The sequence below is a fragment of the Urocitellus parryii genome, chromosome 1, assembly GCF_045843805.1.
Source record: "Urocitellus parryii isolate mUroPar1 chromosome 1, mUroPar1.hap1, whole genome shotgun sequence".
Taxonomy (NCBI): domain Eukaryota; kingdom Metazoa; phylum Chordata; class Mammalia; order Rodentia; family Sciuridae; genus Urocitellus; species Urocitellus parryii.
In genome coordinates, this window is record NC_135531.1 from 159,920,850 (window position 1) to 159,992,639 (window position 71,790).

Sequence of the window (71,790 nt, forward strand, 5' to 3'; positions counted from 1 at the left end):
TAAAGAAAAGATACAAGTAGCCCATGATCTGGTCAAACAACAATTAGCGGAGGGACATATACAACCTTCCGTATCTCCCCATAATACTCCCATTTTTGTCATTAAAAAGAAATCTGGTAAATGGAGGTTATTGCAAGCTTTAAGAGCCATTAATAATGAGATGGTTATTATGGGACCTGCTCAATCAGGGATTCCTCAATTTTACCAAAAACCTGGCATGTTTTAGCTATAGATATTAAAGATTGTTTCTTTTCAATTCCAATTCATCCCAAGGATAGTCCACGTTTTGCATTTACTATCCCTGCATTAAATCATGAAGGTCCTGATCAGAGATATGAATGGAAAGTACTCCCTCAAGGGATGGCTAACAGCCCAACTATGTGTCAAATCTATGTTAACAAAGTAATCCAGCCACTTAGAAATCAAAATCCTGAACTACAAATATTTCACTATATGGATGACATGTTATTAGCACACAAAGCTAAAAACACATTGCTAGAATGTTATGCCACACTTACAAACTTATTAAAAAATTATAATATAGAGATAGGAATAGATAAAGTACAATTAAATTTTCCAGTTAATTATTTAGGAGTTCTATTATCCTCAACCACGGTCCATCCACCAAAAATTCAAATACGAGTAGATCAACTCAAATCACTTAACGACTTTCAAAAGTTATTAGGAGACATAAATTGGATAAGGCCTCATCTAGGTATACCAACAGGAGAGTTGGGACCTTTATTTGATATCCTAAAAGGTCCATCAGATCCAAATTCACTCCGAATGTTAACACCTGAAGCAAGAAAGGCATTAAAAATCATTGAAACACATATGGAAAATATGCATTTGGATAGAATTGATATGTTTGCCTTTATTATTTATTGTACTACCAACAAAAATATTCCTACAGGAGTATTTTGGCAAGAAGGTCCATTATTGTGGATACATTTATCTTATTCTCCTAACACTATTCTTACTAGGTATCCTGAGGCTGTAGGACAATTAATACTCAAAGGAATAAAAACAGCGAAGGGAGTGTTTGGAATTTCTCCCAATAAAATTATTACTCCATATACTATGGATCAAATTGATGAGTTAGCTAATGAGTTAAATACTTGGGCAATAATCATGTGTAAATCTAATGTTTCATCTGATAATCATTTACCATCTAATCCTTTGTTGTCTTTTTGGTCTAAGCATTCTGTAGTTTTTCCAAAAATGATAAGAAAAACACCTATCATGAATGCTCCAAATATATTCACTGATGGGTCAAATAATGGTACAGCATCAGTAGTTACCCGTGATCAAACTTTTACATTTTTAGTACCCAAACAATCAGCTCAAAAGGTAGAGCTTAGTGCAGTATTACAAGCTTTTGTGATGTTTAAAGATTCTGTATTTAATTCATTTTCTGATAGTCAATATATAGTTAATGCTATTGTATCCCTTGAAGATGCTGGTAGGATTTCCCCTTCCTCTACTGTTTTCTCTTTGTTTTCCACTATACAAAGTCTAATCTGGGACAGAAAAGATCAATTCTTTATAGGACATATTAGGGCACATACAGGATTGCCTGGAGCCCTTAGTTTGGGCAATGATTTAGCAGATAAAACTACACATGACATACATATTTTCTCTACACTAGAAGAAGCTACAAATTTTCATAAAAGGTTCCATGTTAATGCTAATACTTTACAAAAGCGTTTTAAAATAACTAAGGAAGAAGCCAGGCATATAATAAAACAATGTCAAAATTGTGTGACCTTTTTACCACAAGTTAATCTTGGAGTCAATCCTAGAGGACTGATACCTAACCATATTTGGCAGATGGACGTCACACACTTGCCAGAATTTGGAAAATTAAAATATTTGCATGTTACAGTTGATACTTCTTCCAGATTTTTGATGGGCTCCCTTCATGTTGGAGAAAAAAACTAAAGATGTTATAGCTCAATGCTTACAAAATTTTGCCACTGTGGGCGTTCCAAAACAGTTAAAACAGATAATGGTCCTGGCTATACCTCTACTTCTTTTAAACAATTTTGCTCACAATTTGGTATTACTCATATAACAGGAATCCCATACAATCCACAGGGACAAGGCATAGTTGAAAGAGCTCATCAAACTATTAAAAAGTACTTATTAAAGCAAAAAGAGGGAATTGGAAAAGGGTATATATCCCCCAAAGATAAACTTAAAGTAACGCTTTTTACTCTAAACTTTTAAAATTTGGATTCATCAGGACTTAGTGCTGTGGAAAGAAATATGTATCCAAAAATGTACATAAGCCTAAGGTACTTTGGAAAGATATTCTAACAGGACAATGGAAAGGTTCTGACCCAGTGATTGTCTGGAGTTGGGGTTCTGTTTGTGTTTTTCCACAGGGAGAACAGCAACCAATTTGGATTCCAGAGAGATTAACTAAAGCAATTTCTACAGACCAAAAAGAAGATTATTTGACTCAAATCCATAAGAGCTGATATCCAGGGCTCCAGCTTGACTATTCTTACATCTGCGACAGTGATTAACCAGGGTGCTTTTTTAAATATCTATTTTATTATTGCATTTTCCCACATCATAAAGTTCTATTTTATTTTTTGAGCTCATACAAACCTAGGTTAATGTTTTTCTGATCAGGTTTATTTTTTGACTGTGGAGTTTTTAAACATTGCAATGGAGATTTCACCTAGGTAAAGCTATAAGGCCTTTACTATTGTCTTATATGTTGTACGTTTGTGTGCACTCTTGTGTTTTGTGTTGTATGTCTGTGTGTGCGTATGTCCATATATCATATATGAGGAGCACTCATGAATAAATGGATCTGAATTATTTTTTTTATTCATGTGATTTAAATGGTTTAATTTAAATTAGGTAAATAGCTGTTAAGGATTATTTTTAAAGGTGGTTAACAGATCTGTTTGTTTACTTTCACCTTTACTTTTCATTATATTTAATAATTCTGTTCAGGATAATGTCTCTTTAGCATCATTGCCGGAATTCCTATCTTCATCCCAGTGCTGGTGAAGACAAAGATAAAACCAAACTACAGCTTCTATGATAGCTATCACAGTAAACTGTATAAACTGATGCATCAATGAATATAACTCAACAAGTAATGCTCAATCAAGGACTCGATTTACTTTGGGAGGAAATGGACATATTGATAGACTCCTCCGCTTTGAACTGCTTGCAGAACTTGCCTGGACTATGTATCACTTGTATACATTGTGAACTATCGTTTGGTGCAGCGAATTGTGGTAGTGCTGGTATACTTTGCTGATGGTGTCACCAGTGATGCAATTTTTCCAAAAGAGCCGTCAATTGGCTTGGTGTCGTGGCATTTCTGTATCCTCCTCCCTTCTACTAGTGATGGTCTAAAATTTGGGGGCCAACAGAGGTGAGGCAAAGAACCTCACCCCCCCACTGGCACCAAGGCTAAATTTGGGGGCCAACAGAGGTGAGGCAAGAACCTCACCCCCCCACTGGTGCATAGGCCTATCCACAAGTATGGCTGAATGCTGGACCGGTAGTCAGTGACGGGTTGATCTGATTGCAGTGGTATCAACCTAAGACAGGAGGCTGACGCATAGAGGTCAGTTTTTCCCATGATGGGTAAGAACCATATGTTGAATTGGACAACCTACCAGGCATGGTCCTTAAGCCACATTGCTTGTTGTTTAATTAATCAGAAGGGGGGAGATACTGAGAGCCATTGCCAAGTAGGAATGATGCATGGCATGACCCAGGTCATTTGCAGTGACATTGCATGTAAAGTGACCTTGCTCAAGGACCAGGGCGGACCCGGGTTTAGGGTGGATCAGGGTTTAGGGCGCTCCTTGGGTTTAGGGCAGTTCCAGGTTTAAGGTGTATCCTGCTGGGAATAGGGTATATCCTGCTGCCTCCAGGTACCCGCTCCTTGAGTTCCCATTGAGTTCTTGTGGGATTCAGAGAGTATTTGGGATGCAGAGCCCAGTGGAAGCGTGGATTTTGCCCAGAACGTGCGTAGAGTGCTGGTGTGAGTTCGGGAATAAAGAATTGCTGTTTGAATCTACAAGGCTGTGAGTGGCTCGTGATTTTGTGCCCAGCCAGACTGCGGCAGGTATCCCCAAGTCACTGCTTGCTCTCCCAGTGGCCTACATGTGGATTCGGCTAACCATGGACGAAAGGTATTTTAAAAGTTTGATCTGAACACGTCCAACCTTTGCTCTCTTGTCCTATTCCCTACGATCCTGGGAAACACCCACGTTCACAGAGTCCCCAGCTCAGCCTGGTAGGCGGGCTCTGTCCTCTGGAGGCAGCGTGGAGGCTGCATGCGAGTGCTCCGTGGGGCTCTGATGTCCTTGGGGTCCTGGAGCCATCCCCTGCAGACACTGAGGGACGACTGTGCTTGTGTGCTCTGGACATGGACTGACGTGGATGCAGGCGAGACGTTGGGCCTCAGGATTCAGAGCTGATGCTGGTAAAATCTTTCAGGACCCTGGGGTGGCGTGGATGCTCTATGCATGTGAAAAGGTCACGGGTGGCAGAGGGCCAGGGCGGAGAGTCACGCCTGAGTCTGCACGTCCTCCCTAGGCTCCTGTGGGTGCCCTGGCCCTCCGTGTGATGTGCGCACAGAGGCCTTGGGAAGTGCCTGGATTTGGATGAGGGTGAGCCCAGGGAGAAGTCAGTGTCTTTTGGGAAGAGGAAGAGACACTACAGCCCCCGCTTCGCAGTCTTTGGAAGCCAGGCACGGAAGCTTTTGTCCCCTTGACCTTGGATTTCCCACCTTCCAGGTGTGAGAGAGACGATCCTCCGGTGCAAGCCACTCTGCGTGGGGCATTTTGAGGTGGCGTCCCAGGCTTGACACGGCGTCTGGGTCCTTATCTGACAGTCCCTGGCCTTCCTCCTGTCCTCAGGAGTCTAAGCCGAGAGTCGCTGGTAACCCATACGGTGCAGCAGTGACGTTGGGGTGGTGCGCCCAGACCACCCGGATTCCCCGGGAGAAGGCTCCGGTTCAAGGTGCTGGGATCCTGACACCGTGCTGGAGAGGCCACCATAGCTGCTCTGCCTGCCCAGTGCCCAGCAAGCCCAGGGCAGCTGACCTTCAGGAGCAGCGAGCAGGAGACCCCGGTAAGGACCACCGCCCCTGGCTTCCTGGGTTCCTGCCCCGGGGGCTCCCCAGCAGAATCCCCACAGGAGGGCCTTCCACCACCCAGAGGGGGTCTGACGCCATGGGCGGTACCACCCCAGGCATAACCGGCTTTCTAGACGTCGTTCTGATGGATTTCAGTTTATAGATCGGGCACTGTAAGAGTTTGGCCACAATAAGGAGTAATGAGCTGGAACAGGGACAACAGTCATAGTTCCCAACTCTTCACTCTAATACCAGTTACTGAAAACTTCTACGTTATTTCTGGAATGTTCTATGGAACACTTTGGGACTACAGTTGACTCCAGGTAACTGAAATCACTGGAAGGGAAGCTGAGGGAGGGGTGGGTAGCCACAGCGATAGCAGCCTGACCATTGGAGGGGAGGGTCACCTACAGATGTCTGCCTCAGGCACCAGGAGTTGGCTTTGTTTTCCCGCCATCTGATTCATGGTGACCCACGTGTGGTACTTTGTGATGCGGATCCTTGTGCTTCAGTTTGAATCCTGAATGTCCCCTAAGGATCCATAAGCTCATGATGTGGTCTTCAGCCTGTGGTGCTGTTGCGGGCTGTGGAGACCTTAAAAGCCAAGGTCCAATGGGAGGAAGTGATGTTACTGGGGAGTGTCCCTTTAAAAAGACACTGGGACCTCAGCCATTTCCTCTCTTTGTCACCAAGAGGTGAGCAGCTTCCTCTGCCGAGTGTTCCTACCATCACGTTGCCTTGTCACTGGCCCCAAAGCAGTAGGTTAACTGTCCGTGGGCTGAAACCACCAAAACTCTGGGCCCAGATAAACCTTTCCTCCTCCTCCATTGATTCTCTCAGGCATGTTGTTGCAGTAACAAAAAGCTGACCAACACACCTAGAAAACCAATGTGAGTAGTTTCTCATGTGTCCTTCGTTACCCCAAAGTCTGCATATACCCCATATGTGTATATGACTCTTTATTACATAAAAGGATCATTTAATAATACTTTGCCACACGAGGGTTTTTTCCCCCTTTCTAATTTATTGTGGTGATCTTTTCATAGTGGCCTACGCAGCCATGTTCCAATTGGCTGGTGTCCTTATAAAAAGGGGAAATTCGGACAGCATGCTATGACTGGAGAAGTATACTTTATTTAACTGCTCTCTTATAAACGGGCAGGTTGTATGATTTCAGTAATCTCCTGAGCTCATCAGATGCCTGAGCCTTCAGGATGGCAGGGTTGGTGTGGATCTGAGAGCAGCAAACGTCTGAGACCCACAGACAAAGCGGGGCATGGAACAGAATGGCAGCGGACAGTACCCGTGGCCTTCCTGAGGCCGAAAGACTTTCGAGAGCGCTGTGAGCACCTCCCCTCCCTGCCTGCCATCTGTCCCTTGACTCCTGCCACAGTGGACCCCTGGGACTTAGCAGTAGCTCCCTGCAGCACTTCCCCCAGCTGGCCTGTCCTCTGTCCTCCGGCATGGCCGTGGACGGGGTGCCCCCGAGGGAAGGAGCGCATGCCCATCTCAGAAGCCAGGCAATTGGTCACAGTCAAGTGGCTGATCCAGGGCTTTCTGACACGGGCACAGGTGTTGGAGAGAGCGGGATCAAGGGCCTTCAGGTCAAGAGCATGCCCTGCGGGTCAGGAAACTCGATTCACTAGTCATGGGACTCGGGCGAGTTATTTAATAAGAAAAACAGCGGCCGTGGCAGCTGCTAGCATGTATTGAGCACTTACTCTGTGCCAGGCACTGCATTTGGCATGTGCTGGGCATTCAGATCCTCAGGATGACCCCGTCAGAGAAGCACTATCCCTGTCTCCACTCTGCCAGGACCTCTCGCCATCGTCTTGCAGCCAGTGAGTGGCAGACACAGGTTTCCAGTTTAGATCTGCTCAGTTCAGGTTTCTTAACCTCTGCACGCTGCCTCTGAGGACCTCGGTCTCCTTTTCTGAGACGGAGAGGATGACACTGACCACTCAGGGTCTCCAGGCCCCTCTCATGCTGCACCAGCACCTCTCTCTTGAAGAAAGACGGGCCATCTGTAGCAAGTTGGGAGGCACGGGGATTGGGTCTTCAAAGTGAACTAAGTGCAGCTGCTACACCCTGAAAACCAACGGGGCACGGTGAGAAAGTTGGGGTGGTGACCGCCACAAGAGGGACAGGGATCCAGACGACAGTGAGACAGCATGTCCTGTCTGCGTGCCAACACAGCAGCATCACAGAGCAGCAGGCAAGAAGCCGGGAGGGTGTGAGCACCGACCCCAGCGCGCTGGCTCCTCAAAGACTGAGAAGCAAGACCAGCAGGTGCTCCACTCACACCTCCTCCACGTCCCCCCAGTAGTGGAAAGCAGGGTCTCAAGCAGACGTCCGTGCGCCCGTGTTCCCAGCAGCACTAGGCACGGGAGCCAAGGGGACCACTCGAGTGTCCAGGGACAGCGTGGAAAGTGCCCTGTGGCTTCTACAGTGGAATACTATTCAGCCCTGAGGAGGAAGGAGCCTCGGACATGCACACCCGGGAGCCAACCTTGAGGACACCGCTCAGTGACGTTAGCAGAACGTGAGGTCCCCTGAGCAGCTGAGTTTGTGACAGAGTGCTGGCTGCCACGCCGGGGTGGTGGGGTGGGAAGGTGGGACCGCTTGGCGGGTGGAGGTTTCCGCTCTGCAGGTGGACAGGGCTCAGGGACGGGGGTGGGGAGGGTGGCGCACTGTGGGAATGTTCTTGGTGCACCGAGCTGTGCACTGGAGCGTGGCCACCGCACTCAGCTTGACATGATGGGTCCTGGACCCTGGTTCCAGAAAGGAGAGAGAAGGAAACGGTACCTGTGACTGCAGTGACTTCCCTGGGATCAGTGCCACCAGGGCTGGGAGCCTCACTTGGGACAGCGGCCTGGTCTCGGTGGCCCTGGCTGGGCCTGAGGCTCAGTCAGCTGTCACAGCTGAGCAGGGTACGCTCAGGGGGTCAATGTGGCCCTGGTGGCTTATGGGAGCCCTGTGACATCTGCCCTACACATACCGACTCGGGAACAAGAGGACGCCAGGCAGGGAGCCCGACAGCTGGAGTGGGGGTGGCCGGAAGAGGGGGACGTTCTTCAGATGGCATCCGGGCTGCCGCAGTGGCCTGGGGCCTGCTGCAGGCGTCCGTTCCACGGCGCTGGAATGCGCTGGAGGAAGAGGACCCTCGGGGACAGGACCATTTGCTTTCTTTGAAGGGACACGTGTTGATCTGGGTTTAACTCCCTACAGTCCAGACAGGCTCCATTCAATGTGGTCGCATTCCTGGATCCTGAGAGACGTGGGAAAGAGAAAAATGAAAGGTGGACCCCTCGCTGACAACACAGTAGGTCATGTGGAAATACAGACAGGCTGGGCAATAGCCCTGGCCCACAGGGATGGGGTTTGCCATCCAAAATGTTTGGGATCATTGGCCCAACAAAATGGTGGAGGCTAGTGATAGAGGTCCCCATGGAGGGGCATGAAGATTCTATGCCCTTTTTTGATGTTGACTTTCAGCCATGAAGGTGGAAAGAGGGGGAGAAGCAGCTTCACACTTTAACAGAGGGAGTGTCTTTATCAAGACGCTGTGGGGGAGGTAAACACCTGTCTTAGTCCATTTTCTGTTGCTGTAACAAAACACCTGAGTCTGTGTAATTTATGAAGTAAAGAGGTTTATTTAGTTCACAGTTCTGAAGGTCCCAGAGCATGGTCCTGGGGCCTGTTGAGGGCCTTGTACTGGTCCATGCATGGACAGGGAAACAGATATGTGTGGAAGACATGCAGAGGGAAGTGAAGCAAGAGAGGTAGCAGAGGACACCAACCCACTGTCTCAGAGATTAACCCAGAACTCTGAGGGAGAGAGCCCATTCCTGGGAGAAAGGCACCCCTCCTCTTAATGATCCACCCGCCTCTTAAAGCCCCGCCCCATCTCAATGCTGTCACACTGGGGACTAAACCTCAGCATGAGTTTTGCTGGGGACAAACTATATCCAAACTGTAGAAGAACTCAGCTGGCTGAGGAAACACAAAGGACTCTGTGGGCTCATTTCTGAAGTACAGAATACCGACTTCAGGCACAGCTGGATCCAGGAACGTACCAAGGTCTTCAGCACCCTCCTCTCTCCACTTCAGTCCTGGCTTAACTCTGTGGATCTCACCGTTGGGCCGTCTGCTGCTTGTGGTGGCCTCAAAACCCCAGCCCTGCACCTCACCAGCAAGAGAGCTCCAGAGTCTTCTTGGGACAGTCCATAGTGGGCTCTTGAGCCTAGCCCAGGTCAGGCCCCCATCCCTGAATCACCCTCTGTGGCCAGGGCCATGGACACGCTGGATGGCCAGGTCAGGAGCGCAGGTCCATCCCTCGAGGCCCCGCAGCCTGCCTGTGGGGGAGCAGGGAGAAGGCTCCGGCAGAGGGGAGGGCCAGGGAGTGGACGGGGGTCGTCCTCCCAACACCCACCTTCCCCCTCTCGCAGGGGTAGCAGCAGTGACATTTTTCATTTGGTCCTTCAACTGGGATAGGTCCTGGTTGGTCCTCTGCTGTCTCTGCCTCAGAGTGAGCAAGAAGGCAGGCAGCCTCACTGACTGCTGGCAGCCATTCTGTGACCATAAGGACACCCAGACTTGGGAAAGGGAAGGCTGATGCCCCAGGAGTTTGGAGAGCCATGAGGCCAGTCCCCAGCTGGGGGCTCACGTGGCCTCGAGACCCCCGTAGACTAGTCCACACGTGTCCTGATGGTTTGACTCTCTTTGTACCGGCTGATAAAGGCATTTTGACTTGTGTAAACTGGTCTACGAAACGACTGGTTTCTTTGTCATAAGAAAGCAGAATCGGAGGCAGGAGCCGCCTGGTGGTGAAGCTCCAGCATTTGAAGCCTCCCAGCTAAGGCGGGAATCTCGGGAGCTTCTAAGAGAAAAGAGAGACCCTGCTGCTGGTAGCCACCCCACCAGCAAAGGGGGGACTCACGGACCGCGTCAACGTGGGGACAGGCCTGTCCTGAGTGTCCCTCTGTGCTGCAGGACAACTATAGAGGAGACAAGGGGAGGTATGGTAGGGGTTCAGCTCTACTCGAACCATCCTCAAAAGAGACCCGTATCATTGAAATTATTTCTTCAAAACCTCCCACGTTTCAAGAAGGCCTGCCACCCGGTGCTCATTTAAGGTGAACGACAGCTAGTGAGTGAGCTCTAGGATTCGCTGTGATGAAATGCTTTTCTGTGTTCCATGGTCACTTTGTAGGAAAATGGGACTTTCATACAGTGAATGTGACTGGCAAGGGACCGTCCCTTCTATCAGACACACACGTCAGCTCTTGGCACAGATTATCACCCAGGCTCAAGGCTGTGATATCTTTGCATTTCTGATGGATTGAGAGTCATATTCGTGACTTGATTATTGCCAAGTTCAGGGTCAGGAGTGCTTCCTGGTTTTGCCATGGCGATGCTTTTCTGGGAGGAAGGGAGGGGAAGACAACCATTGGAATCATTACACTCACTTTATAGACGTGCTGCCTGACCAGGTCCTTTCATAGTCCTCACTGGGTCTGACACCCCTGAGTTCATTCAAGCAATTTAAAAATCATCCCCTGCTTCCACCCCCCCCCCCATGGGAGGCCCTCGCTGCTTCTGCTGTTCCTAAACTCGTAATTCTGAGCTTCCAGAATTTTCAGCACCCCCTCCTTGGCCTGGTCTCTCAGGGTGCTGGAGCACAGTCCTTGGCGACTCCTAGCTGTGGACATCCTGCTGTCCCACCAAATGCCACCTTCAGTTTGGCTTGTGACATGGCTGTTGGGTGTCGAGGCGGTTTCACGGTATAAGTGGATTTTGCTAAACAAAGACGGGAGGGAGCAGCGAGCTTGGAATATATTGGTGTTATTTCAGTGAAATGAAGAGAGAACTTGGCTCAGAAGCTTAGCCCTGGATTCCCTGCCCAGGGAGATGGGTGAAGGGAAGGAGAAGCTCAGGCCATGTTTTCTGGGCTGTTATTATGTCAAGAAAGACTCAGGTGGGATGGGAGTCCTTAGTGAATGAGCAGAAGCAGCTGTTTAATTCCCACATCAAATGACCAATCCCCAAATGCCAGGCTCAGGTTTGGTTTGGGACCCGGTTTGCGATAGGGTTAGGCAGGGAGAGCCAGTGTGTCCTCAAAGTCTCGATGGTTGTCACTGTCCTTCATGTGGAGTTAGTTCCTGGAGCCCGGAGCCGCCAGGGCCTCTTTAGCTCTTGAACTGAGCACATTTGCCCCTTTCTTAGTCCAAAGCTGTAGATGGAGGCTTGAAGCCTCTTCTGGCCTCGTGCAAAGCAACCCCAAAGCTACCTAAGGTCTGCCCTAGGGGCAGGGCTCATGTGTACCCAGTCCCCAAGGAACCACCCATTCCTGTTATGTGACTTAGGAGAAGGACACTTTTAACAACCTGAAATCGTGTCCCTGGCCAAGAGCACTTGGGAGCCGAGGACCAGAGGAATCCTGGACTCTGGGCCCAAGTTCAGCTTTTGCTCTCCAGACAGGAGAGGCTGCTCCGGGTGCAATGACACGTGCGCTAGTCTCTCTGACTCTAGTGACGTGGCTGGCGGGTCCTTACGGAGGATGGCTCTGGTCACGTTCAAACTCTTTATAGGGCTCCCGCCCCCTGGTGAGGCCTTTGTCTCCTCTCCTCGTGGATGGAAGAGGGAACTCGTGCCCCAAAGACGAAGTCCCCGTGCCTGGAGTGACTGTGACTCGTGGTGGCAGAGTGGGACTCTTACCCACCTGAAGTGCCACTGCACCGTTGACCTGCTAACCCTAACCCTAACGTCACTCTTAGGAGCAGTTGGAGGGTAGGCACGTGCTGGCCACAGGTATCCTTTTAAACTCCCATTCCTACACCGGCTGGTCGCTGGACCAGGCACAGCCCAGGGCTCAGGCACAGAGGTGGAGGAACCGAGCGGAGGCACCTGCTCTGAGGAGACGAGGTCAGCGTTGGATGGACCGCTTCCAGTCCCCGAGTTGATCTTCTCACTGCAGAGAGAACCCTGTCTATCTCTCTTGTTCTCCTGGGAAGCGCATTCCACGGGTGACGGAGACCTCCGTGCCCACCGTCTCGTCGATGTGGCCTGCGGAATGTCTCCAACCAGTGACGATGGCACATTCTAGCCTTGACGCCTACGAAATGGGGAGAATCAGGCTGGGGGGCTCTGGGCTTGGATGTTCCCTTCGTGCCCCACCCTCTCTGTGCTCAGCAAAGGATGAGAAAACAGAGGCGCTGACGAGCTGTGCTGCCGAGTCCCACCCCCAGCCCTTACACTGCCACCGCACGCCCTCGACACTTCTGAGTGGGGACTCGGACAAGGGAGCCGAGAGCGTTTCCCCACGTAGGGGAGGGCCCTGGCCAGAGGAGGGCTGAGGGCTTGGGGGAGTCACTCCAAGGGTCCTCTCCTGGACACTTTCCATGTTGGTTGGTCAACTTCCCATTACTGTAAAAAATACCCGAGACAATAAAGTGGGAAAGAGGAAAGACCAGTTTGGGCTCAGAGTTCTGGAGGGTTTGCCGTGGCCGACGGCCCTGCTGCTTCGGGCCTGGGTGGCACAGTGTGTCACAGTGCGAGGTAGATGGTGGAGGAGTCGTTCACCAATGCCCAGGTGCAGAAGAGACTGAGGAAGGGGCTGGGGTCCCAGCATGCCCCTCAGGGTGTGTCCCCAGGGACCAGAGGCCTCTCCCTGGGCCTCCCAATACAGTCACGCTGAGGATCAAGCCCTTAGCATATGGGACATTTGGAGACCCTTCATATCTGACCTGTATCACCAAGTGCCACCCCAGTGCCCATGTGTGACACATGCCAGCTCTCAGGTGACATGCATAGTGGCCAGGTTACTTCACCAAAGGGCTTCTCCATCAGAGTGGTAGGTGTTGAGACCCCTCCAGGCTCACTGATAAGGTCAAGTAGTGGCCGAGTGGGATGGACAGGTAGAGATGGCTGGATCCAAGCTGCCCCGTGCTGCCCTCCAACAGAGGGACGAGCACACGCGTCTCTGTCTTCAGGAGCTTCTGAGGCCCATTTTTAAAATTCACTGTAAACCAGGAAAGCCCAGAGGAGGCTTGAAACTCCAAGAAGACAAAGCCAAGTCCCCGTTTCCCTGCCCCCCAACCCTGCCCATCTGTCCTGGCTGTGTCACCTGGATGTCACCATGGTTTGTAGCTCAGTGGCAGGCACCCAGTGGGCACCTAGTAGGTATGACCCTAAACGGGGAGGACAAGACTGTTTCAGAAAGTCCCACCCATTATCTATCACCTCACTTCTTCCCGAGGCTCTGAGTCCTTCCCTGGTCCTCTAGTGAGACCCAGAATGTAGACCCTGTCATCCACGTTCGAGATCAGTGACCATGGTTTTTCATGGTCACTCAGGTATGTCACTTTCAGAGTCTTCATCATTTGAGTACTAGTGGATGTTATCGCATAGATTCTTAAAAATCACCTTTTCAAAAACTTAAATTCCTTAACCTTATATTTTAAAAAGTTCTGAAGTGTGATGTGCTATTTATATTTTTATAAGCAGAAAATAAAACCATCAATTTAAAATAAGATAGAAAGAAGTGAGAATGAAGACATCTGGAGTTTGGCAGCCTGCTGGGCCCGAGGAGCTGCCTCACGCTGGGGGACACAGGTGTGACGGACTTCTTAAGGGCACAGGTGAGACAGTGAGGCCCGGGGACGTGATGTCACCGCCACCAGAGGCCAACCTTGGACTTGAACTCAGCAGTCAGAACTCATCGGGATTGCTGGGTGCAGAACTGGCGATGGCTTCGTCCCTTCCTGCTGTCCCCCAGGAGGGTGTGGCAGATGCGCAGGATCCGACAAAGCCCCTCCGCTGGGGGGACTCGGGATTTGGTGGGGGAGACGGTCGTCTGAGAAGCTGCCTCTGCACTGCATCACGTGACAAGAACTCTGGTAGAGACAGGGAGAAGGGCCGGCGGGGGAGGGACACTCAGGGCCTGCAGTGCAGGCAACTGGACCCTCAAGCCGCCCCTTATCTGGGGATGAGGAGGTAACACCCTCCAGCAAGAAATGCCACTCCACTGCCCAATCTCCTGCCCCACAGTCGCATCGCGTGGTGTGATGTTGAGGGACCACTTCCTGTGTCCCTCAGGCCTGAGTCCAAATCCCAGCCACGCAGATCTCTTAGTGACACAGCTGCGTTATGTCACCTCTCGGAGTCCAGTTTCTCCCTCTTTAGGTAAAACTGAAAGATCTGGTTGCACCTTAGGGACATGAGGAGGAAACGCAGGGGTGCAAAAGGGGTGCGTGGGGTACCGTCCTGCCCACACAGCTGTCTAGAAACAGAGCCCTCGTGAATCCAGGTGGTCTGCTGCCTCCCGCCTGCCACAGCCATCCTCACGCGGAGCCATGGGCAGGTCTGGTGGTGCAGGCCCTTGGTGGGGATCCCTGAAGCCGTCCTTCCTGGGGTCTACGACCTTCTGGGTGGGGCAGGTCTGCTCGGTCCCTGGTCAAAACACTCACTTTCCTTCTCTCTGCAGCTGAGACACAACCTGCATTAGTAAAAGCCAGCTCAGTGAACATGTGGCCCGTGGTCTTTGGGTCCGGCAACCACAGGTTGGCCCAGGCTGGCTGACTTCATCTAGACGTAGTTCCAGCACGACCCAAACTGGGCAATGTGGAATTCCTCCCGTCCCCAGCCCTGCCCACAACGCCCCCTCTGCACGGTGACTCAGGGGGGCCCACGTCCACGGAACGGCATGTGTCTCTCCGCGGCGAGCACAGGGCCTTGCTGTGTCTGGACGACTTCACAGGCTTGTGTCCACCACCAACGGCTTGAGTCTTCTTTTCTGATGGTGGCTGGGAGCTCGCGGAGCAGAGGATGCAGGAAAGCCAGAGAGGAGGGGGCGGAGATTCCTCCCGAGGGGCTGGGAGGGCGACGTGGGCTCCTGTTGAATTGGAATGAAGTCTTGGACTTCTCTGCAAAAAGTTACTGACCTTAGTCAGCAGGCCAGAGAACCGCTGTGTCGAGGTGGTCGCTGAGATTGCTGATGGTGTACGTAGGCTTCCTTTGACACACGTGGGGACGGGCTGGTCAGGCCATGCTGCGAATCGCCAGCACTGACAGCTGATTTGCCTTTAGTGTTATTAATGAGGAAATGAGAACTCTAGGAACTCGGACTCCATCGTGGACATCCCAGAGGAGGGAAGAAGTACCGCATCTGATCAGTCCCCAGGTCACTGTCCTGGTGCTCTTTCCCCTGGGCTGTACTGAGATTCGGCCACTGTGCAGGGTCTCAGGGAGCAGGAGGACTCGGAGCCGGCCTGGCTTGTGCCATGGCAGATACTGGAACACCAGCAACCCCTCGACTGGCTCCCTGCGTGACAGGGACCCACGTGCCAGCTGTCATGGCCAGCAGAGGCTGCAGGCTCCCAGCCAGCCTTGTGACTACTTCTGTAGCTACCTTGGTCCCTGCGCGGTTTCTGTTACTGCGGTCACCTGTGTTTTCACAGTGAGGGTGAGACTCAGGGTCCCCGCGGGGTCTGCTACTGCCCCGCCTCCTCTTTAAATGGGGGATCTCCGTGGGTGGGACACACGGAGCAGCATGACCTCAGCGTGGGGGACTGGCCCGGCCAGCAGAAAGCATCTGCAGGCCATTTCCTGTGTGTACGAGGTGTACCAAGTCTGCAGGATGCCTGGGACTCCCCCAGTGAGCAGTGTTAGGGTGTCACAATGTTGTCACTAGAAGGGCCCCTTTAAAAATCGCTCCTGTTACCTGTTATCATTTATCAGTGCCTTTGCACGAATGAGCTTAGAGGATTCCGAGACAGCTGAGGAGGTGGACTGCCTTGGGAGGAACCGGGATGCAGGTGCAGGGCAGAGGGCGAGCGAGAGATCCGAGGCCACGGGAACAATCAGAAAGGTCTGCAAAGCAAGATGACCTTGAAAGAGGAGGGGCCTGGGGAGAGGAAGGCAAGAGGTCAGGCTTTCCTGTCTGCGTGGATGCATGCGCTCACGCAGGGCCAACCACACGGCCACCTACAAGGTTCCAGGATGTAGAGGCATCCAGGGGCACTTCCTGCCCTCATGGACCTTACCAGCTTGTTGAGGAAACACAGAACAAGTCCACCTGTTGTGCGTTCAGAAGACGATCACTGCCCTGAAGAGGAGGAGGGCAGGGTGGGGGCGGGAGGGGAGGTGGAGGAGGGCAGGGTGGGGGCGGGAGGGGAGGTGGAGGGGGGAGCATGTTGTGTCTGATAGCAGGTGAGGACGTTTGCTTTGCAAACACAGCCTCCTGCTGCACCAAGATGGTTGTGGGATGCATTCTGGCTGCTGGGCAGGGCAGCCCGTGGCAGCACCTGGTCTGTCTGTTGGCCAGGGGAATTCAAGGGCAAATATTGCCAGGTGGTGGTGGTCAAGGTCGTGTGCACTCAGTGTGTTTACAGCTCAGGATGGACTTATCTGGACGTGGTCCCATTCTATATGAGGAGCACCTGTTCTGGTTCTGACTGGCACAAGCTGGGGCATTTATAAGTCTCCTCTGGGATTTGAACCTGGGCCCCTGGGATTCATTGCTCTTTGCCTTGCACGGTCCTTCCCTGGGGTGGTGAGCTGGCCGTGGCTCACGCGGCTCTCACAGTTTCTTGCCATCACGCTATCTGCGTGCTCTGAACGTGAGCGAGTTCATGATCACTACATCCTGAGTCATGGACAGCTGGATGCCTTGCTCACTCAGAGGAATTTCATTGCTGAAAAAAAATCCCAATGGTATATACCCCAAAGAATCTGAAGCAGGACTCTAGGAGAAATGTGTAATCCATATTTATGGCAGCATCATGAAGTAGCTAGAGGTGGAAACTGTTGAGTGTCCACTGTGGCTGGATGGAAAACCAACATGGGGCAAACGCGTACTTTGAGATAGCGTCCAGCCTTGGAAGGAAGGAGATGCTGACCCACGACTCCACCTGGAGGCATCACGCTATGTGAGACGATCCAGACCCCAAAGGGCGTGTGTTGTGCTGTCCACTTGTGAAAGGTACTGAATGCCCTTGAGCTGTGTCCTTGGAAAGGCTTTGTGTGGAGAGAGGGAGGGAGGGAGAAATGCTTGCGCAGGTGCATTTTGACATCTGATGGGAAGGGCCTGAATTTGGCTCAGGAGGGCAGGCCTGGCTCTGCCGGGACACCCCCACCACCTGCAGTGGGTACTGTAGCATCTCCTGGTGACCTCTGAGCTCATGGCCTCCCTGCCCCCCTTTCCTTCATCTCCTATTTGTCAAAGGCCGACTGTGAACCTTTACTTGGCAGATGCTGGACATGAAGTATGTGATCTGTGTTCAACTACTGGCATTTCCTCCTATTTCTCTCTGTTTTATTGGGGCAGACACCCTCTTGGTTTTGCTTGATTTGGGTTCATGTTCCATTTATTTTCTGTGCCATTATTTTTTTCCCTAAGCAGAATGAACCTTTGCTTCTGCTTTAATTGCTATCGTGGTAGAAAGGCGTGGGGGGTGTGGGAGGTGTGGGGGGCGTGGGGGGCGTGCGCTGGGCAGTGCCACCAAGAAAAGCAAGTGGGAAGGACCCGAGAGTCCCTGGGCCTTGGAGACCAGTGGACGCCTTCACATTTTTCTGAGCCTGGCGTGGTGGGAATTTGCCTGCTTTATGGAGAGCCCTGCTGGGATTCCGAGGGCTTGGACAGCCAGGCCAAAGCCTTTTCTCTTCCCTAAAATAGCTGTGCCTTTGTTTAAAGATGTGACCCCCCCCCCTGGGGAGGTGGCATTTCCCTCTTGGTTTGTTTTCACATCTGGGTGAGGGTCCTCTGCCTCCAGGACATTTAATGAATCTCTTCAGAGATCACCCAGCGGGGGTCAGGACTGAGCTGGCTTCCAGATGGCAGCCTGGGGCTGGCCCTGGGGGATGCAGAGGACATTTCCTGTCTCTCTGGGAGACCCCTTCCTGCAGGACCTGGCGTCCCAGGGCGCTCTTCCTCCTGGGTGGGAAAGGTGGAATGAGTGGAAATAAGGAGTCGGGCTGGTTTTAACTGGTTCAAGATGTTTCCCGTCCCCTGCCTTCCCTTTGGTGGCCACTGGCACAGCTCGCTCTGCCTCCACAGGGTCCTGCGTGCTGTGCTGGGGCAGGGCCCTGGGGCGGCCATCCAGAGGCAGTACTGCAAACTCTTGTACAGCGGTCCTCGGGTGGGTGCTTGTCCCTGGGGCCACCGAGGAAGCCAGTGGCCAGCGTCCCCAGGTCCACCCAGGTCAAAGGTTCCTGTCACTCTTCCACACTCAGGTAATGTCCTTTGCCCAGGGTGGTGTAGCACCCTCCCTCCTGGGCTGCACTGCTAGTGGTGGGTTCCCTGTCACTTGCCAGCACCTGTGTTACTGGTCCTTGCCAAACCCAGCTTGAGTTCTCTGAGAGTGTGGCCGGAGCTTGGATGGTGATCCACGCTGCTGTCTCCACACCTGTATCCATTTCCGTGTTTCTTCTACCGAAATCCCCCTCCATGGTTGGCTCCCTTCTGGTCTGCCATATCCTTCAAAATTCTCCTAACCTGTCGTCTCTGGGATGCCCGCGCAGGCCTCCTCCCTCTTTCTGGTCTCAGTCTTACATCCTTTATCTTGCTCTTTAGGTCCTGTCCTGTTTTTACCCCCATTGAATATTCACCATGTTTAATTCCTTCTAGGTCTGATTAAGGGACTGGCTGAAGTGCCCCCTTGAATCCCTGCCCAGGAGTAGATGTCAGTAAATAGTTGCTATGATCAGACTATTTCATGCCAGGGTGTGAATGGCTGTTGGTCTAACACATTATCCCTCGGAGGAGCACCTCACATTTATAAAAGCCTTTCAGAGCAAACAGTCCCCTCCAGTTAATCCCTGGTTGGTCAGAATGGGCTGGGGCTCAAGGACTTTCTGAGCTCCTCCACCTCTCTCCAGGGCAAGGCCTCCCTGTGTGTGCATGTGAGAAGCAAACCCTTCAAGTCCATCTCCAGCAGGCGGAGGCTGCTTGGAAAAAGGAGCCAGGTTGCTCAAGAGTGGCCTGGGGGAACAGCGTCTGTGGAAAAAGACAGATGACTGGACACAGCTCTGCTCGGCTAATGTGCCCTTCCAGGGCTATCGGAATGTGATTTTCTACATGGTGACTGGCCGGCTTTCATCTCTTGTGGTTGGGTCTATAATAACAGAGACTATGACTCTAGTTTTGCCAAAGTGGAAAAAATGCCATCCAATGGGGTTTTTATGGTGGTTCTTAAACATTTAAAAATATTATTAAAGATGGAGCTCAATAAGTCTTTCACATCCTGCTCGGGGCAGGCAAGCCAAGGCACAGACTTACAAGGCTTGGCATGGGTGGCCACGGGAGCTACACCTGGGAGGTGCCAACGCCCGTTAAGTTGCCCTGTGCAATTTTGCCTAAAAATGGAGCTACCTACTTAAGAACCGAGCCAGAGTAATGTGACCGTCCGTGGCTGGGGCAGAGATCAAAGCAAAACTCCTCGCTCCTTATTAAGTCCAAGAAGCCGGGGAGCCTTCTGGACTCCGAGAAGCCCAAGTACAACCTTCCCCGACTCCGGAGGATCCAGCTCCCTTCTCAGGTGGTTGAGAAGTGGGGCCAAGCAGACCTACCATTGCAATTGGCCTCCTTCCTGCTCCGGGAGCAGAGGGGCCAGTCTGGCACCTAGCCTCATACTCAAGATATCTGGGGACATTTTTTTTCCCAGCAGGATCCTACAGTGTCCAGACAGCTCTCAGGGTGTAGATGCCGAGTGTCTTGGAAGGGTTGGGACAGAAGGCATCTCAGGAGGAGATATCCTCAGGGAAGCAGAAATGAGAGGCCCCAGGGCCTCTGACTTTGCTCCAAACCCCCCCAGCTTCCCAAGCCATCAGCACCCTACATCCATCTCTTTTTTGAAAGTTATCCTGTAGCCACTTTGGAATTTCCAACACCTAAAAGGAAGTGCGTGAACAGGACTGCACATGGATTTGTCTTGGCCATCAACTGGAGGCCAAGTTGACCTCCTTTCTGCAGCCCGCCCCAACTCTTCCAGCCCCCGCAGGGAGCCTTAGCCTCCCACGTGGTCTTAGCCTCTGCCAACCAGCGAGGCTTTTGTTATGCGTGCGTGTTCTATGATGGAGTGGCCTCCTTTGTATGTGAATCCATTCAAAACCTACAGGGCAAACACAGATGGAAAAATCCTTAAGAAAATATTAGCAAACCACCTCCAAAAAAGATTAAAACTATTAGACACCATGATCAAGTGTGATTCACCCGGGGATGCAAGATGGGTTCAATATATGTAAATCAATAACTGTAATTCATTGCATAAAGAGAATCAAGAGCAAAAATCACCTGATCACCTCCATAGTTGCAGAAAAAGTCTTCGACAAAATTCAGCACCCATTCATGTTAAAAATCCTACAGAAATCAGGTATAGAAGGAATGTACCTGAACACCACAGAGGCCATATTTGAAAAACCCATAGCCAACTTCATGATGAACAGAGAAAAACCGAAAGCATTTCCTCTAAAATCAGGAACAAGACAAGGTTGTTCACTATCACCACTTCTATTCACCCTAGTTCTGAAGCATTAGAGCAATCAGGCAGGAGAAGGAAATTAAAGAGATACACAAAGGAAAAGAAGAAGTCAAATGATGTCTATTTGTTGATGACATGACACTAAGGAGACCCAAAATATACCCCCAGAAGACTTCTAGGGCTGATAAACAACCAAGGTGAAGCCACAGGATACAAGATCAACATGTGGAAAGCAATAGCTTTTACATATTTCAATAATGAATCTTCTGAGGAGGAAATCAAGAAAGCCGTTCCATAAAAAAAAAAAAAAAGTTCCTTGGGAATAAATCTAACTAAGGAGTTGAAAAACTTCTACAATGAAAATTATTAAACACCAAAGAAAGAAATTGAATAGAAGATGGAAAGACCTACCATATTCATGGATAGGGAGAATTAACATCATCAACATGGCCGTGTTCCCCAAAGCTAGTGGGGAACAAAAACAGCATGGTCTTGGCATAAAAACAGCAACAAAGATCAAGTGAACAGACCAGAAGTCACAGAGGTTAATCCACAAACAGTCATCTGATCCCTGACAGAGGTGCCCAAGGGTAAGCTGGAGAGAAGACAGCCTGTTTAACAAATGGTGTTGGGAGAGCTGAATAGTCCTATGTGCAAGGAAACAAGATCCCTACCTTCAACCCTGCACAAAAAAATCAACCCAAAGTGGACCAAAGACCAGAGGTAGACCAGAAACAGTGAGATTTCTAGAAGAAAACATAGAGGCAACACTCAACACAGCGGTGCAGGCACTGCCTTCCTTAATAATATTCCTAAAGCTTAAGAAATAAAACCAAATCAATAAGTGGGATGTCATCAAGTTAAAAAGCTCTGCACAGCAAAGAAACAAGAGTGTGGAGACAGAGCCTAGAGAAGGGAGAAAAATCTTTGCCAATTACTCCTCTGTTGGGGGATTAATAACTAGAGTATATAAGGAACTCAAAAAGCTTGCCACTAAAATACTAATAACCCAATCAATAAATGGGCAAGAGACCTAAAGAGACATTTCTCCAAAGGAGAAATACAAATGGCTAACAGAAGAAAAAAAAAATCAACATTGTTAGCAATCAAGGAAATGCAAATCAAAACTATACCAAGAGTTCATCTCAGCCAGAATGGCGATTATGAAGAATACAAATAATGATCATTTCTGGTAAGGATGTGGTGGGAAAGATACACTCGAATACTGTTTGCAGAACTCTAAATTAGCACAACCACTTGAGAAAGCAGATTTCTCAAAAGACAAGGAGTGAAACCACCAGATGACCCAGGTATCCAACTCCTGGGTATTTATTCAAAAGAGCTAAAATCAGCATCCTAGAGTGATCCATCCTGCGAATGTTTACAGTAACACAATATCCAAGTTATGGAACCAGCCTGGGTGCCCGGAAATACACTAATGGAAAAAGAAAATGTGGTATGTATGCACCATTCAGTATATACTGAATTCCACTCAGCCACACACACATACACACACACAAAGAATAAAATTATGTTATTTTCTAGTAAATAGGTGGAACTTGAGAACATGCTAAGTGAAATAAGCCTGATGCAGAAAGTCAAGGGTGGAATGTTTTCTCTCATGTGTAGGAGCTACAGAGGAAAAAGAAATTTTTAAAAAGTGTGTGTGGTGGTGGGGAATCTCCTCAAAACAGAAAGGAAAACTGTAGAGTAGAATCTGGGGACCAAGGGTGAGGAAGGAGGGAGGGAAAGGGGAGGAGCAGGGAATAAGAGTGACCAAGTCCTGCCAGTGCCTGTGGGAATACATCGCCTTGTGTTCCAGTTCACCTGTGACTGCACAGTACCAATTAAAACAGATGAGTGAATGGAAGGAAGACCAGCAGGGTAGAGGGTTTGGATCAGGGGAGAAAAGGCGGGGAGGGAAGGGGTCAGCCCTGGGAGTTAAAGTAGAGAACCCTGTGCTATGGACATTATGATCATGTCGCAATGAACCCACTGTCATGTATAACTACAATGCACCAAAGAAAATTCAATAAATCTTGCCTTCTTTCAAAAAGAAAGAAGGAACCTGGGCAGCTCGGACTAGTCAGTCTTTGGACGTTGGTAGGGGAGTGAGGGGTGTGCTCCCTGCATTTCGCCTGCAGCGTGGGAGCCCTCGGTGGCCCCTGGATGTCTGGCGCTCCCGCCTGGCCTGTCTTGATTGGGCTCCAGCTGTCCCACCTCTCCTGCCTCAGTGCTTATTTCCCAGGCTTAGATCCAGTGTTGGGAGGTCACTGGCCTTGGTCAGAGGTGGGGGACCAGCTTGCTTGGTCTCTTTGCCCTCAGGAGCCATTTCTGAAACTCTAGCTTCCTGATCAGCATCTGCCTGACTTGGGACCCTCACGCCACCGTGCATGTGGAGCAGGGGAGGCTGGCTGAAGTCCCCTGTTCTGTGTGCTCAAGAAGTTTAACAAATGTCCACTCTAAACGTTTCGGATTATTGAAAGAAAGTAAATGGGGGGTGCAGTTTAAAGAGCAAAGAGTCTCTGAGTCATTCCACACTGAGTGACATGCCAACTAGGAGAGGGGGTTCCACCAGCACTTTTCAAGAATCCCTGGCTCCTAGCGGATTAGTCATTGGAGTTCTTTATGGCTACAGGGGATCCTGGCGGCAGTACTGACTGGTCATCCCTCCTCTGCCCTCCTACCACTACCCACATCCCCCCTCCCCATGCCCCCACCCCCTGAAGATATCTGCACCAGCAGCCAGCATCACAGGGAACAGGTGGCAGATGGTTTGCCTTAGGCACGGAGGTGGAGGGACCTATGTGTGGAGCATGAGTTGCTTTGGTCTTGCTTCCCCACTCCTCCAACTCCCACACTAGGACGTCCTCCCTGGACAGCAGCGACAGAGAGCCCAAGAGGCGTTTGCCCACTTGGAAGAAGTGGGATGGACACCCTGGACCCAGCTCCCGTTTCATCCCCAACCCCTCTCCTGGTACGGCTGGGTGGAGCAGACCCATGGCAGGGTGGGCACAGATGCCCTGCTCCTAATGGTGATGTCTGTAGAGCATTCTGTGACCCGACACGTCACAGCTCTGGGCCTCAGTGTCCCTACTTGACATGGTGTGACAATGTTCCCCAACCCTACCCTCCCAGCTCCTTAGCGGGTACCTCTTTCCTCTTGCCTCTACCCAAACCCATTTCGTGCTCAGCGTCTCACCAGTGTCTGTCTCTCGACGATGTGGTAGGAGTGTTTTCCTCTAGAGACCCCCTGAGCAGGAAAGGGGCCCCTGAGCACCAGAAGTCTGCCAGGTACAGATCAGTGAGACTTCAATGAGGGTATTTCAGTGGGGACTTCTTTTATTTATTTTTTTGAAAGGGGAGTCTTTTCCAAAATGCCTGAAATCTGCCATGGCAGTGGAGGAGATGTCACACAGATAAGGCCATATGGTTGTCTTTTATTCTGAAATTAACCCATCAAATGTCCCACATGCTGTGTAAAGGACAGGTATAAAAACCTATAACAGCCGGGCTTCAGTGGTGCACGCCTGTAATGCCAGTGGCTACCATCTGCTCGGGAGGCAGAGGCAGGAGGATCACAAGTTCAAAGGCAGCCTCAGAAATTCAGTGAGGCACTTAGTGACTCAGTGAGACCCTGTCTCTAAATAAAATCTAAAAAGGTTTGGGGATGTGGCCCAGTGGTTAAGCACCCCTGGGTTCATTCCTCAGTACCAAACAACAACAGCAACAAAACCTATAACACTTTTTTAAGACACCTACATATGGCTCAATTTATATTTTTATAGGTGTTCTATATGGGATGATGAGATGTAAAAAATGCAACTTTTTGGTGTCATTAAAATGACTTTTTCAGGCATTAGTTTTTCTGATGACTTCTACAGGGAGACTTCACACGCCCACGGCACTCCTGGGGTCCTCAAAGGCCCTCCATGTGCACTTTGGAGTACACAGTACACGTCAGACCACCCCCTCCTGCATGCTTCACGGTGGGTGCTCTAGGCTGGGGTTCACCATTTGCTTGTACTTGTTTTGAACAGATACTAAAATGCATGGGTCTTAAGTATATTACTTACATGCACAGATTTCTAAGACTCTCATGTCCATTTGGGTCCTGAGTCTCTGTACTTTCTCACCTAACGAAGCCAGAATCAGACAGGGAGTCAGCATAGATAGGTAAACCGAGTCAGGTCGGATCAAGGAGGCCAATTTTGAGTGCGTCTGGGAAGTGGGAGACTGTCCCCTGTGGGATTGAAATGTTAATGCCTTCAGAGCCCTTCCTCCACCCTTAGGAGAACCTGCCTCTGCTCCAACCTGTTGCCAAGGTAACCTGCCCCAGGAATTGCCCCTCCCTACAGGGAGCTATATGGTTGTTAATGTGTCCTGGGCTGCTCCATCCTGCCCTTCCCCCTTCAGCCCACCTGTGTCCCACCTTTGGCCCTCCCATCCAGCATTCCTGGGCCTAGTCACTTAAGCAGGAAGGAGAAAGATAAGGGGAAGAGAGCAGGAGAACAGAGGAAGCCTAGGACATATAAAAAGGGCAGAACACCTCGCTTCTGGGGATACCAGGATATTAGCTATAGCCCCCTTCTCCCTCTGAGAGGGAGTCTAGGTTTCACCCCTTTTTAACTAAACCCTGCTTCATATGCTTGCCTGGGCTGCTTCTCTAAGGTTCAGACTTCAACATGCAGGGAAGCAGGACTCGTCACTGATAACTGGCAGTATCACTAAGAGTTAGCTAATTGAGCAATTATAGCCAAGTGCCCACTCTGTAGTCCCATCTGGAAGCCAGAGGCCTGGGTTCCTTTATCCCTCAGTGAGGAGAAGCACTTGTCACCCCTGCGCCAGCCATCGGGCCTCTCAGCTTCCTGGCAGTGAGTGCCGCCCGCTCCCCAGCTCCTTCCAGACGTGGTGGGAGGCCCCCAGCTGCTCCCCGCCTGGCCTTGTCCAGCTACACCCAGCAGCACTGGCTGTTACCTCACGTAGCTCCACAGTCGTAGCCTTGGCTCCCACACTGACAGCGGGGGAAGCGTGGGGTCTGCAGAGCTTGCCCGCTAATGATTTCACTGGGCCCTCAGCTCAGTGCATAATTGATATAAGTATTGTACCCACTTCATAGGTCTGGGCACTGAGGCTTAGAGAAGGGAGATCATGCAGCTTGAGTCTGGGCTGAGGCCCCGGTGGCTTCACACACTGAACTCGTCTTGTGTCCCCACAGAACTGTCCTCTGCCCCTGAGGTCTCATGTCACTCAGTGTGTTCTGGAACTACTTTCTTGGAGAGGTGATTTGGACATGGTGTTAAGCTGGTGGGTGAATGTGCAGAGGGCATAATTTGTGGTGTGTGATAGGAAGCGCTCTGTCTGCTGGGAGGAGAGCTGTTCCCAGTCTGCAGACGTAGGCTGTGTTGCGGGTGAGCTATGTGACTTTAAGAAAGCCCCTTACGATGTCCAGTCTTTTTTCAATGCTATGTATTTGCGCAATGAGGGTCATCTGCACACACGTTTGACTCCCCCTTTCAACACCCTGCCATTGTTCCTACTCTTGCTTTATAGGTGAGGAAACCAAGGCACAGAGAATGAAATAACCTCTCAAGGTCACATGGCTGAGGGACCAGGGTGCTCAGATTCTGGGGTTTCCTAGCTGCAGGCTCTTGCTGTATCTGCAGCGTGGGGACCAGCAGGCCTTACGTTGGGGTTGTGGGGTAGGACGCACAAAGTTCCATTTCCAGAGAAAAGCAAGCTGTGGCCCAAGGACCAAGCAGAGGTGACAAATGGAAACCTCTGGACCAAATTTGGTCCACGTCAGGCATGGGGTTCTCTTTAGAGAGGTTTTTTGACTTTTATTTTCCACTTGGATCATCAACACTTTAAAATCAGGACATGCACATCACACTATGTCTCCCAGCTTACCTTAATAAAATCAGCATCTGGCCAAAGCGGGTCCCTCTTTGGGCACGAAGCAATTGTCTCGTGTTAGGCCTCGCGGGCTCTGTGTCCCTTTGCCTTCCCTCCCTGTCAGGTCCCATCAGGTTTGCACTGTGGCGTTCCGACACCAGGATTGCCTCCTTCGGAGTTTGCCTGGCTCCCGTGGGCATGCCAAGTAGCCCAGGGGGTGCCTTGCTGTCCTGTCCCAAAGGGAGCCACAGCTGAGTCACTTTCTATCTATGAGGTTGAAGGTCAGGGTGTTCCGGGAAGGTCAACCCACGAGGCGCACAGGAATGCTCTGAAGGTGCCGCTTTCCCAGCACCTCACCAGAGGTTTTACAGGTGGGGTGTTTTGCTGAGGGCTGGGGATCTATCTGGGGTCCTTGTCTTGGTCCCTTGCATTATTGGTGTCAGGTTTTGTCTCCTTGGTATCTGGGCACACGCCCTGCGCTGGCCCACGACTTCCTCCTGGCTGCCAAGGGCCTCCGACCCCCTCCAGCTGTGCACCCTGTTGCCCAGACTCGGATCCCAGAGTGAGTCACGTTGCCCGGGAGATGGGGCAGGAGCGGGCCCTTCCCCAGCGGGGCCGCGAGGAGGCCACGGCAGGCAGGCGTGTGGAAGATGTTTATCGATGCGTGTCTATCTTTGTGAGTACAAAAGTTGGTTTCAAAAAAAGGGCTCCAGGTGAAAAGTGACAGCTGTAGCACACAGCGCTGGTCTCTCAGGGAGCTGGAGGCGCATGGGGCCGCCACCATCTTTTCCTCATCTTTGGGGCACATTCAGGGGCAGGCGTGGCCCTCCCTTCTCCCTTGCTGGCCTCATGTCTCTCCCCTCTCCTGAGGTGGGGGCCTGGACCTGGAAGGCAGGGCTGGGACCAGGCTCCGCCTACGGGGCTCCTCCTGGCTGTGCCCTGCTGTCCTCGTAGCTAGGCCCTTTGCTGGTCTCGAAGCCCCGAGAAGACCTGCAGGGTTGGGGTAGAGAATACGGAACACCCTGGCTGCTGCAGAGGAAGGGCCGTCCCCACGGGTAACAGACATAGAGGTGCAAATGGACCAACCAGCAAAACCTCCATGGAGAGTATCTTGGAGGAAGTAGCCTTCCAGGCACGTGGACGGGTCCTGAGAGACAGTCGTGGGGCAGTTTCACTGCTGTGTGAACATTACTGCTTGCAGCTTACAGAACCAGGGGCCTAGGCCCAGCACTCCATGTGGCCCCTCCACGTGACCAAGAGACACAGTCAACACAGGGCGAATGAAGCTGCTCCTGGGTCAAGTGGCCCCTGACTCACAGTCAACGTTGTATTCTAGGTAGGTATGTACTGGACAACTGTACACATGGACACCAGTTCATTGTAATTGTCAAGTGTTATGTATACTCTTGTATGTGTCTGGAAGTTACCACCTCAACCTGTGAGCAAGGCCTCCAGGCTGCAGTGTTGCTAGGCAGCAGCACCCTTCCAGTTGCTAGGAAACAGCACTCTTCCAGTTGCTAGGAAACAGCATCCTTCCAGTTGCTAGGCAGCAGTGCCCTTCCAGTTGCTAGGCAGTAGCGCCCTTCCAGTTGCTAGGAAACAGCACCCTTCCAGTAGCTAGGAAACAGCATCCTTCCAGTTGCTAGGAAACAGCATCCTTCCAGTTGCTAGACAGCAGCGCCCTTCCAGTTACTAGGCAGTAGCGCCCTTCCAGTTGCTAGGAAACAGCACCCTTCCAGTTTCTAGGAAACAGCATCCTTCCAGTTGCTAAGCAGCAGCGCCCTCCAGCTCCATTACGGACCACAGGACCACCTTAGGTCTAGGTGTGGACTGCAGTTGTTGGAAAGAACAAGAAGACATACGTTGAACTGAGGGAAGGGACTTGGCGGATGACTTCATCTCTTAGGCCTTGGTTTTCTCATTCAAGTGCTTGGGTGATGGAAATAAACCCAGCACCTAGCCTGAAGGTTCCCGGAAGGAACAGTGAGGGACAGCTCATGCAGCATGCTCAGTGGTCATGGCCCAGCCGTGGGCTGCCGTGAGGCGGGTCCTTCCTGGCTCATTCTGATTCAGGCAGAGGATTAGCGCTGTCTGGGGCTCCAGCTGGAGTTGTCGTCTGAGGACATCTTTCAGAGGGTGTATTTTGGTGGTGCATTAACAGCCATGCCCTAGGGCCACCATTTTCCTGTGCCTTTATTTGGTCTGCAGGGACAGGGAACATTCTGTTCTGTTGGTCATCAGTCAAGACTGTGGGAGTGGACGGCCGCTCCGAGCACTTGGCAGCTTGTTGGGTTGGGCCGGCGCCAGTGGGGACCAGCGGCAGCCCATGGGGCTCTGCAGCAGGGCCGCTCTCCCACCCGGCTCCAGGTGCCAGCATGCAGCTGGGTTTGCCAGGGCTTTGCCAGGGTGCGCTGGGGGACGGCACGTGAGCACGCTGCCTCACCTGGAGGTGGCCAGAATTTTTGCCAAGGTGACAATAGAACAAAGGACAGAAATGGGCAGGAGAAACCAGCCCGGCTTCCTCCGCGAGGGCGTCCCACTGAGAGGGCCCTTCTCCTTGGTGGTCTTGATGGAGCTCACAGGGATCCCCCTGAGTTTTGGAATAAACGTGCTTTCTAGTTTCCACCCCTGATGCTCTGATTCATGGGGTCTTGCTGGCCCTGGAGGACCGGCCCTCTCATGGCTGGTCAGTTCCTAGAGACGGAGAAGCAAGCACCTGCCCCAGGCAAACCATCCCGTCCAGAGCCAGTGCTCAGCTGCCCTCTGCACCGGCTCTTACACTATGGCCATTGTCACCCAGGGCACACCTGGCCACTCGGCAATCCTGTACCCAGGTCGGCTAAAGTCCTCCAAACCAGACAACTCCTCATCCTGCCCCTGGCCTCCCCTGTGCTTCTGTGTAGGAACACAATATAACCCCTCCATGTCCCCTCGTCCCACCTTCTGACTGCCCCAGGGGGTCCACGGGGCCGCTGCGCCCTGACTCCTGCTCTGGAGAACTGGGAGTCGAGACCCCTCTTAACCTGTCTGTGCATCTTGTCCTTGTCTCTGTGTCTTGTCCCTGTCTGTGTGTCTTGTCCCTGTCTGTCTGTGGGTCAGACCCACTCCCAGGTGCCTTGACAGCCACACTTGATGGACATGGGCTACTGAACAGGCCAATAAGCAGGATCCAGATATGGACGTACTCAACTCGGTGGCCCTTCAGTCCTCAGGGAAATCACAGAGGCGGACACTGCCTTTCTTGAGAATCAAATGGACATTTTCTTTGGCTTCCAGTTTCGGGGGCTTCAGTACATGGTGGCTTGAGCTGGCGTTTTCGTCTGAGAACATCTTTCAGAGGGTGTATTTTGGTGGCGTATTAACAGCCATGCTACCTTGCTGAGGCTGGCTTTGAACCTGCAGTCCTCCTACCTCAGCCTCCTGAGCTGATAAGAGGTGTGCATCACCATGCCCAGCACTGGCCTGGGGCTGTCCTGTGGCCTGGAGTGTCCCCCAGAGTCTCCCATGTTAAAGGCCTGATCATAGCAGGAGGTACTTGTGGGAGGCGACCCTGTGAGAGGAAGTTGGCCATGGGGGTGGAGTAGGAGGCAGCATGCCTTTGGAGGGGAGTGGGGAGCCGCCCCTCCTCCCTCCCTCTCTGCTCCAGGCCCCCTCAGGTGACAGCTCTGCGCCCCCAGGGCCCCATCCTGTGCTGCCTGACCACAGGCCCGAAGCCCGGGGCCAAACCACCATGCACTGAAGCCTCCGAAACTGGAAGCCAAAGAAAATTTCCTCCATAAAGGTTGACCATATCAGGTGTTTTGTCACAGTCATGAAAAGCTGACTAACACAGGGCCCAGGGCCTTACCTGGAGGACCGGAGTGACTCTGTGTCCAGCACTGGGCTGGTGTGATGGGGGGACATGGCTGCAGGCTGGTCACCAGTCAGCCCACACTGTGCTCTGGGTGGGCTTTGAGTCTGCCTTGGTTCCATCACAGGGGGCTCAGGGAGTCCAGGGACTTGCTTCAGATTCAACCTCGGCCCCTCCGAGTTCAGTTCTTCCTAATGTTTGCTTTAAAGATCTTTATTTTAATAATTTCAGATCCACAGGAAGATGAGCATCACAGAGGTTCTCTCGTCCTTCGCCCAGTTTCTTCAGGGCTTATGTCTTCCATAATGACATCATCATGCAAAACCCCAGCAGGTGACCCCACCACCACAGAAGAGTGGACAGTGCTCCTCAACTTACGTGGGAGTTACAGTTCCCCAAACTCTTTGTAATTTGAAAAAATTGTTAGTAAAAAACATGTGTGGGACCTCCCCAACCCACGAGCACAGGACCCCCACCCCCAGCTTAGCGACTCACACACGGTGACCCGCCGTCGTCTCCTTCTAACTATGGGCCATCAGGGAGCTGCCCGCGTCTCACAGGAGCATGGGACCACACACTGCTGGCCTGGGAAAACCCACACTCAAAATCCAAAGAGGGATTCTAAACCTTCAGGAGGAAATCATAAAGTCAAAAATCATAAAGTCAAAAATTGCAAGGGGCACCGTCGTTAGTCACCAGGGTTACCTGCACCTGCTTGGAGGTGTGAGCCACCTGGGAAAGTAAAAAACCTGAAAATAATCAATCAGGTCTGAATCGCAGGGACACAAGTTAGGTTAGAAGGGGGCCTGGTAGCCCCAGCCCTGATGGCAACGGGACTCTGAACAGGGCCCAACCCCTGAGTTAAGGGGGTACATGGAAGGCTTCCTTGTGGCGGGGATTGTGGGTAAACCTGGTGTCTGGGGCTTGGCAGGGACACCCATCTCCAGGATGCTGTGTTTGTTCCCGGGTGGGAGCCACGGCAGGGCACCAGTGTGACCTGGGCTTTCTCCAACCCAGAAACTTCACCTAGGAGTTCCCAGAAAAGCTGCTTCCTGTCTTAATGGCTCAGACCGACCCAGGATTTATCCACGGCTTCCAACAGTTAGTTAGGGACCGTCTGTAGGTCCGTCATTTGCACACCTGTGGATGTGTGTAACTACCATACGGACCCAGAGTCATAGTGTCACTCCAAAACTTTCTCAGGTGCTCCCCTTGGTACATGGGTCCATATCCCAAAACCCAAGAAATTATAAATGTTTTCCATCCCTCTAATTTTGTTTTGAGAATGCGGTATAAATGAAAATATGGAGAATATGCTCTTTTAACCTTGGCTTATCACCTTAGCCTACCCTTGAAATCCAACCACATTACAGTGTTTAAAAAGTAGTCAACTCCTTTGCACTCTTGCATAGTATTCCATGGTAGGGACAGATGTAGTTTGTTTGAACGCCCACCTACTGAGGAACATTTGTATTGTTTCCAGTTTTTAACTCTCACAACTAAATATTTTATAGACACTCACAGAGGGTTTCTGCATGGATGTGGGATAAATGCCCAGGGGTATGGTTGCTGAGTCATGCACCAAGCATATGCCCAGTTTTGAGAAGCTGCCTAAGCGTTTCCCAGGGTGGCAGTATGGTTTTACATTCCCACCAGCAGTATGTGAAGCAGCTGTGCCATGTCTTCACCAGCATTTGCTGTGATCACTAATTTTTTAAAAAAATCTGTGTTCCCATAGGTGTGTGGTGATGCGGTGGCCTTGTCTGCCTTTCCCCAGGGCGGGTGCCGTGGAGCGCCTGTGATGTGCTCACTGTCACCAGCACGTCTTCATTATGAGATGACTCTTCACGTCCTCTGGAGAGAGTTATGGAGATTTTTGGTCGGGTTTGCAATTAAGTAATAAAAAAATGAAGTTGAAAGTTCAGCAAAATATCATGGCAGATCCCAGGTCTGGGTGCGGTTGCCACAGTAAAAAGCAGGGGCTGTCCTCTGTGCTGCACGGTCTCCAGGAGGAGGAGGGCACTTGCCAAAGCACCACTGAGTGCGGCATGGCCACCTGGGCCTTCGCCTCACTCGGCCTCCCAGCGCAGTCTCAGGGGTAAGGTGATCCAGTCCCCGAGGCTGGCCGCGGGCACAGCGGTCATGGATGCCGCAGCTAGACGTGAGCATGGTGGCCCTCTCGTATGTGCTTCTCATGCAGCACTTTCTTTTCTTTAAAATAAATCTAATTTTTTACCATTTGTCCTCGATAGTCACCCGTGACGGTGGAATGCATTTGGACACATCAGGCCCAACAGAGGAGGGCTGAGCCAGGCAACGGCCCAGGCTGACGGGGGCCGACAAGGACCATGAGGCACCGGTGTCTGCAGGAGCCATGGCTACCCTAGACCTGAGAGGATGAGAGAAGGGTGCCTGCTACTGGGACTGGACAGAGCTGCTGACCTGTCCAGAGGCTGTGGCATGGGACCAGATCCACGGTGAGGCAGTGGGGAGTGGGACTGCGACCCCCCCCCCCATGGGCCAAACCCACCTGGAGGCCTAGGAAAGGGGCAGGTGATGCGATCTACAGAGGCTGGCCTCCAAGGGCCCAGATTAGAGCAGAGGAGGGTGCAGGGGGGTGGATATGGCAGGCTGGAAGGTGGCCTCCCAAACAGGGCCTAGTCCAGCCCTGGAGCCTGAGGGCGGATGGGATCAACGCAGTTTGTAAGAGGGATACAGGGTCGGGGTGGGTAGGAGACATAATGGCAGAAGCAAGAAGTGACGGCCATGTGAAGACGAGGCCAGGAGCTAAGAAATGTGGGTGCCTGGGGGACAGAGAGGAAGGAAGCGGGTTCTCCTGTAGGCAGCTGCAGGTGGAACTGGCTGCACCTTTGCAACATAGGGCTGTGGCTGCAGCCTCGTAGCACAAACCCGGCAGCCCGGGGGAGGTGGGGAGGCGCCTGGGGGTGACTTAGTATTCACCTAAGAATTTCAGTGTTTGCTAATTACTAAAGGAGAACGTCAGTATTTACAGCATTTAACTCAGGTCCCCTGCAGGGAGCCAGAGGCCACACAGTGCTCCTCCCGAGTCTCTCTGGCGGGCCTTCTCTGGGACAGAAGGGACTCTAGAGGCTTGCTTACAGTCACTGAAAGCTGTTGGACTATGTTATGGTTTAGCTCTGACTGTTCCCCCCAAAGCTCAGGTGGGACAAGGCAAGACAGTTCAGAGGTGATCTGATTAAATTATGACAGCTGTGGCCTAATTAGGGAATTAATCAACTTGATGGATTCATAATTTGAATGTATACTGCGTTGGGTGGCAGCGTAGGCAGGTGGGCAGGCTGCAGGAGGCAGGTGCTGAGGGCGTGCCTGGGGATTCTATCATGTTCCCCCCACTCCTCCCTTGCTCTCTCTCTATTTCCCACTCCCATGAGCTGAGCAGTTACCCTCCTTCATTCCTTTCCATCATGATGACCTACCTCACCTTGGACCCAGAGTAATGAAGTTGGCCACCCATTGACTGCACCTCTGAGCCCATGAGCCTCCCCACCAACAAAACAAAACAAAACACAAAACTCACTAACAGAAATTGATACCCAGAGTGGAATTGTTGCTGTGACTCACCTGACTATGTGGTTTGGAAATTTTCTGGAGCTGGCTTGCAGGAGGAGTTTGGAAAAGCTTGGAGATGCAGGATGGAGAACTCTTAGAATGTTGTAGATGGAATTTAATGGGCTATTCTGGTGGAAACGCTGAAGACCAGAATGCCAAGAGAAAGGCAGCAGACTGTAAAGACTGTGCTCATGAGGTTTCATAAGAGAATGGGGACTCTACTGGAAGCTGGACTAGAACTGATTTATGTTACATTCTGGCAAAGAACTTGTCTACATTGTAACCATGTCATGAGATTTTGTGTGAGGCTGGATTTAAAAGTAACAGACTGATTAATCTGATGAAGAAATTTCAAGACAGCACAGCATTTAGGCAGTTTAACAATCTTCATGATGAGTATCAGAGGCAAAATCAGGCAGGAAAGATTTGGAAAGCTTATGATTTAGACAGAAAAGTGTATGTAAAATTGGGACTAAAGAAGGTGTGAAGAGATCACTGCCACTAACGGGAAGCTAAGTACTTTGCACAGACACTAGGAAAGGTGTCTTGAGGTCATCTCAGGACCACACCCATTACAGACTTGAGGATGTAAAAGGGAAACTCTTTGAGAAAAGACCATGGACACTCTTCTTACACAGAAGGTATCTAGGAAGTTGTTTCTCCAAAATTCAGTTCACCATGCTCCAATTCTCAGACACTCAGAGGCTCCTGCAGCCATGTTCCGGCTTCTGATGGAGCAGAGTTTGGAGTCATCAGTGTGGTTCTGGTTCTGCAGAGCGCTGGAGTAAAGGGTGTCACGGAGGCTTTTATCCAGATTTCAAAGAAAGACCTGGGATTCCAGGCAACTTGTAGCAGCTTTGGGATTCCCGTGGGAAGCCCCTGAGAGGGTAATGATGGAGCTTTGAGAAGGAAGGTGGAGCTGGAGGCGGGGGTCCCCAGATGAAGAGCTTCCAGTAATGATGGACATCTACCCAGCCAAGCTTCCCGACAGAGCCAGGCTGAGAGAGAGGCCACGTGAGCTGCAACCAGCAAGGCCACGCGGGTGGGGCTGCCCGAACTCCTTGGAGAGAACATCCTGCTGCCGAGTGCCCCAGATTCTGGAGACGAGCTACAGGACCTGGTTGCTTAGCTGAAGTTCAGTCTTCCTTTAGTCCCATCCCTTCCTTCTAGGCCCCATTTCTCCTTTTTGGAATGGAAATGTCCACTCCGTGCCATTGTGTATCGGATGTACACAACTTGTTTGGGATTTTTCCAGAGACTTATAACTTAGAGGAGACTTTGGAGTTGGGCTTTTGGGCAACACTGGAACTGTGAAGGCCACGGTGAACCTTCAAGATGGACCAAATGCATTTTGTATTGCCGCAGTCTGGCTGGTCACAAATCACGAGCCACTCAAGCAGGAACAAACTTTATTTCTGAACTCCACCAACACACTCCACACACGCTCCCCCTGCCCCAACTCTTCTGAACGCCAGGCGGCTCCTCCAGGAACCACCAACCGGAAATCCCTCCTCCGGCACTTCCCCAACCAATGGGAACTCTCCAAGAATCCCCACGAGAACTCCAAAGTAGCAGGCTGAGGCAGACAGTAAAGGTCTAATATACAATTGAATCAATCCAGCGTCATCTTAATGGCTCGCCTCTCAACCAATACTATTGGCAAAATGCCAGGGGCCATTCCGACTCGGCTGTGGCTCTCAGCATTGTATTGTGAGATAGACATCAGCTTTGGGGGGGGGGCAGAATTTTATGGTTTGGATATGAGGCATTCCCCCAAAGCTCATTGGAGACAATGCAGGAATATTCAGAAGTTAAATGATCGGGGGATGAGAGCTGAAACCTAATCTGCGAATCACACTACTTGGTGAACTAAGGACCACGGTGCGGGGTGGTGACTGTGAGAAGGTGGGGCCTGGCTGGGAGAGGTGGCCCTGGGATCGGGTTTTGTTGCCCTGTCTCCTTCCTTTCTCTCTGCTGCCCAGTTGCCATGAGCTGGGTAGTGTCTCTATGTCCTTCCACCATGAAGTCCCACCTCATCATGGCCCAGAACAATGGCGATGGCCAGCCGTGCACTGAGACCCCTGAAGCCGTGAGACCAAATAAACTTCTCCTTCTTCATGTTCTTCTCATCAGGTGTTTTTGGTCACAGTGACAGATGACTGGCAGAGACTGATTCTCATTGGCTTGGTTTGGGCCATGCAACCTCCTTAAACCAGGTGCCACGTGGCTGGGTGGGCATCTGCTCTGATTAGCCGGATAGGGCTCCCGTGTCCACCCCTGCGGCCAAGGCATGGGGGTGAGTCTGACTAAGCTAGACCTTGGAGAAATTGGGCTCCCCAGGAGAAACCGAATCCCACAAATAGGAGATGGAAGAGGAGACACTGGTGATACACGGGCATCCCAGAATGTCCAGGGAACAGAAATGTGAAGGGTCGACTGAAAAGCCACAATTTAGTTGCTAGGTTGCTTCCTGGTAGAAGGGCGCCCGCCTGTGATCCCAGCACTCAGGAGGCTGAGGCAGGAGGATTGTGAGTTCAAAGCCAGCCTCAGAGAAAGCGAGGCACTAAGTAAATCAGTGAGATCCGTCTCTAAATCAGATATGAAATAGGGCTGGGGACATGGCTCAGTGGCCCCGATACCCCCCACCCCTGAAAGAAGACTTCCTCTGATTGCGAATGTATTCCCTTCAACTTCAACGTGACTGAGGGTCTCCTTCGTGAACCCTATAAAGGGGAAAACTGTTAAAAAAAATAAATGCATTTGGAGATTCTTAAAGTTCCGAGCATCATCTTTCCCAAGTGACTTTGAGGGAACCAAATGAACAAAGAATGCTCATGCATAGAGGATACTAGAAACTCCATCCATTAAATCCCTCGAGCGAGAGCCCAGGGAAGGCCCCTGTGTTCCTGGACACCAGGGCCGCCTGGTGCTTTTAATAAGGGAGGCTTGTTCTGGCCAGTGGTTCTGGCCACGGTTCAGTGACGCTCGCTTCAATCTCTCTCTCAAATTCCTCCTCAATTTCCTGTGGAATTCTTTCTATTTTTCTTTTCCTTTTATCTTTTTTGAAATTTTTAAATTACTTTTTCAGCCTGAATCTGCTTCTTGGTTATTTATAAGAGCTGGGTGCCACCCAGAGGTGGCTGTGTTCTTCAGACAAAGTCAGGAGTGTTTTGTTTTCCGTGCCTCCTTAGCTTGAAGGTGGAGTGAAATGTGGTCAGACCCAGAGTTTGGCTCAAGTGCCACCATGTCTAGAAGATGGCAGTAGCAGTAAGGGTACTTTGCAAGTAGCAAAGAAACAAACAAAACAAAAACGAAAAACACCAAACAAAAACAACTCAAAATAGCTTACGTGTTATGGGAATTTATTGGTTCGTGTAACCTAAATGCCTAGAGATGGTAAGCCTTCAGGTACAGTTTGACCAAGCTTTTGCATAGTTCTCCATGGAGGCAGGAATGTTCATCCTCCTTATTCACTGAAGTAACTGAAGATCTAGCATCGAGATATTTGAATAGTATGTAGAAATAAATAAATATTTTTGAATGAACACAGTTATTTCCACTCTGCCTTCTCTGTGGATTGGTGTGGTCTCAGGCAATGCAGAGCAGGACTGATGAGGTGATGTCTTTACCTAGCTTTCTGTCTACCTACGTATCCATCATTCTATCTAGATCTCTACCTCTTTTTCTTTCTCCTTCACTTTTTCTCCTTCTCTCTCCTCCCCCCGCCACTCTCTCTCTCTCTTCCTCTTTCTCCAAAAAGTGCATACCCTTACATCACTGTCTAGCTAAAGCTTCGCAAAACAAAGGCCTCCAGCATTTTAAAAGGGAACTGAGGCCAGAACCCTGAAGCGACTGTCTTTAAACTGTCCTTTCACTTCCTCATGACAGACCGCGGTGGATGTGCTTCTCACTGAGTTTCCCAGCCTGTACCTTCTGCTTGCTTTCCAAATGCACAGTCCCCCCCACCCCAGCCAGACTGGGAGCTGGAATTCATCCCCAGTTCTGATGCTCGATGTGTTCCCAAGTTGGCAGCAAAACCCTTTCAAACCATAACTCTGTCGTTTGTGCAAAGGAAACGCGTGCCCACCGACCACTCCACTGGATAGCCACAGCTCTGCACCCCACAGGGGGCCGCCTGGAGCGGCCCCCACCTGCCTCGGTTCTCAGAACCTAGACGGTTCCTGCCAAGTCCAGCTGTTCTGAACTCCAACCTTTTGTGCCTACGGAGCATCCGGCCCAGAGCCCACCTCATCTCTTTGCAGATGAGCTAGTGAATTTCCAGTTACTTATTTCAAATATTTAATTTTTTGGGTCCTCTTACTTAAAAATGCCTCATGTCTGTGGGCTGAGCTGGCTGATGGGCGATCCTGTTTCTCTTTTTCTCCTCGTATGGGCTGCACATTCAGGAAAGAGCCCCAAGGGCTCTGTCAGGCCTGGGCAAACTTCCCAAGATGGGTTTTGATGAATTGAACCAAAGGTGGCCTGAGCGTCCATCAAGTCCTGTGTGACAGACCCCAGGGAGCTGCCAGGGCGAGAACCCATGGAGACCGGCCAGAGATACCACCAGGGAAAGCCAGCATCCCTGGTGTCCCTGCAGCGTGGGTGTGGAATGCGCAAGAGTAGCCTGGGCCAGGGGCCACCGTGTCACATGCAGGCTCCACCAAGTCAGTTGAGCACATTCCTAACTCTTTATGAACCTGAGCAAAGAGAGGACACTGTCAGCAAGCAGATCTCCAGGGGCTTCTTTGATGGGCACGTCAGGTGATATTCTGAGCTAGTGGGAGCTGGGCAAGGGGCATCAGGGCAGAGGGCGGACATGCCTCTGGTTGGGCACCTCTCCTGATGAACGGCGGGGACTCGCCCACGGGCAGGGGATTGGCATTCTCATGAAGGGCCTCAATGGGATGTGCCAGGCAGGCTCTGGGCTGGTGGTGTGGAAACATGGTCCAGAAAGAAGGGTGCAGAAGATCTGGGCTCCACCCAGTCGAGACCTCTCGGAGATCAAGGTGGGTCCCACATGCAGACTGCAGAGTCAGTGTGCACCGATGCATGTCCCTCCCCCGCCTCGCTGGGGGCCTGACTCTGGCTTCCTCCTGTATTGAACTCAGCACCTTCCTCTCGCCCCAGGAAGACTCCTCCAGGTTTGCGGATCTTCCCCAGGATCGCTTTCCTTCCTGGCGTCATGTCTGCAACTGGAGGTGATGTTCTGTGCCAGGCCGGGCTGTGTCCTCTTAGGACAATGCCTCTGGCCCTCTTAGACCCCCTTGGGGAAACAGAGCCGGGACTGTGGTCTCCAGAGCCACTCACAAGAGATGAGACTCCCTGGACTGAGGCCCAGCAGAGGTCACACAGGGGCTCTGGGCCAGGCTCTGCCCTAAGCAGGACGTGGCCACTGCATGCTGCAGGTTGCTGACCCTGGAATGGGCCTTTCAGGTTCCCGTGGACCCCAGCTTCATGGCTTCCTGTGGCTGGGTGGCCTGTCCCCAGGCCTTGGAATGCCCGCATCTTCAGGGTTCTGCTCTGTGTAAGCTTTTTTTTTTTATTATTTATTATTATTATTTGCTTCAGGAATTTTATCACAGCTGAGATCTGCTTCAGTGGTATGCGTATGGGAAATGTTGATATTCTTGGATTTGGGATCTTTCCCTCCGTCTCTGCCTCTGCCTCTCTCTTACACGCAGCCTGCGGACGTTGGTATGGGACCAATTACTCCAGGTTGCAGTCATTACTTTTATATAACTAGAGTTGGGGACTTGTGAATCAATTCCATACCCATTAGCAATGCAGGCTTGAGCCAAGATGTTTTTTTTTTTTTTTTTCCCTCCTTTTTCTCTTTTTAACAGGACTGGACAGTGTTGAATCCTTGAAGAAAAAATCAACACCTTTTTTTTTTTTTTTTTTGAGTTGACAGCACATTCCTCCTGTGGAGAGCTGATGAAGATATAAGTGTAAGAAAACCTCTAATTGAATCCAGCACATGGTGAGCCGCGCCGCGCCAAGCACACCCAGCTGAAATCATATGTGTCACTGGTCTCAGCCCCTCGGGGCAGCAGCACAGGGAAATATTTCTGGATTGTGTCTCTGGCGGCCCTTCCTAGCCACGTGGCCCAGGCAGAATAAGAAGGGCCCTGTTCTTGGGCAGAAGCTTCAGGGTCTGCCAGGCACCCCAGCTGCCCTTGATAAGCGGTCCTGTTGTTGGTTGCTGAAAGGGCAGGGACACAACGGTGACCCCGAGAAACAGAGGGGTTGGCGAGAACCCTCCTCAGGGGCTTTCACAGCACTCCCCAGGCCAGGGCTTCTCGGCTTCCTGCGTGGGGGCTGGGGGTGCATCTGTCCCCATACTCCAGAACTGGGACATGCCAGGATGTGCCCTTTGGTCCAGTGCTCTGGTGCTCAGGGCGAGCCCTGGGAGACATCTGAGCCCCCTCTGATGTGTGCATCTGAGCCCCCTGAGGAGGCTGCAGAGAGAGGGGTCCTCCTTTCAGAATTCCTCCCGATGACTCACAGCCAGGTGCCCCAGCACCCCAGCTGCTCCGCCTCACGTGGTCGCTCCCTGGGGATGAGCCCTCTGAGGCCTGGTCCCTGGCTGGGGAGGGAAAGAGCGTGGGCCCCAGAAACCATGCTCTGGAGTTGGAGGGCAGAGGAAGCCCCTTCCCCAGCAGCTGCAGCCATGGCTTGAATTCGAGCAGGGGCTCTGTGCCTCCTGCTGGGCTATTGAGCTATGAAGGGTCTGTTCCACTTTGGACCTCCACCTAGAGGCCACTGGTATCAGTGCGGAGTGTGGAGGTGGCAGCAGCTCTAGGGACCCCCTCCCCAGCCTTGGGCTGAGCGCACTCTGCCGCTAATCTGGGCGATGGCATTCTGCCCTCACCCACGGAGGTGGCGTGGCCCAGGACGACTGAGTGACATGTGCCGCCCAGCTCTGTCCCTGAGCCTTGGGCTGCAGGGGAGTCCCTGGGCGTCTGCAGAGTGGGCGGCCTGGTCTGCACACCCGGCCCTTCCTTCCGCCTGGGAGTCCTGGTTGGAAGAGGCATTCCAGGACATTCTTTCTGTCTGGCGTGGGGACTTGGCCTAAACCTTGAACCAAAAAACCGGAACAGACTGCACCAGTTTGCTCAACCTCGAACCAAATCCAAATATTTTTTAATATCACTGAGAACCGAACCAGAGCTCTGGGGTTGGGTTGGGTTTGTTTCCCACCCACCAGCGACCACTCAGGGAACACGGCGGAGCTGGATGGGGACCTTCTATCTCCTGAAGGACCGAGAGGGACCCAGAAGAGGACCCCTGGCAGGCGGGGGAGGCAGAGCCGGCTGGCTCTGCAGAGGTGCCCCCTCTCCTGCTGCAGGGTGGGAGGCTGAGGAGGCCCATGGGCACAGCGAGGGCACAGCCACCAGGCCCAGCTGGGGTTGGCCTGGGTCCCGAGACAGTTGAACGTTCGCAGCCACAGGCGCTCGGTGGGTGCCTGCTGCAATTGGGCAGCAGTGGGCTGGCCCAGCATCGTCTCTTCTCTGGACCACACTGAGGGGGTCCATGGGAGCAATGGCTCTGGGAATGAAGCTGTGACCCCTGGTCTCTCCAATAAACTGCCTGGTGAGCAACTGCAACTATCCTCCTGAATACTGTCCCCCCGGAGCCTCAGGCTGTGACCCTCTGGGCAGATGTGCCTAGTTAAGGTCTCAGGGGGAGGTCACCCTGGAATTAGAGCATGCCTTACGTCCAATGACCAGGGTCTTCATAGTAAGAGGAGAGGACACAGGGAGAGGGGCGTGGGGAGGGGACCAGGCAGGGACTGGAGGGCTGCAGAGCTGGCGGGGACCAGGATGGAGTCCTCTGCAGAGATGCCTTGGTCGCCCCTCTAGCACTCTGAACGGTGGAAAGATGGACATTATTTGAAGCCACTGCAGCAGCCACAGGAGGATCACAGGTGTCCCAGAGGGCCAAGGGCTGCCCAGCCACACCCCTCCCTTCCGAGGGAAAGCGGTTGACTTCTAGTGCATAATGACCCACCTCTGTGTCACGTGACCCCACATGCTGTTGGCCACGTGAGGACACCCACCTCTGGGCGCCCGGTCACTCCAGATCCATGGAGGAAGGGACACACCCTGGGCCCAGGGCTTGGTGGGGACTGAGAAGGGAATCTGGAGGAGGAGATCCAGGTGCAGGGGGTGGAGAGGCCACAGTGCAGTCAGCGAGGACAGGAGGTGCCACAGGAAGCCTGAGTCTGGATTCGGCGACTGCTTTGGCCTCCTCTGGCTGCCTCCAGTCCATCCCCAAGTCCCCAGGCCCCCTGGGCGGCCTGCAGTCTGAAGCAGCCTGTCCAAAGCACAACCCAGGGGAGACCACCCTAGAAAGAGAGGGGCTTGAGCTTCAGGCTCTACCTGGGCTGGCTGTGGCCCTGTGGGGCTGCCTGGTGTCTCCGAGGGCCACTGTCCTCCTCTGTCACATGGAGCTGAAGCTGTCAGTCAGAGGCTCTGTGAAAGATGAACGAGCTACAGAACAAGACGTGTCCACCTCAATGTGTCCTTCCCCAGTGCACACAGGGTTCCGAGAAGGATCTGGGTCTGGATCTAAAGTGTTGAAATGAGGCCCCTGTTTCCAGTTTGAACCAGTCGAGTGACTGTTTGTTTGTTTGTACTGGGGATTGAACCCAGGGGTACTTAACCCCTGAGCCACACCCCCAGCCCTTTTTATGCTTTGAGACAGGGCCTCCCTAAGTTGCTTAGGGCCTCACTAAGTTGCTGAGGCTGGCTTTGAACTTGGGATCCTCCTGCCTCAGCCTCCTGAGCCCCAGGCATGGGTCACCCAGCCTGGCACAAGTAATATTTTGAAACCCCTTTGGTTGGGCTCAGTTTGGGGTTTCATAAGACAATCCAAGTTTAGCTGGGGATGGAAATGTAGTCAACGGGTGTGGTTCCATCCCCATTTTGCTTATGACTTGATTCAGTTGATGTCCCCCAAAGAGCTTGTCCACAGAGCATTAAGTAAGAATCCCAGCAAGCCGCTCGCCTGCCACGACACTCCCGAACTCACAGGGCTTCTAGGAGCCTGATAGCACTTCATACATCACTTCAGACATCGGGGGCCTTCAGAGCCAGATCCGCTGGCCTCGCCCACGCGGTCCCGGAGGCCCAGGCCGTGCCAGTCACTAGGCCAGCCCGCCCCTTCCCCGCCCCCGGGTCCCCGGGGAGGAAGAACACTCCATCTTCAAAACATGGACTTATTTTCATCCAAGTCTGCAGCTTGGGAAAGATGAGAAAAGTTAAGGCAAAATGCACACGTGGTCTCAGGCAGCCTCTTCTGCCTCCGGAAGGAGGGACCTGTCTTCAGAACAGAGCCCGGGGCATCCACGCTACTTGCTCTGCTTTCTCTCCCAGGCCCACTCACTCCTGCGTGGGTCTGCTCCCTGGGGGGGTGGTCCGGGGCCCACACTTTCCTGACCAACGAGGCACAGGCAGGTTGGGTAGGAGGGAAGAAGGGTCCAGCGGGGACTTACACAAGCCGACTGGAGCCGGGTGACAAGGAGGTGGTGTGCCTGGACATGGGGGTGTGCGCAGGCTGCAGGGATCCTGGTCTGGTTGGTAGAACATATACGTGTCACCTACGCCATAATAAGACCGGAAGGTTAGAAGCCATCGGGGAGAAGTCACTTGGGTGTTTGGAATATCTCGTAATTAAGCCAAGTATTTGAGCAAATACTTGGAAAGAGAGATATTGGATTGAAAAAGAAGAAAAAAGAATGATTTTCTATCAAGGAAGTGTTCCATGAAGAACCGCCCTGTGCAAATGGCAAAGTGGGCATTGACGGTGCCCCAGAGCTGAAGGGCCATCGGAGGGGGTCTCGACATGGAAATTGAAACTGCTTTTTCCCTGAAGGGACCCACATGCTTCACCCGTGAGCACAGTGAAGACCCTGGCAGCCGCCGACTCTGTCTGAAGAGGTTTCTTCACACCAAGATTCTGCTTCTGGTGGTATTTTTTTAATTTATTTTTTTCTTTGTTCTAATCAGCTATACGTGACAGCAGAATGCCCTTTGATTCGTGGCACACAAATGGAGCACGACTTTTCACTTCTCTGGTTGTACACGAAGTGGGCCACAGCATTCGTGCAATCACACATGGACAGGGTAACCATGTCCATCTCTTCCCACCCCATGCTCCCTCCCCTCCCTGGTGTGGTATTTTTAACTGATTTTCTCCAGAGCCGGTTTCTTTCTCCAGATCCTGCCCCTGACCCCCAGTCAAAGGAGAGGCATTGTGCAGTCCTCCCATTCCCAGAGGTCTGCAGTCAGCTCGAGGCTGGTGCTCTGTGTCACAGGAGTGCCACTGCACTCAGCTCCTGCACCCTGGGGCTGGGCAAGCATTCCTGGCTCTTGGTCGCAGGCCTCCTGCTGCATCTCCTGGGCACTGGGGTGGGCAGGGCAGCCAGTTCATGCCCGGCAGTGCAGGCAAGCTCTAATTTGCTTCCAAGATGGTTGGGGGCAGGGAGCACTATTTATGGAGCCCCGAACCCCTTCATTACGAGCCAGTGCTCTTCAGATGTTTTTCTGGGTGTCTGTCGGGGTATGTAATTACCCTCCCTTTGGCTACGAGCTTTCAGAACACAGAGAGGCCACACGCGCCAGGACCTCCCACCACCAGCTTGCCGTGCCCGACCTCCTGGAGGAGTGGCGTGGGGTCTCAGCCAGTCCTCAGGGACTTACCTGGGTACAGCAAATGGCCCCACGTGGGCTGAGTGGGGTGCAGAGGGGCTTCAGAAGCCGACACCGGCTGCCACGTCCTGGGCCTGTCCTGTCTCTCAGGGGACTGCTTTTCACCCTTCTCCCCCTCAAAATGCTGCTGAGGAAATGAAAGGGCTCTCTGTGGCCCGAGCTGCAGCAAAGGGCACAGGCAACAGTGACCACGCATCAGGGTTCAGGGCACAGAACACACACACACACACACACCTACACAACACACGGTGAGCAAAAGGTGGTAAGTTGATGAACAGGACAAGAGACGTGTCTCCTACGAAGAACAGTTCCAAGTAGTCATCAGCGAGTCCAGGCATGGGAGGTGGCCCATGGCACCCGCTGCTCACCCACGGGGTCCGCTGTGCCAATTCTGTTGTTGGGTGAAGGCTTGGAGCACACTCACGCACACACCTGGATCACACACACCAAGTGAGCACTCTCATACACCTAGAGCACACTCATACACTTGGAGCACACTCACATACACCTGGAGCACACTCACACGCACCTGGGGCACACTCACACACTTGGAGCACACTCACACACACCTGGAACCTTCACACACTTGGGGCACACTCACACATCTGGAACACACACACACCTGAAGTACACTCACATAAACCTGGGGCACACACACATACCTGGAGCACACTCACAAACACCTGGGGACACACTTACACACCTGGGGCACACTCACACTACCTGAGAACACACACACCTGGGGCAATCACACACCTGGGGCACACTCACACACACCTGGGGCACTCACACACACTTCTTCCTCAAACCTGCCCACTTCCCTCCAGGCTGAGATCCTCCCCAGACACATTGGGTCTCTTGGATGCCACCTTGTGTGCCTTGTGTTGCAGGCTCTCTGGGTCCTTGCCTGTGCTCTGGAGGGAGCTTCTGCCTGGAGTCCCCTTTAAGCCAAGGTCACCTGGGGAGCCCCTGGGGAGCAGAGCACTGCAGGATGCTCTGGGCTACTCTGTTGTGCTGTGGCCCCAGGTGGCGGCTGAGATCTGGCTGACTGAGAGGCCAGAAGTACACAACACACCTCAGAGTCTAGACTAGTCTTCAGAGAGGAGTGAGAGCAGCTCACTACTGACTTCACACAGCCGTGTGCTGAATTGACCACCTGCGCATGTATGGGGTCAGATAAAAGATTAGCAAAGTGCAGGTCAGCTCTTTCTCCTCCTCCTCCTCCTCCTCCTCCTTCGTGGCTACCAAGACTTTTAAAACTATTGTCACTCCTCTTGGTGTCCATGGGATTGGTATCCATACTCCAGAGGACAGCCACCTCTGAGGATGCTCACATCCCTTATGTAAAGTGGCATTTGTAGATTTGCTGTCATGTGGAACTACGGTTGATTTTTGTATGCAACTGACCTCTATTGAGTGACCTTCTGAAATTCACTTATAAACAATAGCTTGTGTATGGATTCTCCTGTTTACTGGGAACATAGTCAACTGTTTTGTAAGTACTAATAATTGTATTTTTCTTTTAAAATCTTGTAGCTTTCTTCTGTTAGCTGGGAATGCCTTCATACATATATATTAGTTGTAGGTGAACACAATATCTTTGTTTTGTTGTTATGTGGTGCTGAGGACTGAACCCAGTGCCTCACGTGTTTGAGGCAAGTGCTCTGCCGCTGAGCCACATCCCCAGCCCCAGCTGGGATGTCTTCTATGACTTTTTTTGCACCAGGTAAAACCTCTTGTTCAATATTTAGTAGAAGTGGTAAAAACAGGTATTCTTACTCATTCTTATAAAGCTTTCACTATTTTACCAATAAGTACAATGCTAGTTATTTTTAAAAATACTCTGTATCAGATAAAGGAGGGTCCATTTTTCCCTGTGTACAGAGAGCTCTTTTTTTTAAACGTCATGAGCGTGTGTGGAATTTCATCAGAAGCTATGTCACATCTACCCGAGGGATCAGGTGACTTCCCTCTCCACGCTGATAACGTGGAAGTCAGGGGGACTTTCTGATGAGCAAACCAGCCTCTCACCTGGAATAAGTCCCGCCTGCTCAGGATTCATCATCCCTCTGGCCTTCAGCCAGATCCGTTGGCTAGTCTGTGTTTCTGCATTTCTGCTCATAGACGGACTCAGGACTCATCTGTACTTATCCTTCATGCCCTGCTCAGTGTTTGGTGTCAAGGTGACAATGACCTCATTGGATAAACCAGGAGGAACTTCCTTTTCCTAGTCTGTATAGGGTAAATGACATTGTGTCATTTCGTTCGTGACTATTTGGGGAATTCACTTGGAATCCACCTGAGGAGAGCGCTCTTTTCCTGGAGACCATGTTGCATAGATGTTGTTAAGTACAGCTCCCGTCGCTAGCGGTGAGGACTGTTCCAGGTTTTCTATTTCTTATGTCAGATTTTGTTTGGTTTTTCTAAAGATTTTACCATTTTATCAAAAATTTTGCATTTGTTGACATTCAATTGTTCATAATATACCATAATCATCCTTTGAACATATGTGGGATTAGGATTTGTCATTCAAATTGACAATTTGTCCCCTCTCCCTTATTTTTCTTATCAGACTTCCCAGAAATCTAGCATTTTTATTATTCATTTATAGGAGCCAACTTTTAGGCATATTGATTTTCCTTAAAGTACTTTTTCTTTTGTTTTTTTGTTTTTTGGGGAGGCAGTACTGGGGATTGAACTCAGGAGCACTCAACCACTGAGCCACATCCCCAGCCCTAGTTTGTATTTTATTTAGAGACAGGGTCTCACTGAATTGCTTAGGACCTCGCTGTTGCTGAGGCTGGCTTTGAACTCTTGATGCTCCTGCCTCAGCCTCCTGAGCCGCTGGGATTATAGGCATGGGTCACCGTGCCTGGCCTAAAGCATGTTTTATATTTCATTAATTTCTGCTCTTAGTTTTTCTTATCTCCCTCCTTCTACTTTCTGTAGGCACAATTTGCTGCTGTTTTTCTTCTTTTTGGCCTTTGCTCTTTTGAAAGACATGCAAGTAAGGCTATGATTTTTCTCTAAGTAGAGGTTTGACAACATTCCCCATATTTTGATGTTATGTTTTTGCTATCATTTAGTAAAAGATATTTTTCAATGTCCTCTGAAATTTTTTCTTTGGCCTATTTAAAAGTATATTACTTAATTTCCAAATATTTGGGGAATTTCTACTTATTTTGTTATTATTGCCAGCTTAATTCATCTGTGGTCAGAGAACCTATCCCAAGTAATTTCAATCCTTTGAATTTTCTTGAGACTTTTTTTATGGCCAAAATAAATGTTCACATACACTTGAAAATAATATATGTTCTTTTGATACAGTGTTTTGGTAATGTTGCTGATTCAAATTTGTTAATGGGCTGGGGTTGCGGGTCACGGGCTGGGGTTGGGGCTCAGGGGTAGAGTGCTCACCTAGCACGTGTGAGGCACTGGGTTTGGTCCTCAGCACCACATAAAAATAAATAAATAAAATAAAGTCATTTTGTCTATCTACAAGTAAAAAATTATTACAAAAAAATTGTTAATTGGGCTGTGTAGATGTTCCCTATCTATATTGTTGAGAGAAATGTGTTAAAGTCTTCCATTATGACTATGGATTTGCCTATATTTTCTTTTCTTTTTTAATTAGAGCTTTATGTCTGTATGTAGTAGTAGGTTCACCTCTATCTTCTTATAGTTCTTCAACTTTTGTCTTATATGTTTTGAATATATAACAAGCTGTGTTTTATGTACATATACTTAGAGAATTGTTTATCTTCTTGGAGGATTGTTCCTTCTATCATCATGAATATTTCATTTTATCCTAATTGTGCTCCTTGGCTGGAGTCTACCTTGCTGTGAGCACAGCCCTAACAAATTTCTTTTGCATGGTTTTTACAAGGTCCATTTAAAAAAAACATCTCTTACTTTTTAACAGCTCCACGTTGAATGTTTAAGTTGTGTCTCCAGTAATCAGCTCATGAGTGGATCCGGGTTTTAGTTTGAAGGCTGTAACTCTTAATTGGTGCGCTTGGTCCACCTGGATCTCACATGGCTGCGGACATGCCTGGGCTGTCTCGGGTCCTGCTCTGGCCACTAGGCTAGTCCCTCTGCCTCCCACAGGTGCTCATCACGTGCTTCCTCCTGGCTCAGCTTCCCTTGGCGTTGCCTCCCTCTGTCCCTGGCTCTGGTCCTCAAGCGGCTCCTGTCCACCTGCCCCCTCAGCCACTGTCCACTCTCAGTCCTTTTGAGGGCGTCCTCGGGCCCCCCAGGGTGTGCAGCTCCACCTGGGACCTCTTCCAGCTGCAGAGGCCTCCAGCCCAGGTCACGCATCCTCCCCAGGATGTCACAGGCGACTGGAGGCCACGTTTCCCACACCAAGGTCCAGGGGGAGTCCAGGGCCTCCTTTCTGCAGTCTCCAGTCGCCCGGGTAGCATGGGTTTTTTTCTCGCTGGGCCCAGACCGTGATGTTGCCTGGACTCCTCTGTCCTCTGCCTTCTCGAGGCTGGCTCCTGCTGACTCTGGACCTGCCCCATGACCCTCCCCACCCTTCGCCTCGGCTGCTGCCCCTCGTCTCTCTTGCAGTAGCCTCCTGACTGGCCCCTGGCTTCCATCCGGCTCCTGTGCAGACCGTTTCCACACAGTAGCTTGAACTCTCTCTTGAACTTCACACCACCTCTATGCTCAAGAGGGTACAAGAAAGAATGGTTTTCTATCCTCATCAGAGTAAAAGCCGGTGTCCCCACCAAGCCCTGGGGAGCCCTGATGGACCCGCCCCTGTTGCCCTCGACCCCACTGTTGGCCCCTCCCCAGCCACTCTGCCCCAGCACACCACCCGCCTGCAGCTCCTCCTAAACACCAGGCACACTGTCCCCGCAGGGCCTTTGCATGGCCCACCCCCTTCCGGAGTTGGTCTCAGTGTCCCCTTTCTGGATCACCTGATTTAAAATATTTGTTCTCCTTCCTTCCATGACCTTCTTCTCCTTTGCTCTGTGTCAGGTCACCACCGGTGGTGTGTTCCATACTCCTTGGTTGGTGTTTTTGTGATGTCTCCCTCCATCATAGGCTCTGAAGCTCAGCAGCTCTGTTTCTGCCCTGTGCTTCCAGGATCAAGGTCAATGCACAGCGTGCGGGAGGCCACCCCCCAATGTCCATTAAATGAACGAAGGAAAGGTTTTCTGTGGCCACTCTCTGAAGTCGACGGGGACTAGGGAGGCAGGGGCAGGACCATGTCTCCTGAGGAGGAAGCTGGAGCCCAGACAAGAGTCTTCCAGCTTGGTTCAGGGTGGCCCAGATCTCAGTGGTGGTGGGCTCTACGCTGACAGCCAGAGGTGACACAGCGTGGAGACTGAAGGTCAGGCAGATGCAGGAGCCCCTTCTGGTCCAGTTCCACATAGTTGGGCGACACCAAAAAGGAGGAATAAAATAAAGACCTTCCAATGTGTGAGGATTCTTCAGAGTTTGTCCAGAGTGGAAAATAAGTGGAAGCTAATCGACTAGGAGGAGGCGGGGCTGGGGGCAGGAGTGTCCCCGGGTCCTGGGAAGCAGTCGGCAGACAAGGAGTCGCCAGGGAGGATTTTGCTTCCCAACATCAGGGAAGAGTCTAAGGCCGCGGGAACGTCACATAGCCATTCAGTGAACCTTGGTGTCTCTGAGGTGCCCAAGGCATCTGCTCTGGGCACTGCCAATGGAGGACAGGACTTGCCCTCCTCCAGCGCAGGAGAATCCAGCCTGGGCTGTCACCAGACGGGGGAGTATCGAAGGACCTTGGGTTGGCCGTAGAGAGCACATTCAGTAGTTCTGAGAATACACAGAAGGGCGGAGGCGGCCAGGGTGGGAGGCCGTGGGGAGTCGGGGCCGGGCCAGAACCAGGGAGCATGGAGAGGGTCTTCTGATGAGGTCAGCGTCCTGCTGGACGAAAAAGTGCTCGTGGACATAAGCGGGGACCCAATCAGACAGACACCGTGTACTCTGTGTCCTAAGTGAAGGATCCAATATAAAAACTCAAACAGACGGAGGGGGCGCCAATCGATAATAGAGAGGAGAGTGTGGACAGGGGAGAAGAGGACCGTAAAGAGGACAGGCCACAACTCCCCCACCCGATTCCCAGCTCTGGGCCCCTTCTCTCTGGGGAATCCGTCTCTTGCTGTAAACCCGCTGCTTGCTGGATCTCTCTGGGTCCCGCTCTTCAATTCTTTGCTGAATGGAGGACCCAGCACCCCTAGGTGGTCACGATTTCTCAAATCAATTCCATGTTGAGAGGACGTGTGGTCAGGGAACTATATGATATGCCAAGTGGGGACAGAGCTAGGTGCACACAAGTCAACTCACAGAAGGAGGGGATGGGGAAGGACATCTGTGGGAGAGGGGAGGAGAGTGGCTGGTGTTGGGCAGGTCCAGTTAGGGAACGGAGTGGAGCTAGACACCCCTGGTGCTGGGCTCCTAGACTACATTTCCCAGGTTCTTTTACACTCAGCCAGGGTCACGTGACCAGGCTCTAAGCAACGCGGTGGGAGTGGGATGACTGTGATCTGAGCCTTGGCCTCCCTCCCATGTCCCCTGGGTTCCCCTTGGCGGGAGGCAGGCCTCTCCCCACACAGTCACCTCATCGTCCATTCCCTTCCTCCTCTTTCCCAGTCCTTTGGCCCCAATGTATGTGGGTCACTTGAACCAATCTTGGAACCAGAAGTCTTGCCCTGCCATTTGATCCCATCATGACACATTTTTCTGAATCTGCTGTTTGTGTCCTGAATCTTTCCTGTGGCATTTTTTTACTTGAAGGCTCTGAATTTCCCTTGAAAGTCATAACATAATAAGAATCTCTCCGCTGCTGGTCAGTGCTCCTGAGGTACCAAGAATGCTTGCGACCTATTGGCCTAAACAGAGAGAAGGATGAGGATGAGAGGGAATGGATCAAGAAAACACTGCGTGCGCTGTCGTTTTACAAATGTGTTCCTGCTTTGAGATTAAGAAGACACATATTCCTAGACAAGAGCTGCTCTCCGACGATTTCACTGTGGTTCCGAAGTCTCTCCGCCAACACACACACCCACCATCACCTTGAATGAAGTCTTCAAATACTTTGGTGTCAGAAATGGGTATGGGCAGTACTGATGCCGTACGACCTCAAAACACAACGATGTGAGGATGAGGGTCTTAGGGTACATGTCCATGTGTCAGGATTAGGACCATGTCACTCGGGGAGCCAGAGCCACATTGTGTGGGTAATTGCATAGAGTTGCATTTAAAGAGCTAAAATGCTTTTGAAGAAAGAAAGAAAAGACGTATTATAGGAATTGTGATTTTCAAGTTTTTTTCAGCATTAGTCGGCTTACTTATTAGTAAACTGTACAGACTTAAAATCTATAATTTGATAAGCTTTGGAAAATGTGTATCACCAAACCAAGATCATGAAATACCCACTGCTTCTCAAAGTTACTCATGCCCTCGGGGTTGTGTGTGTGTGTGTGTGTGTGTGTGTGTGTGTGTGAGAGAGAGAGAGAGAGAATGTGTGAGCATGTGCCGGGACTCGAACCCAGGGCCTGGGTCACTCCGAGCTTGCTCCACCTCCAGCTGCACCAGCATCCAGAGCCCCTGGAATTCGACTCTGGCACTTCTCCCGCCACTTCACGTCTGCCTCCCCTACTCCACGCAATCACTGATTTGCTTCTGTCGAATCAATTTGTGTTTCCTAGAGTTTTGTCTAAATGGGATCCTACATATGTGCCATTTTGTCCGATTTCTGTCACTCCCCGTAATGATGGAGACAATCGGCTCCGCTGCAGGTAGCAGAGGCGCAGCCCTTCTCAGGACTCAGTGGCCGGCGCCTGCATGGGGACGCTGCCACTCTTCAGTCATTTGCTTGCTGACTTCTCTGTGGTTGGCCACTGTCGGCTGTGACAAACAAGGCTGCCTTGGTGTTGGTGCATGGTCATTGCATGGAAGGGAGCCTTCATTTTTCCTGGGGTAGTGCCTAGGAGCGGATCCTCGGGGTCATATGCTCAGGGTACAGCTGACTCTTTCAGTCCTGGCAGACTGTTCTCCACAGTGTGGCCGTTCTGCATTCCCAGGGGCAGTGTGCAGCAGTGCAGTCGCTCTGTATCCCTGGCAACCCTTGGGACGGTCAGACTTTTAAATTTCAGCCACTCCAGCACGTGGGTGGTAGTGTCTCACTGTGGTTTAGTCTGTGTGCCCGTGATCAGCAGTGATGTTGGTCTTTTCGTGTGACGAGGGGCCACCTGTATGGCTTCTTTGACAAGCATCTATTCAAATCTTTCCACATTTTTTTCTAAATTGACTTTTTTTCTTATTTGGGGGTTTTGAGTATTGTTTCCATGTTTTGGATACAGACCTTTTATTAGATGGATGATTTGCAGTGACTTTTCTCCCCATCTGTGACTTACCATTTCATTCTCTGACCCTTCCCTCTCCCCCTCTTTCGTCCTAGTACTGGAGGCTGGACACGGGGCCTGCACGTGCCAGGTAAGCCCTCTGCCACCGAACTGCATCCTCAGGCCACTCACAAAGAGCAAGAGGTTCAGATTATAAAGAAGATTAGTTTTTTCTTTTACACATGGTATTTTTGAGGTGTATCTAAGAAGTCTGCCTACCCCAAGGTCACAAAGACTTATCTACTCAACTGTGTTTGCTTTTCTGTCAAAAATCAGTTGTCCATAGCTAAGGGCGTCTTCTCTGGGCTCTGTCCTAACCATGTGCTTGTAGACTTTTATGGCAATACCACTCTGTATGGAATAAACTAGTTTTACGATACACCTTGAACTTGAGTTGTGTTGATACTCCACATTTATTCTTCTTCTTCAGTCTTCTATGGCTATTGTAGATCATTCATATTTCAATATTAAATTTTAGAATCAGACTGTTAATATTCATAAAAAGAATATTTTGCATGGGATTATAATGAACTTATAAAACAACTTGGGAAAAATCAATACCTCAACAATATTGTGTCTTCTGACTCATGAATATATTATAACTTTCCCTTCAGTGTTTTGCAATTCTCAATATAAGGGTCTTGTACATCTTTTGTTAAATGTAGCTGTAAATGTTGAATATTTTATGCTATTAGAAGTGGTATTTTAAAATTTTACTTGCAAATAGTTCATTGTTAGTATATTGAAATATAATCCATTTTTGGATATTAATCTTGTATCTGCACCTTGGCTAAACTCAGCTATAAATTCCAACAACTTTTTTGGGCAGATTACATCAGATTCTCTGAATGTCTGCAAATAAAGCAGGTTTTACTTCTTCGTTTTTGATATAGACATCTTTTTTTCTTTTTCTTACCCTATTTTACTGGCTAGAACCCCTAGTACAATATTAAATAGAAATGAAGAGAGTGAACATTCTTCATTTATTTCTTATCTTTTTTTTTTTTGTTTCTAGAATTGAACTCAGGGGCACTCAACCACTGAGCCGCATCCCCAGCCCTATTTTGTATTTTATTAGAGACAGGGTCTCACTGAGTTGCTTATGAGGCTGGCTTTGAACTCTTGATCCTCCTGCCTCAGCCTCCCAAGCTGCTGGGATTACAGGCATGTGCCACCGCACCCAGCTATTCCTTATCTTAAAGATAATACATTCATTCAATCTTTCACCAAGTTTAATATCACCTATAGGATTTTCATAGATGCTCATATTCAAGTTGAGAAAGTTCTTCTATTCTTTATTAACCGAGAGGTTTTTCTATAAAGAGATATTAGATTTTTTAAATGCCCCTTTTTTGATTATCTTGTGGATTTTCTTTATTTTGATAATAAGGTTGTTATGGTTTAGATTTGAGGTATCCACCAAAAGTCTGTGTATGAGACAATTCAAGAGAGTTTAGAGGTAAAATGATGGTGTCAGGGGAGTTTTAACTTTACCAGTGCATTAATCCCCAGGTAGGTACTAACTGGGTGGTAACTGTAGGTGGTAGGTGTGTCTGGAGGAGGCAGGTGCCTAGGTTATGACTTTGGGGTATACATTTTGTTCGTGTTGAGTGGAGCTCTGTCTCACTCCTGGTTCTCAAGTTCTAATCTGCTTTCCTCCTCCACCCTTCTGCCAGGAAGTTCTACCTCACCTTGAGCCCAGAGGAATGGAGTTGGCTTCTATGAAGTGAGTCCTCTGAAACTGTGAACCTCAATTTAACATTTCCCCTCTATGTTGTTATTGTCAGGTCTTTTTATCACAGCAGCAAAAAACAAAACAAAACAAAAACAAAAAAAAATAATGGTGAATTATATTGATTCTGTTTGTACATAATATTAGATTCACTTTACTAATATTTTGGTGGAGTGTTATTTCATTTGTGTTGATCTGAGATATTTGTTTCTAGTTTTCTTGATTGTAATGTCCCTGTCTGGTTTTGTATCAGATTAAGTCTGACTTCATATAACAAGTGGAGGAGTAGTCCCTCCTTTGTATACTATTTCTTCCTTAAATATTCAGTTTAATATTGCTTTTGTAGAAAGTTCTAAATCTCAAATTAAAGTTTTAAAATTAGATATATGGCCATTCAGGGTATCCGCTGATTCTTAAGTGAAGTTTTAGTAGTTTGTATTTTTCAATGAATTTGCCAATTTCCTTTAAGTTGTCAAAAATATTGATATGGAGTTGTTCAAAATATTCTTCTATTGTCTTTTAAGTATATGTAGAATCTGTAGTAATTCCACATCTCTCATTCTTTTTAAAAGTTTTTATTAGTGTATTATAGCTATACATAATAATGTGGTTCATTTTAACATCTCACACATTGAGGGAGTAGAGTCTGTTCCATTTCAGTCCCCAGGACCTCCTCCCTCCCTCCCTCCCTCCTTCCCTCCCTCACTCCCTCCCTCCCTCCCTCCCTCCACTGTTTCCCCCTCCTCTACTCCAATGGTCTCCCCCCATCTGTTTATTGTTTTTATAAATTGGTGCTTCATAGGTAAACATAAAGGTGGGATTCACCGAAGTACATTTGCACGTGCACACAGCGTCATTTGGTCGACCTCATCAGCCTCATTCTGCTGCTTCTCCCCTTTCCTGTGCCCTCCTCCATCCCACTGATCTCCATCCCACTGATCTCCATCCCACTGATCTCCATTCCACTGATCTCCATCCCACTGATCTCCATTCCACTGATCTCCATCCCACTGATCTCCATCCCACTGATCTCCATTCCACTGATCTCCATTCCATTTTCTTGGTGCTCCCCACTCCCCCCTTCTTTTGCTGTAGCTGCGGCGTGAGAGCCCATCTCTCATTCTCACTCTTAACCTAGGTCTTCCTCCTTTTCCTGATGAGTCTAGTTAGAGGATGGTGACGACGCTGGGGACGCGGAACCCAGGGTCCTGGACATGCCAGGCAAGTTCTCTGCCACTGAATTTTTTTTTTTTTGTAGTTGGACACATACCTTTATTTTATTTATTTATGTTTATGTGGTGCTGAAGATCGAACCCAGGGTGTTGAACATGCTAGACAAGCACTCCTCCACTGAGCCACAACCCCGAGCCCTGTTATTTTTTAATCTTCTCAAAAAATGAAGGAACATTTTGGTTGCATTTATTTTATTCCATTTTTTCCTATTCTCCACTTTAGCTTTTAGATGTCAATCTTCATTAGTTTCTTTCTTCCTATAACTTTGAATTCCGCTTGCTCTTTTTTTAACTTTATATTTTCTTAAGATGGGAGTTGAGGCTATTAATTGGAGACATTTCTTCTCAGACATTCGGTGAAGAAAGTTCCCTTTAAGTTCCGTTTTAGCTGCATTCTAGAGAGGTGGGTGTGTTCTCTTTTCATTCAGTTCAAAATACTTTCTAATTTCCCCTTTAGTTCATTCTGTGACTCACGGGTTTTATCTAGTAGAGGATCATTTGCTTTTCTTCTTGTGATTTATTTCTAATTTAATCAGAGAATATACTTTGTGTGATTCAAATTCTTTTAAATTTCATAGATTCGGTTCATGGCCAAAAATACGGTTTGTCTTGGTCGATCTTCGCTATGTCCTTGAAAAGAACGAGCATTCTCCTTTGGGGGGATTGAGGGTCCTCTCCATGTCTATTGGGTCAAGTTGGTCGACGGCTGTTCAAGGTACACCTGCTGAAGCCAATAAAGATGTCAAAACAGAGCTGGGAGAGCAGTACTTTTGATTTGGTTTTAGCTTTCTATTTAAACTGGGTTTCTTTGGGGCAGTATAAGGTGGAATCTTGCTTTTGTTGATTTATTTTTCTTAAACACCATCTGACAGTTCCTGCCTTTCGTTGGAGACAGCTGTGTCTAGGGTGCTTATCGACTCGGGCAAGCCGAATCCCACCCCCTGGATGCTCTTCTCCTTGTCTCCTGAGGGCCCTCTGTTCTGTCCCTCTCTTTTTCTGAGTGCTTGTGGGTGATTTTTAATATCCACTTGGTCTCCTTTGTGTTTCAGCCCTAACGTTTGGATTTTCAGTGGCTATTGAAGTGGTGTGTGCTCAGACTCCACCCCCCTGCAGGGTGGTGTCCCTTGGTGGGCAGTGCCGTCTCTCCTGGTGTGGTCCCCTCTCCTCTCTGACCCTGGTGCTCCTGTCCTCAGTGTTTTCTACTAGGATGTGTATCATAAACCCACCCACGGAAACTCAGATTCACCCCATATTAACCATTTTCAGTGTTTTTTTTTTTTTTTTTTTTTACTTTTTGGTGTAGATGCCTATTTTCTTTCTTTCTTCTTCTTCTTTTTTAGAGAGAGATAGAGAATTTTAATATCTATTTTTTAGTTTTCAGCAGTCACAACATCTTGTTGGTATGTGGTGCTGAGGATCGAACCCGGGCCGCACGCATGCCAGGCGAGCGCGCTACCGCTTGAGCCACATCCCCAGCCTCAAGATGCCTATTTTCATTTGGTATCATTTTACTTCTTCCTGAAAAGGTTCCTTTAACATTTATTGTGGTGCAGATAGATCTTCCAGTGATTGAATATTTTCAGCTTATGTCTTTATTTCTGCTTAATGTTTGAAAGACAATAGGGATAGAATTTTAGGCAGGCAGTGTTCCCCTCAGTGTGTTAAAGGCGCTCTTCCCTGTGTTCTAGACTGTGTTATTTCTGGTGAGAAATGCGCTGTCACTCGTCTTTGTTCCTCTGTATGTAATATGCCCTTTTCCCTATGTCTGCTTTTAAGATTTCATGTTTATCATTAATTTTAGCTTCTTGGTGATGACGAACCTTGATCTTTCTTGTGCTTGGTTTTTGGTGTGTGCGTGTGTTCGTGTGTCTGTGTGTGTGTGTGTGTGTGTGTGTGTGTGTGTGTTAGACCTGTGGCTTAACCATCACTTCCTCAGGTATCTCGTTCTGTCTTCGTTCCCTTCCCTGGAAGTTCCTCGAGACCCATGTGTCAGGTGGCTGTAAGTTGTCTGAAAGAAGAAACCCTGTTTGGTTTGGGGAGTCTTTCCCTGGGTGCCTTTGGCCTGGTTTCTGTTGCTCTACCTTCAGACACACCCTTCTTTGGGGCAGGGTCTGACCTGCCGTTAATCACTCGAAGTCTCTGTTTCCTCTCGGGCGCTGCGGTTTGTCTCTGCATGTTTGACTTGTCTTTCTCATACTTCCAACTTCACGTTCTCTGTTTCACTTAGTGTTTCAGTATTTACGATACAGCCACAATACTTGTTGATACGTACTTGTCTTGTTCTACCCTTTGGGTCATTTCTAGGCCGGTTTCAGTTGACTCTTCTGCTCCCCCGGGTCATATTTTCCTGATCCTTTGTAACCTGGTAATGTATTAGTGGATGCCAGATGTTCGGAATTTCACCTTCATAGTTGTTAGATATTTTAATATTTTTATAGATATTTTGACCCATCTTCTGGGGTGAAGTTATCTGGATTCATTTGACCCTTTAAGGTCTTCCTTCAAGGTGCCCGCTAGCCCCCCTGGGCAGTATTTTGTGCAGGGTTCACTGCTCTACCCTTCAGGTCAGGCAGCCCCGGGTGCTCGCACCTAAGCCTTGGGCATGTGACACGTTCCCGGTGGCTGGTTGTGACGGACACTGGTACCTCTGATCCCAGTGGTGGTCTTTCCCCAGCCTTGTGCTGTTGCTGGACACCCAGGGAGACCCTGCAGACCTCTGGACTTCTCTGTGCAGACTTCTCCTCTCTGGGGTTGTACTGTGCCCCACAAACTCGATTCCCTCCACCCCCCTGGGCTCGGGGACTGCTCTGGGCTCCTCCTGATGACCCTCACCATGCCCTATCCGGGGAACGCTCTTGGGGTCACCAGCTAGGAGGTTCACGGGGTTCACCTCATGTGCTTCCCGTCTTGACAGGGTCCCTGTCTTTTGGGGTCTGCTACAGTCTGAATATTTGTGCTCCTCCAAAATTTACTGTGGAACTTAATCCCTGGTACAATTATATTAAGAGGCGGGGGTTTTTAGGAGTGACCGGGTCTCAAGGGCTCCACATTTGTGGGTGACACCGGAGCCCTTAGAGGTGAGCTGGAGGGAGCTCCCCTTTTTTTGTTACTAGATTTTTTTTAAAGAAAATGTTCAATTAAGTATATATGACAGCAGAATGCATTTTGATTCATTGTACTCAATTGTAGCACAACTTTTCATTTCTCTGGTTGTACATGATGTAGTATCACCCCATATGTGCATGTACCTCGGGTAATGATGTCCATCTCATTCCACCTCTTTCCTGCCCCTTTGCCCCCTCACCTCCCCCCCCTCGTCCCCTTTGCCCAATCAAAGTTCCTCCATTTTTCCCATGCCTCCCCCATTATGGATCAGCATCCACTTTTCAGAGAGAACATTCAGTCTTTGGGTTTTTGGGATTGGCTTACTTCGATTAGCATGATATTCTCCAACTCCATCCATTTACCTGCAAATGGCATGATTTTATTTTATTTTAATGCTGAGTAATATTCCACTGTGTATATGTACCACATTGTCTTTATCCATTCATCTACTGAAGGACATCTAGGTTGGTTCCACACTTTAGCTATTGTGAATGTGCTGCTATGAACATTGATGTAGCTGTGTCCCTATAATATGCTGTTTTTAAGTCCTTTGGGTAGAGTCAAATTTGCTGGGTCAAATGGTGGTTCCATTCCCAGTTTTCCAAGGAATCTCCATACTGCTTTCCAGATTGGTTGCACCAATTTGCAGACCCACCAGCAGGGTATGAATGTGCCCTTTCCCCACATCCTCGCTAACACTTATTGTTGCTGTATTCTTGATAGCTGCCATTCTGACTGGCATAAGATAAAATCTTAGAGTAGTTTTGATTTACATTTCTCTAAATGCTAAAAGATGTTGAACATTTTTTCATGCATTTGTTGATCGAATGTGTATCTTCTTCTGAGAATTTTCTGTCCAGTTCCTTGACCCATTTATTGATTGGGTTGTTTCTTTTCTTTTTTTTTTTGGTGTTAAGTTTGTTGAGTTCTTTATATATCCTGGAGAGAAATGCTCTATCTGACATATATGTAGCAAAATTTTGCTGGAGGGAGTCCACTTGGCCCCCTTTTCTGCTGCGTGAGGATAGGCATGTGACACCCATCATCCAACGAACCTGCACCAGATGGCAGGTCTGCCTGTGGTGCCAATCCCACCCCCACATGGGACTTCCCAGCCTCTAGAACTACCAGGCAAATCCATACTGTTTATAGGTTATGCAGGCCAAGATACGGTGTTAGGCAGCAGGAGCAGGCTGAGAACCGTTGTTTCATGCATTTTGCTGGTTCTGAAGCTGCCCAGGGCAGGAGGATCAGTCCGTCCCTGCTACTCCATTGTGACCACAAGCACAAGTCTCTGCCTGTGAATGTTTTCTTCTGAAGGCCATCTGGGGTTATTGTTTATTGCTGGGTCGTGCAGAGGCAACAAGAGCTTGTGTGCCCACAAATAGCTCGAGGACACACCAGGCCACTGCCTGACCCTTTAACTACTTCTTATTGTAATCTTTTTTTTTTTTTTTTTTTTTTTTACCATTTAAAAGCATTTTCAAAGTACAATGATTGTTTGCGGTCCTGAGGGAGACAAGTTCCAGGCTAGCAAAAGTTCTCATGGAATTTTATCTCAAGAAAGACAGAGCTTTCTGATTTTAGAACTTGCTTTCACAATAAAAGCTAAACTAGCTTAAAAGTTTTTTTTTTAAATGACTAATGGTAGACAGAATCATTTTTAAAATGTTTGAATGATTTGAAGTGTATTCAATGGGAAGTGAAAGCTCTCCCCACCCCACTCCCCAAGTCTCCCTGTCACGATGAAACCCTTGAACACGGTGGGTGTCTGTAATCACTGACTTGTTGAAATGGAGATTGAAGGTGGGCTCCGTCTCTTACGGTCACGGCTCTGTAACCAGGTTGGAGTGCAGGTGAGTCAGACCCCCTCTGTGCCCTTCACCATCCTGTCCACCTCCTGGCATGACACCTCTGGCCTGCTCAACAGTGATGGCCCAGGCTCCACTCTTGAGCTGGGGGGGGGGAGGGGAGGGGGGAGGGGAGGGGGGAGGGGGGAGGGGAGGGGGGAGGGGGGAGGGGAGGGGGAGGGGAGGGGGGGAGGGGAGGGGAGGGGAGGGGGGAGGGGACGGGGGAGGGAGGAGGAGGGGAGGGGGGAGGGGAGGGGGAGGGGAGGGGGGGGAGGGAGGGGAGGGGAGGGGGGAGGGGACGGGGGAGGGAGGAGGGGAGGGGAGGGGGAGGGGAGGGGGAGGGGAGGGGGGGAGGGGAGGGGAGGGGAGGGGGGAGGGGACGGGGGAGGGAGGAGGGGAGGGGAGGGGGGAGGGGAGGGGGAGGGGGAGGGGAGGGGGGAGGGGAGGGGGAGGGGGGAGGGGAGGGGGGAGGGGAGGGGGGAGGGGAGGGGGGGAGGGTCTCTGCTCTTGCGGGTGCTGCTGTGACCAGGACACGATCCCAGTCAGAAGGAAGTTAAACTTGCCAAGGCAATGAAGAGGCGTTCCTTAGAGGGCTGGCATCCCCAGCTTTTCTTGTCAAAGGAGACAGCGTCCTGTCTCTCCAGTGCTGAGGAGAGGGACCCTCCCCCCAACCTCTATTTTTTGGTCACAACAGAAAACTAGTTGATAAATATGAGATGGTGTCACCATTACCTCTTCAAGGCCTCTTTATCAAGTCCAGTGAGTGCCAACCAAGCTTCTTAGAGTCCAAGCTGTATGGTGTCCTGCCACCAGCAGTGCGCTGTGCCCACGAGGGGCCGGGGGGGCCACACCGCTGAGCTGGAGGAGGGTGGGGGATCCGGTTGCCTTATCTTGGCCATGAAGAAAGGTGAAGGTAGGAAAAGAAAATCGAGAGCCAGGGTGGCCGTGGCCATTTCCTCCTGGAGCCCGGCTGTGGTGTCCTTTGGGCCCAGCAGCAGCTGCCCAGCAGCCCTGACCGAGCGGTCCCCCCTTGCCCTACTGGGACGATGTCCCTGTGTTCACTGTGGAGTCTCCACTGGCACATCAGCTCCCGGGGCCAGATTTCAGAGTCTCCGTCCTCTCTAGTGACCAGAACAGAACCTGGCCTGAGGCAGGCACTCAGTCAATAACTGTGGAAGCATAAAAATGAGCCAATAGCTGGATTGAAGGCTTTAAGGGATGGGGACCTCATTGAACACCCAACGTGGCCTGACATGAATAACAGGGATGTGGTTTTGTTGACGTACAGGTCGTATTTTTAATCAGTTGGACTCTACCTGGGACCAGATAGAGCAAATCAAAGGAGGAAGAGGAGGAGGAGGAGGAAGAGAAAGAGGGAAAGCAAAAGCTGAGAATCCGAGGTCTTGACAGCTGGATTCACAGCGTGGAGGGACAGGGAGGAGAAGTGGCATCTGATCATTAGGTCGTGAGGGTGATTGACCCATAAAATACACACAAATGCCACCACCCCGAACCAAATCTGGGAAGGCAGAGAGGGACAGCAAGGGACAGTGGACGGAGCCATAGATTGGAGTCCGGGGATTCTGCAGGGAAGGTGGAGAAGGAAGGGAAGAGGTCCCAGCACAGGCCTGGAGCAGGGAGGTCACGAGCCTGGTGACTTCAAACAGAGACATGGACAATTCCCATGGGCTCACGGAAGATCCCGGATGATGTTTTCCTTCCATCCTACAGTGAACGACTCTTGACCTCTCGTTCCCCTGGGGCGTCTGTCCCATTTCTTGGATCCTGAACAGAACAGAGTTCAAGCCCCCCACCCCCCTGCTCTCCGGGAGCCGCTGCAGCCAGCTCTTGTCTTCACACAACACCAGCACGGCTCCTGTCGCGAGCACCCAGAACCTCAGCGTGCTTAGCCCCATGACGTCTGCCCCGTCCCCAATTGTCCCTCTCTGTCTGGTGACACCCACCCTCCGTCTACCTATCCTTTACTCCGTTGGAATTGCGCTCGCCATCCAGGTGCCACTTCAGAGCTTCAGCATGATCCATTGCTTGTCTCCTAGACTCAGGGCTTCCATGTCCAACGGTTCACCTGACATGGCTCCTTAATGTAGTCAAGGCTGAATCTTTGGTTTCCACAATGTCCCTTCCCATGGTCCCTGTCACCTCAGCCAATGCACTTTTGCCCTTCCAGTTGTTCAGACTAGAAACCCTGGAGTTATTCTTGCTTCCCAAATTCCTTTTTCTCCCTTGTACTCTACCTCTGTATTCCAGTGGCCATGAGTCAGCCATTGGCTGTCGACCTTGCCTGCAAGTCTGCCCACAAAGGTCCTCATGTCCAAATGTTCAGGCTCCTGATGGTCTCCTCCCACGCCTGGTCCCAGCCCCACACCTAGAACACAGAGGTGATGATGTGTGGCAAAGCCTCTCCTATGGCTTGCTCTGGAGACGCCAGCTGCCACGTGTGTGCCCCTCCTGCAGCCCTGCAGGGGATCCACAGTAAGAATCTGAGGCATGTGGCTAGCAGCAGGCACCACCTGGCTGTCCAGGAGAGGGCTGGGTTAGAAGCAAAGCCTCCCACCTGGCAGGCCCTGAGAGGACTGTGGGACCAGCCACTGCCCCTGCAAACTCACAAGAGGCCCCAGCCAGATCCATACAGCCAAGCCACATGCACGCTCCTGACCCACCTATGGGAACTGGAGGAGATGTAAATGCTGACTGCTGCCTTGAGGGAATGAATACTGGGAAACTCTGCTGCCTGGCAGTAGCTGCTGATGGCTCCTGACTAATCCTCCAAGAGTTTATTCTCCAGCAGGAGCCAGAGTCAGACCATGAGGTGGGAGGATAGGTAGGATGGGATTATTGGTAGGTTAGATACTGTAGGAGAAAAGATTAGTGAACTTGAAGGCACAGCCACAGAACAGTCCAAAGTGAAACAGGCACAGTGAGCCCGAAAAGAAATCAACAGCGGCAGAGAAGCAGAGAAGCGTGAGCAATTTCAGAGATCTTGGAGTAGGAGCCTCTGAGAGAGAAGGAGAGACAGAATTCCATGGGAGAAATAATGGGGCTTTGGTTTAGATGTGAGGCATGCCCCACAAGATCATGTATGAGACAACACAAGGATTTTCAGAGGTGAGATATTAGGTTGTGAGATTTATAATCCAATCTGTGGATTACTCCACTGGTAGATTAGCTGAGCTGTATCTGAGGCAGGCAGGGTGTGGCCGGAGGAAGAAGGCCACTGAGACTGGAGCTCTCTGTGTCCTGGTGGCCTTGTCCTGAGCTGCTTCCCTGGCCAGGCCCTCCCACCAAGATGTTCTGCATCACCTTGGGCCCAGAGCCGCGGGGTCAGCCTGCTATGGACCGAACCTCAAAGCTGAAAGTCCAACCCAACTTTGCCTCCTCTATGTTCTTCCTGTCGTCATGTGTCTCGGTCACAGCAGCACAAACCTGACTCAAACAAACTGCTGTTTGTGTTCAGGTTTGCTAAACTCTGAACCCATAGACCTGACCTCAGTGAACCCCAGCACAAGAGACATGAGGGAAAGCACCCTCAGCTACTTAATGGAGCCCTTAAAATCAGCGAGAAACTTAAACAGCAACCAGAAAGAAAAAGAAGCTCACAGGGCTGGGGATGTGGCTCAAGCGGTAACGCGCTTGCCTGGCATGCACAGGGTGCTGGGTTCGATCCTCAGCAACACATAAATAAAAATAAAGATGTTGTGTCCACCAAAAACTAAAAAATAAATATTAAAAAATTCTTTCTCTCTCTCTTAAAAAAAAAATGCTAAAGGGGATCGTCTGAGCAGTAAAATGATACAAGGGGAACCTAGATCAACCCAAAGGACTGAAGGGCACCAGATGTGACAATTGCAGGATATGGTGCTGCATGTCCGAGATCCCAGTGGCTTGGGAGGCAGAGATCGGTGGATCACAAGTTCAGGGCCAGCCTCAGCAACTTAGTGAGGCCCTGTCTCAAAACAGAGAAAATAAAAGGGGCTGAGGATGTAGCTCAGAGGTTAGGCTTGCTGGGTTCAATGCCAGGTACCAAAAAAAAAAAAAGAGCATTTTAGGCAATAACAAATTATTTGGTTTCTAACACGTGGAAAAAGTAAAATGTGCGCTTGTACAGCACAGAGGCCAGGAGGGGAGGATGGGAGCACGTATTTGCAAGTGCGCGTTCTAGATGTGAACAGGATAGTGCCACTTGAAGGTAGCCTGGGACGGATTCACTATAACATAAATAACAAAAAAATATTATTTAAAAAAAGTTAGAACTAATAAACCAATAAAAGGGACAAAAAAAAGAATCATAAAAATTCTCGAACGTCGAATTCAAAAGAAGGCAAGAAAAGAAAACAGAAAGAGAGGAGGGGGACAAACATAAAACAAACATCAAATGACTGCTTTGGACCCCACCTACTGATACCCAACCACATGGGTTCAGTGTCCATGGTCTGGAGAGCCACGTTCAAGGGCAACTGTACACTGTTCACAGAGGCCCACCACGGGTACAGACAGACTGGAGAAGAGCAAGAGGACAGTGACAGGCTTGCCCCACTGACCCGGGGGAGGAGACCCGAGCCCACGCAGCAGTGGTCACCTAGATGGGCCAAGGTGAAGCAGGCCACTTCCTGACAGCGGGAGTGCCAGTTACGCCAGAGGACGACTCTCCTGTTGTTCACGGAGGCAGTTGACAGAGTCACAGACACACCAGGTAGAAACCAAAGGGACTGAAAGGAGCGGTGGACAGACCACCCCTGAAGTCAGGCTCCCAGCCCCGCTTTCTACAATTGATGGGTCTAGTAGGCACGACACTAATCCTGGGGGCTGGGACAGGGCTCAGCGGGCACAGGGCTTGCCTTGCGGGCACAGCCCTGGGTTCCATCCCAGCACCACCAAAAACAGCCCCAACCACAAAACCCTCAGACTTACCGACAGGAGGGAGCAACCCTGTGGGTCAACTTGACCTGTTGCCGCCACCAGCATTGGAATGTGCAATGTTTTCATGCACGTTGGACATTTATCAAGATGGACCTGATTCTGGGCCAGGAACCAACTCTGAATAGGTCATTGAAAATCTGAAATCACAGAGTGTATTCCATGGTAAACATGGAATTAGAAATTAGGAGTCAATACCAGTAAGATATCTGGAAAAAGCATAAATATTTAGGAACTAAATAATACATTGCTAAATAACTCATGAGTCAAAGAAGAAACCACACAGAACATTTTAAAGTGTTCTGACCTGAAGAAAGATGAAAAGACGGCCCGACGGCAGCTTGGCTGGGGGCAGGTAAAGCAATTTCTTTTTTTAAATCATTTAATTGATTTTATTTTTTTAAATACAGGACAGCAGAATGCATCACAATTCTCATTACACATATAGAGCACAATTTTTCACATCTCTGTTTGTATATAAAGTAGGCTGACACCAATTCGTGTCTCCATACTTGTCCTTTGGATGATGATGTCCATCACATTCCACCGACCTCGCTAACCCCTGCCCCCTCCCTTCTCCGCCCACCCCTCTGCCCTCTCTAGAGTCCATCTTTTCCTCCCACGCCCCCTCCCCACCCCACCATGAGTCAGCCTCCTGATATCAGAGGAGATAACAATGACCAGAGCAGGAAAATGATGAAGAAAGTCAATAAAACCCAAGATAACGCAGCGGAGCAAGAGGATCCCAATCACCAGGGTGAGGAAGGAGAGGGCTGGTGCCACCGTGGTCCTGCATGTTGTACAAGGGACATCGGGAGCCATTCCCACCAATAAGCCCAACAGCAGGGTGAGGTGGACAGACTCCCTGGAGGACACCAAGACAACCCGTTCCCGGGAAGCAGACCATCCGAGCAGCCCTCTGCATACTGGAGAAGTGGAACTCGTGTTTCAAAATCTTCCCGTGAAGGAAACCTCATCTCTACGGCGCCACTGGTTAAGTCCACCAGAGTTCAAGGAATTGGGCCGTTCTACACAAATTACAGAGGAAACACTTCCCAATTCATTCCGAGATGCAAACATTGCTCCAAAAGCAGATGGAGACACACGTGCGGGTGGGGGATGTGGATCAGAGCATCATTCCTTATGAACCAAAGTCATTAAAATGCCCACCATTTCAATCCTATTAGATATAAAGCACATCACCACCAAGTGGGCCCGTCCCAGGTCTGCAAACGTGGTTTGACTCAAGGATCAGCCAGTGTAACTCGCCCATTCACAGACTGAGAAAGGAAAATCATCTCAACAGATGCAGAGAGTATTTCACCAACATTTATTCTAACTTAATCTCTTAGAGAAGGGAACGTCCTTAACTAGGTGAAGAAATGTATGCAGACCCCCTCGACCAACAGCACCCCGGATGACAGCAGCTGTCACCTTCCCACAAGACCAGGAACAAGTAGGGCTGTTGGCTCTCATTTCCATTCTAGATAGTTCTGAGGGTCTAGCCAACACGGCCTGGCAAGAAGAAGCAGCAAAGGGCATCCAGGTTAGAAAGCAAGAAACCTCCCTTGATCATCTCTGTAGAATGTCCTGCAGCATCTTCCCAAAATAGCCAAACAGACTGGTACAAATTTAGTCGGTTTAGCGTGGTTGCAAAAATGTAGTATCAGTATTTGAAAATCAATTATATTTCTATATATTAGTAATAAGCGGTAGGACACTGAAATTTAAATAGGGGTGCCATTCACAGGAGCTTCAAAAATATGAACTATTTAAGGATAAATGTGACTGAAGACATGCAAATAGACTGAGAGCGTGGATGAGCCGCTGCATTGTGGAAAGGTCCCGTGTGTTTGTGGTGAGAGACTCGCTGCTGTTAAGAGGTCTCTTATCCCCAAGTTGATTGGTTAATTCGACCCAAGCAAAATCAAAATCTCACAGGCCTCGGTGCAGAAATGGACAGGCCCATTCTAAGACTGATGGGAAAATATAAAAACGGCCCAGAGTAGCCAGAACATGTTTAGAAAAGAAAACAAGTTGGGAGAGCTACGTCTTCTGGCTTCAAGACTTATTATAAAGCTACTCTGTGAAGACAGCGGCGTGCAGTGTGGACGGCAGGAGGAAGAAGTAGGTCAGCGCAAGAAGGGAGCGTCTGTAAGGAGACTCACAGGGACGTGCCCAGCTGATTTACAGCAGAGGCGCCAGGTGAGGGGAGAGAGGGGCGCACTTCCCATCAGATGGTGCTGGGGCGTTCCGTGTGCACAGGCAAAGAAACCAGCCCACCAAGATGACCACAGACCTAAGGGTAAAACTTTTAACCCTGAAGCTCATTGAGGAAAACACAGGTGACCAGAACTTAGCCGGGCTCAGCATCTCCACGCATGCTCCCCAGACTTGGCTGTGGCTTCAAAAGTCTCTGACATCCCAGGCCCAGTGGGGAAGAATTTCTGGGGGAAGGGCCCAGGAATCCGTGCAGCAGCTCTGGGAACTGGAGGGAACGCTGGTTCTAGGCACCCCAAGGCCTCGCCATCATCTGCAGCCCCCCACCTCCCTGGGCTCCGTCAGGCATTCCAAGGTCCTCACTCACCACAGACAAACTATAGCAGAAAAGCTTCTTTCTCATTCTGCAAAGTCCTTGTGCTTTTGGAATAATTTTTAACCGATTTGAGTTTTGCTGTTACCCCTGTTGCGGTCATGGCTTCGGTACCATTGACTGAGCGGACAGCATGGGGCCCTGGGCTAACAAGGAGGCTCCTAGACCCTAAGCCACTCACCCGAGCACGGGCCAGCTCTGGGATCTTCCGACGAACCCAGGTTCTGCCCTGTTCCCCTCCATCACGCCTGCCAGGACTTGGAGCTCTTGATTCCGGATGCGCCCGGGGCTCCTGTCTCTTGGCAGGTAGCAGGACAGACTCGAGGTTCTCATCTTACCCCGAGGAGCTGCTGTCTCTCCAGAGGGAGGGACAGACACAAATAAACAGATAAATAAAAAAGATAATCAGACCTGCTGATTAAGTGTGATGACAGAAATCAGAGGGAAAAATGGAGAAGAGATCAGCAAGCCCACAGGACAAGGGAGGAGGAAGCGAGCCAAGAAGTCGGGGACTGACGTACTTACCGAGCCCCCGGGGGGATGATGAGAAGGCTCACGCTGTTGACTGGGTCCCTTCAACAGATAGCACCTCAGTGTCCACCGTGGGGGAGGAGTGAACAAATGACTTGTGGCAAATCAACACTCTGGGAGTGTCAAGCTGCTGTGTTCCAAAGTGTGTCCCGTGGGGTCTGCTGCGTGGCTTGTTAGGAGGGAAAGCGAGCCACAAGTGCCCGTGGACTGCAGGGGCCCAGTTTTGCCAAAAGACCAGCCCCAAGCCCAGAGGCTGCCTGTACACGGATTTGCATGCATCTTTGTGAGCACAAGACGGGGGGGTTCACCCCAAATTTGGAGGCGTGGAGGGCAGGCGAAGGGGAGAGGAGGTGTTTGTGGGATTTTCCTATGTGCCACACACACATGTGTCACTCAGTAGGTGGATGTGTGCCACTTCTGCAAAGTGTGAAGAGGGATTTACTAAGAGAGAAAGGGTTCGCCCAGCTCGAGGCCTGAGCCAGGATGGACGTGGCGCCTAGAACAGGGCCAGGGCCTCGCTGCTCTTCTTGGTGGCTGGCGGGAGGGTGACTTGCAGGAGGAGGCCCCTCCAAGGTGTGGTTTCTGAGTGGGAAGCTGCTGGTGCGGGGTCAGGGCGCAGGCCCTTCTCTGTGAGCCCTGGTGACAGGCCAGGGAGAGCGGGCAGTCTGCAGGGCAAGGCCTGGCAGTGGCTGGGCTGCAGGTGTGGTTGGGCCTTGGGCTGTCCATGCGGAGCAGCAAGAAGAGGGGTGCTGCTGGGGCTGCTGGGAGGCTGGGCAGCTGCCTGTCCCTGCCCAGGAAGGACACAGCGGGAGGGAGGGGGAGCCTGCTACCGGCAGCTGTTGGGCAGGGCCATTCCAGGCCTTGGGAGCGCAGCAGGTGGCTCTGCTGACACAGACCCCCGGAACAGTAAATCCTCTGGGCTCAGGAGCCTTCGGAGAAGGCTTCCAGGGAACTTGAGCTCCAGTTCATAGAAGGCTGCACAGAGCTTGCCCTATTTTCAACCTGCTAAAAATCCTCCTCCCTTCCCCTCACCCTGGCAGAGGCCCCTATTCCTGGGCTGTGAGGGGTGAAGGGAGAGGTCCCTCCCTACATCTGGAGCAGGGTCCCTCAGCCCTCTCACCTCAGGCTTCCAGGCTGGCACCCTGGGAGGGTGGCCCCATACCTTGCTCCTCACTATGGGGTGCTCCCTAAGACCCCTCTTTGCCTCCTTGTCTCCTGTGGCCCCATGGAAGGCAGGGTGTGAGGTGCGCTCCTTCTCTTCCCGGGCAGAGTGCTGGCAGGCCAACCGCAGGTGTTGGAGGGCCGGAAGGGCGTCTGTGACCCTGGAGGATGCCCTGACACCAGGGGAGACCCAAGACTGCGGCATAGTGGGAGACACCCCTAACAGTGCTGCCTCCCCTGGGCTTCCTGGAGGGTGACATGAGGGTCTGAGCTGTCCCTGTCCCCTCCCTTGGGTGGCCTGTGACGTGCAGCTGAGAGCACCCCAGTGGCTGCACAGGGTGTGCAGGGCGGCTCCAGCATCCGCCCCTCCCCCCCCATTCACAGTCCCCTACACACGGTGGCAGCGACTTGCTTCTGCCACAAGCCCTCAGACACATCCCATCAGAACCTCTTAGAGGGGCTGATGGGAACAAGTCGCTGGGCTCATTGTCAGGAGTTGTGGCTTGGCATACCTGAGGACAGGCCAGCCATCTGCATTTCCAACAGCCCCCTCCCCCCGGGGATTCTGATGCTGCAGTCCAGGGTCACACACTGCAGTCCAGGGTCACGCTCTGAGGACAAACTGCCTGGAGAACCGTTGGCATCAGATTGAACCCCTCCCCAACTTTCCCTCCCTTCATCCTGCCCCCGCCAGGTTGGGGCTCCCGGGTGTCCAGCAGAGGCTCTCATGGGCACTGTCACCCCAGGTCAGGAGTGAGGCTAGAAAGGGGAATGTTTATTGGGCATCTGTGAGTGGCAGGACAGGCAGTGGGCAGCCGATTTGAGAAAGCAAGCAGCGAGGTCAGCCGTGCTCAGCAGTAACAAGATCCGTAAGGAAACCCAGGGAGCCGCCTTCCACAGGAGGCCACGGGAGCCTCTGAGCAGGGGACACTGGCACCAGAGAAGCCAAAACAAGGGGTAGGTGAGCCAAACTGAAGAGTGCTCAGGAAGAGGAAATGAGGAATGCAAAGGTCCAGGTGGGGATGAGCTGGGTGTGGTCAGAGCTCAGAGAGTGGCACTGGCCAGGAATCAGGGAGCAAGGGAGAATGGCCCAGGATGAAACTGAGAAGCAGGCAAAGGCGGGGGTGTGCTGGTCACCTATCACTGCAAACAAGCACCCCCAAGCCTTCGTGGTGTGGAACACAACCGTTAGGCTTGAAGGTTCTGTGGGTCAAAGATCTGGAAAGGGACAGCTGTTCTGTCTCCCCTGGGTCTAGGCCCTTAGCTGGAATGACCTGCGTGGCTGGGGTGTGGCAGGTCACTCCAAGAGTTCTTCATTCCCAGGGCTGGGCCTGGTGGCTCAGCTGGGTCAAAGTGTGCTCAGGGACCATGTCATCCTGAACTCTTTCACATGGCCTCTACAGCATGCTGGACTCCAGCATGCTGGACTTCTTACATGGCAGCCGAAGGCTCCAAGAGCTGGTGTCCCAGCCAACCAGACAGAAGTGCCAGGAGTCACGAGGCGTCATACCCACTGGTCGAGCACTGGCAAGCCCACCCAGGTTCAGTGGGAGGAGTCATGATCTTCAGCTCTGTCTCTCCAAGGCCACAGCAGGAACTGAGCTCAGTCTGGGTGCAGTGAGGACTTGGAAGGTTG